The sequence below is a fragment of the Phacochoerus africanus genome, chromosome 4 (assembly GCF_016906955.1).
Source record: "Phacochoerus africanus isolate WHEZ1 chromosome 4, ROS_Pafr_v1, whole genome shotgun sequence".
Taxonomy (NCBI): Eukaryota; Metazoa; Chordata; class Mammalia; order Artiodactyla; family Suidae; genus Phacochoerus; species Phacochoerus africanus.
Window position 1 is genome coordinate 69,435,337 of NC_062547.1, and position 61,317 is coordinate 69,496,653.

Below are 61,317 nucleotides of genomic sequence, written 5' to 3' on the forward strand. Positions count from 1 at the left end.
TGTGGCTGTGGTGTAGGCTGGTGGCTACAGCTCTGATTAGACCCCTAGTCTGGGAACCTCCATAGCCGCAGGAGCGGCCCTAAAAAAGGCAAAAAGACAAACAAACAACAACAAAAAAAAATATTTTCTTTAATATATGTGCTGCCCCAGTGAGCTCCTGGCTGTTCCTTAAGGCAGCTTCTATCTCAGAGCCTTTGCACATTCAGTGCTCTCTGCCTGTTAACTGCCCTTCCTTGCTATTGTCAGGACTCTTCTCACCACCCTCTGGTCTTAGCTCAAATGTCACCATCTCAGTCTTTCACTGAATTGTCTATTTAAGGTTTATTAGTTCTCATGGCTCAGAGGGTTTAAGATCCAGCGTTGTCACTGCTGTGACTCTGTTTACAGCTGTGGTGCAGGTTCAATCCCTAGCCCAGGAAATTCTGCATGCTGCTGTCATGGCCAAAAAAGGAATGATAGAATAAAAGAAGGAAGACCCTCACACTGAGGTATATGGAATGACAGGCTGACGTGGACCTGCCATATAGCGCAGAGAACTCTACCCAGTAGTCTGTGATAATCTATGTGGGAAAAGAATCTGAAAGAGAATGGATAGTGTATATGTATGACTGAGTCATTTTGTCATACAGCAGAAATTATCACAACCTTGTAAATCAACTATACTTCAATAAAACTTAAAGAAAAAAGGTTTATTAGGAGTTCCCAGGTGGCCTAGAAGTTAAGGATCTGTCATTGGCACTGCTGTGGCTCTGGGCACTGCTGTGGCTCTGGGCACTGCTGTGGTGCAGGTTTGATTCTTGGCCTGGGAACTTCCACATGCCATGGATGAGCCAAAAAAATATACATAAATTGGAGTCCCACAGTGGCTCAGTGGGTTAAGAACCTGACACTGTTTCTGTGAGGATGCAAGTTTGATCCCTGGCCTTGCTCAGTGCTTTAAGTTTCTGGATTTGCTCCAAGTGGCTGCACAGGTTTCAGATGTGGCTCAAACCTGGTGTTGCTTTATTGTACAACTACGAAAGTCATAAATTCATTGAGTAATTAAAAAAATGGAAGGGGGAGTTCCCGTCGTGGCGCAGTGGTTAACGAATCCGACTAGGAACCATGAGGTTGCGGGTTCAGTCCCTGCCCTTGCTCAGGGGGTTAATGATCCGGCGTTGCCGTGAGCTGTGGTGTAGGTTGCAGACACGGCTAGGATCCCGCGTTGCTGTGGCTCTGGCGTAGGCCGGTGGCTACAGCTCCGATTCGACCCCTAGCCTGGGAACCTCCATATGCCGCGGGAGCAGCCCAAGAAATAGCAACAACAACAACAACAACAACAACAACAAAAGACAAAAAAAAAATGGAAGGGGTGGGAGAAAGGATAATTTAATATGTGGGATTGATTACAAATGTGTTGGCAGAGTTGGAGAAACAAAAGAAGAAAAGTCCATTAATAAAGATCAGTAACTGCAAGAAGAGACCACCATCCCCAGAGCTGCTGGGGAAAAGTGATGTTACTGAGTCGAGGAGCACATACTCTGCCACCTCCTTTCTACCTTCTCATATCCTGTTAATGCACCACAATGGCAAAAACCTATTGGACCACAGCTGGAAAGAGAGCCTGGGAAATTGTGTTTTCAGGCTTCCAGTTCTATTTTACAGGAGTGAGAATAAGAGGGCTGATATGGAATGTTTCAATAGATGATAGCTGGCATATACCTCTTCTACTAGCATTCTTAATCACCTTACCCTCCTTTTAAAAAATTCATACCGTCGGAGTTCCCGTTGTGGCTCAGTGGATAGCGAATCCGACTAGGAACCATGAGGTTTTGGGTTCGATCCCTGGCCTTGCTCAGTGGGTTAAGGATCTGGCGTTGCCGTGCGCTGTGGTGTAGGTCGCAGACACGGCTCGGATCTGTTGTTTCTGTGGCTCTGGTGAAGGCTGGCGGCTACAGCTCCAATTAGACCCCTAGCCTGGGAACCTCCATATGCCACGAGTACAACCCTAGAAAAGACAAAAAGACCAAAAAAAAAAAAAATCATACCATGTATACCACTATTTGCTTATTTACTGACTATCTCTCTGCCATTTCCAGCCATGTCAGAATAGAAATTCTGTAAGAGCAGGGGCTTTGTCTGTCTTGCTTGTTGCTACACCTCCAGTAGTCAGAATAGTGCCTGTCATCAGTATGGTAGCCTACGAAGAAGGGAGGGATTGTGAGAGTGAACTGCATCAGTAGAGAGGAGTATTTAATCACTGATACCGTTTAGAATTGCCAGTGCATGGTAATAATAAAGAAAATAATAACTTGATGACTTGTAGTTTTATGACATTTCTAGTTTTCTGCAGACAGTGCATTCTTTTATGTGAGGGTAAAGGATTAACAAAACCCTGTCTCCATCTCTAAGGACGTATTTGAACTTGGGTTAACTTTTCTAGTTCAGTTCCTCTGGAAACATGATAAAATAAAATGTCAGCTTGTTAGTAGGCAACATTTCTTATGGTAAAAATAAGTCTCTAGTGGAAAGCTTAGCTTTGGGCTTCCATGAATGTGGTAACATTTGAAACTGGATATTTCGTTTGTGGGGACTCTGGAAGCTGTCCAAGATTGTTTATAAGAAATACTGATTACTCTGTCAGACATGAGACTTCAAAGTTGGTGGTTCCTATACTCTCCTAGAAGAATTCTGGTTCCCTTGTACCTAAATGTCACTTGAAGAACAAAGATAACAGCCTATTGGATGGTTGTATGAATTGCTAAGATGACTGGTCCCACTGAAGAAAGCCTGATGTTCCCCCACCAGATACTGAGTTTCCTATTCAATCAATATATTTCTAAGTAAATTGGTACAAAGTATAGTATATTCTTTTCTTGTAAGATTGATGTTTAGTTATGAGAACCCCTGGTGGGCACTCCAGCATGTATTAGATGGTCAATAAATATTTTCTGAACAAATGCATGAGGTTGGAAATGTATGACATTATATAATTATGTGCAATTATATAATTACTGAATGGTATTACCTAAATTTTAATATGCTTAGTTTGTTGAAATTAATAAATGATTATACCAGCAAAAAAACAAAACAAACAAAAACCTGGTGTTGCTGTGGCTGTGGCTTACGCCAGCAACTGCAGCTCCCATTCAGCCTCTAACCTGGGAACTTCCTTTTTTTTTTTTTGTCTTTTTGCTATTTCTTGGGCCACTCCCACGGCATATGGAGGTTCCCAGGCTAGGGGTCTAATCGGAGCTGCAGCCACCGGCCTACGCCAGAGCCACAGCAATGCGGGATAGGAGCCGCGTCTGCAACCTACACCACAGCTCATGGCAACGCCGGATCGTCAACCCACTGAGCAAGGGCAGGGACCGAACGTGCAACCTCATGGTTCCTAGTCGGATTCGTTAACCACTGCGCCACGACGGGAACTCCTAACCTGGGAACTTCCATATGCCGTGGGTGTGGCCGTAAAAGGAAAAACAAATCAGAAAAGCCCTACCAAAATATAAATAAATTAGAAATTCTTTAAAAATTCAAAATAAGGTTTTACTGGGCGTTCCCATAGTGGCTTATCGGAAACGAATCTGACTAGCATCCGTGAGGACGCGGGTTCAATCCTTGGCCTTGCTGAGTGCGTTAGGGATCCGGCATTGCCCTGGGCTGTGGTGTAGATGGAAGAGGTGGCTGGGACCTGGTGTTGCTGTGGCATAGGCCAGCGGCTACAGCTCCGATTCGACCCCCAGCCTGGGAACCTTCATATGCTCTAAAAAGATGCGGCCCTAAAAAGCAAAAAAAAAAAAAAAAAAAGGTTTACTAAACTTCACATTACCTATTCCCTTCTCTGCTTCACTTTTCTCCTAGCACTAATAAAATCATCTCTGCATGACGCCAGAGACTTTCATCTGTTCTGTTCACTGCTGTGAACGGCACCGGGAAAAATGCCTGGCACAAGGTAGGCTCTCAGTCATTGCATAGCCTGTTGAGAGAACGAGCCACGCTTTTGCCGCTGCGAGGGGTACCTGGACCGCGCGGGGGAGCTCGCTGCTCGCGCACTTGGGACAGAGGCCAAAGGACGCGGTGATGTGAGCCAGAAAAAAATCCGCCGGAAAATGACCTCTAGCGGAGAATTTTCCCAAACCCTCCCAGGGACGTCCCCGGCCTTCACTCTTCCGCCTTTGTCCAGGCCGTTTGGGTCGGGAACCCAGCGCCCTCCACCCTCCAAAAAGAAAGATCCCCGTGGAAATTTCTTAGGAACAATCAGGGCGGAGCGAGGAACGCTTTTCTAGCTGGCGAGTGATTCGCAGCCCCTTCCCTCGGAGGAAGGGTTCTAGCGTCCCTGAGGGCCCCCCTCCCTTCCCTTTCCGCAGCTCGACCTCCTTGGCCCCAGTAGGTCTCCATGGCGACGCGACGCTCCCCCCAAAACAGGAAGACTTAGGAGGCGGAGCTCCGCGCTTGGAGACTTTAGGGTCCACAGCCTTGACGAGCTGCATGCTGAATCTTGGGGTCCCACGCGCAGGCGTGGCCCTGGGGGTAGTGTGGGGTGACCTTGGGGTTAGGGTGGGGCGGCATGGGGGCGACCTATAGACGCGGCGCGGGGCCTCATTTCCCTGCAATGCCCTAATGGAACAAGCCCGGACAAACACTCGCACAGTGCTGGGGGCCGGGGTTCGAGTTTCGGGAGCTGCGCGTAGAGGACTCCCTCTCCCCGCCCCTCTCTGGGACCTAGCGGCTGCCTCAGTTTCCCTGCAGAAGGCAATGGTTCGAGCGCCCCCTCTCCCCTCTCGCAGTCAATGTCTGCGGCATCAGTTTCTCCACGAAGCCTGGGAACTGCAGCGGAGGGGTTCCACGCGTCAAGACCACGAGGCTTCCTTCCTTTTTCTGAAAACTAAAGACGTTCACGCGGCGGAGGCCAAAAGGGGAAGCGAGGCCCGGCGGGGTGGGAGCGCCCATCCGTGGGGGATGCAGACGTGATGAGGCTTGCGTCCTCACCCCCAGGGTTCACTGGCGCCTGGAGGTGCCCGTACCTGCAGCGCTTCCCAGGAAATCTCGGTGTCAGCTGGGAGGGGAACATGCCTCTTGGGGGAGGGGCACCCTTGGACGAGAAACGCTTGGGGGAAGATTCCTGGGCCCCCACCGAAGCGAGGGTGCCTCTACTCGGTTAAAGAGGCCTGAACGCGCAGGGGAGTCAGACGAGTTCGAAGGCCCTCGCAGCTCGGATCCTCTGTTTACCCCTCTACGGAATGGACGCAGTAACAGTCCCTACTGTCCAGAGTGGTTGGTAGCATTCAGTAAAGCGCTAAACGCAGTGTAAACTTACAATCAAGGTTAGCCCGGCCAGGGCCCCGGGCCCCGAACGCCGGGAGCAACCCCCGAGTTGCAGCCGGGTCGCTTCCGCCAGGCAGCCCTCTTTACTTCAGTTGGGAAATTCCGGTGCTTGAGCGGCCAGCGAGGGGGGTGGACAATCTGGTACGGCCCCAGGCACCCCCTCAGCGGAAATGCCGGAGCCCTCGTTCGGGAGGGGAAAGCGCAAGGTTTCCGGGAAGGGAGCACCGCCCCTCAGCCCCCCGTGGCGGGCCACTATAAAAGGACCCTCGGCGCCACAGTGCGCGCCACACGCCTCTGAGACACTTAGTCCGCCCCGCCGCCTCCGCGATGGCTCCTGGCGCCACCCATCCTGGCCAGCTTGCGCTCCTGGCCCTGCTCCTGCCCCTGCTTGGGGCTCTGCTCCCAGGTGAGTCGGGCGTGGGGGCTGCCGTCTGTCGGGCGGGCTCTCCAGGATGCGAGCTAAGACCCTGGGAGCGGTGCGAGGACCTTGTCCCCAGGTAGGAGGCTTGGGGATAAGGCCACTCATACTTTGGGGAGCTGTCTATGGGAAATTGGGCTAGAGCCACCGATTGAAAATCAACAGCCCTGGGTGCGAATCTAGACCCTCCATTATGGCACGATCTGTGGCTTTGGGACTCTGGACTGCCCCTCCCAGAGAAGCCTCAGTTTTTCAGCCATAAAATGGAGAAGTTAATAGCGGCCACCTGGAAGGGGTGTGCCCTGGCCCCAGGAGGTGGTCAGAGCTTGGAGAGATGTAGCCCCTCGCCAAGCTTACCTGGACTGGGGACTCCCCCTACCCCCCCACCCCCCCACCCCCGCCGCAACACACCCTTGTACATTCTGTTCCTCACCCTCTGCCCCTGGGGGAAGTCCAGGACTCTCAGCTCAGGGGAATTCCAAGGCTGACTTGCCCGGGGAGCAGAGGCTGAGCGGGATGCCCCGGCGGCTGCGCCGGGGGTCGGGGGAGTCGGGGTGGAGAAGTGGGGGAGGGCTGCAGGAGAATGAAAGATGGACATCGTGATTGCCAGCTCAACAAAGTGTTCTGATCCCGATTTCAGTCTGGGTTCTCCCGCTTTCTTACCTGAGTAAGCACCCTTTTTCAGGCCTCACCATTGCCGTCTGTGAAATGGGAATGATCCCAGAATCATCCACACACCTCCGCACCAATGGAGGAGACCCAAAGCTGAAGGAAGAGATCTAGGGGAGGGGCTCAGACAGACATTATTTTCCGCTTTGGAGGCACCCCAGTCTGAGGAAGCTTATCCCAACAACCCCCCTCCCTCTTACCTGCAGCCACTTGTTACCTGCACTGCGCTGGGTGTGACTTGCATTAGCAGGAGGTGGGGTGACTATAGTCACCCAACTTACAGATGGAGAAATTGAGGCCCAGAGAGGGGAAACCACTTGTCCAAGGGAATGAGGAGCCAGCCTGATTGGATGTCCTTTATCCCTGGAGGACTGACTCCCTCCACCTGACCTCTTGGAAGGGAAAAGAATGCTGAATTCATGCCCTTCTTTTGCCAAAATCCTCCATGGCTCTTCATTGCTCACAGAATGAAGACTATCCTTGACACCTCTTACCCTACTTGCATGATCTGCCTAACTTCCTTTCACCCCTTAATTCCCCATACTCTTTGCTCCAGTCACCCTGCCTCAGGACCTTTGCATTTGCTGTTATTTGGCCTGCAACTCATTTCCCTTTCCTCTGGATGGCCAGCCCACTGCTCATCATTCAGGTCTCTGCTCACAAATTACCCTGTCACCAAGGCACTGTCTGTTCTATCTCCCTGTTTTATTTTCGCCAAAGCTCTTGTGAGCATCAGTTATTAATTATGTTGTTTGCTCCTGAGTTTCTCTGTCTCCCACACTGAAGGCAGACTTTTGTCTTGTTCAAAGGCTGGCTTGGTCCCCAGCACGGAGCATGGGCTGGGGGCAGTAATGTTGATGAGCCCCATTTGTAATGTGGGTCTCTTTCTTATCCTTTGGTTGCAGGGCTTGGAGGTGCTGAAATCTCAATGTGGCCCCTAAACACCATCATACCCAAAGGAGGCTCCATGAAGGTGAACTGCAGTGTTGCCTGTGATGGAAACATCACCAACTTTGGCCTAGAGACTCAGTGGCACAAGACTGAAGTGGACCACAGAGACAAGTGGAAGATTTTTGAACTGAGTAATGTGGAAAACGATGGCACTCTACTCTGCCACGCATCATGTCAGGAAAACCAGACAAAAGTTCAAGGGAAGCTCACCGTATACTGTGAGTGCCTGGGACCTGGGGGCTGGATGAGGCAGGCTGGTTGGGGGAGGTGGGACAGCCTTTTTTGCTTGATGGTGGGGCCAGAGTTTCACGGAAAAGGCAGATGGGCCCATTTTCGGGAAGCCTCATTATCATCTGGAACCTTTCCTCGAACTTCCTTGGGTGTGCCCTTACAGTAGGGACGGGCATGCAGAACATTTGAGAATGCTGGCTTTGTAGGCCTCTTGAAACATGTGACAAAGTCCTAGATCTGACTCTACAAAAAGATGCAAGTTGGAGTTCCTGTTGTGGTTCATCGGGTTAAGAACCTGACATAGTCTCCATGAGAATTCAGGTCCGATCCCTGGCCTCACTCAGTGGGTTAAGGATCCAGCATTGACGCAAGCTGCAGTGAGGTTTGCAAATGTGGCTTGGATTGGTGTTGCTGTGGCTATGACATATGCTGCCAGCCACAGCTCTGATTCCACCCCCAGCCCAGGGACTTCCCTATGCCTCAAGTGCACCCCTAAAAAGGAAAAAAAAAAAGATGCAAATTAAAACTAGCCCTGAGATGGCATTTTCTTTCTTTTTTCTTTTGTCTTTTTAGGGCCACACCTGTGGCATATAGAAGTTCCCAGGCTAAGGGTCGAATTAGAGCTGTAGCTGCTAGTCTACACCACAGTCAGCATCTCAGGATTCGAGCTGCGTCTGCCACCTACACCACAGGTCATGGCAATGCTGGGTCCTCAACCCCCTGAGTGAGGCCAGTGATTGAACCTTCATCCTCTTGGAGACTAGGCAGATTCAGTACTGCTGAGTCACAATGGGAACTCCAAGATGGCATTTTTCACGTAATGGCAACCATCCAAGAAATTGATAACAGCCATTTTGGCAAGAGTCTGAGGAAGCAGGCAGTCCAGGGATTTTACTGACAGTGCAGGGGTGCAAAGAAGCACAACCCACCAGTGGGGAAGCAGGCATCAGTCCTCAAAGTGTCACAGGCGTGTGTCCTTTGACACAGAAATCTCACTCCTGAAAGGTGAACTTTTAGGCATCCCTGCCCATGAGAGACATGAGGGGCTGTGAAGTTATTCACCATAGCTTTATCTGGAAGGGTAAAAGCTTGTAAACTACTCAAATATGGGGGCTGGGTAGATAAGTGGAGGTACAGTCCTCCTGTGGAATAGTATGCAACTATGTAAAAGAATGAGACAAAAGCTCCTTGTGTCCTGAAAGAGAATGAGCTACATGGTGTGCAGGCAAGTTCAAAAGAAGGAAGGTATGCTTGGAATGAGTGGCATGCCAACCACAGGGTTAGGGAGCCACGGGGACAAGGTGAGGGAGGCTGTGTTTCTGCATTAAAGAGCCCTGAAAGGAAAGGCAAGACATGACAATGTGAGCTGACTGTGAGGAGGGAACCTGGGGGGTTCTGGGAGAGGGCAGGAGGTTAGTTTTCTCTGTGTGCCTTTTTTTCACTTTGGACTCTTTTTTTTTTTTTTTTTGCTGCTCCCTGGTCTTGTGGAAGTTCCCAGGCCAGGGATTGAAACCATGCCACAGCAGTGACCGGAGATGCTGCAGTGATTATGTCGGATCCTCAACCCACTGCGGCACAAGAGAGCACCATCACTTTGGACATTTTGAGGTGTGAGAATTAGTTAGCATAACCATAGGCAATAAAGAGATAAATGAAATTCACATTAAAGCAAAACAAAATAAAAAAGGAAGAACGAAGGAGAACTGGCAGAGTTCCTTGGTGACTCAGTGGGTTAAGGATCTGGTGTTGTTACTGCTGTGGTGAGGGTTCGATCCCTGGCTCAGGACCTTTTGCATCCCAAAGGCATGGCAGAAAGAAAGAAAAAGGAAGGAAGGGAGAGAACTAGCCGACTGGTCTTGAGACAGTCTTAGATTCCAGTCCCAGCATGGCCCTCACGAATGGGTAACCCTGGTGTGTGTGTTGGGGTGGGGCAGAGAAACGCATGGCCTCCTGACTGATTTTTCACGAGACCACCTCAGAAAGGTCTAATGATGCAGTAGAGTCTGAAGGACATTCTGCCTTCACGGTGTCTGAGCAAAAGAAGCCTTTGGGCAAATATCAGCTTTGCTTCTGTCTTGGAGGATGTTTGAGCAGCTCTTAACCGGGTGAGAGAAGTCCCCAAACATTCCCAGTGGCCTCTGAAAAGCCCCAGGAAACTTCCTCACAGGACTTTTCCCCATCTCAGCCTGAGAGTTGAAAGCCCAACCCTCCAGGTTTGAGTCCTGGCTCTGCCACATGTTTCTCTCTCTGTGACTTTGGGTGCCAGGCTTTCTACCTCTGGGAAATGGAGCAGAGGGCCACACACAGTCACAAGGGATCACCTAGGAGACACTCTAGCTTGGTCCTGCTTCACCCCCACTGTAAAGATAAGGGAGCATCTCTGGGTGGCTGAGCTTTGTCTAGGAAGAGTCCTAACTCCTGCAGGAGGTGATCCCTCAGTAGGCCTTGAAGGATGTGTAGGAGTTGGTAAAGACAGGCATTCTAGACAGAAGGAACAGCCTGAGCAAAGGTTCGGAGTGGAGAAACGTGCCGATCTGGAGGTGGGAAGGCAAGAGGCCCTGAATATCAACAGATTGGTGTGGTGGGGGCCATATTTGTCAGGACCTGAATCTCAGGCTGAGGAGCTTAAGACCTTCTCTTTAGGGTCATAGGGAGCCATGGAGGGTGTGTGAGCAGACCAGGTATCAAGAGAGAAGATCCAGAAGGCTGGCCTGGAGTTCCCACTGTGGAGTAAGAGGATTGGTGGTGTCTCTGCAGTGCCAGGACACAGGTCCCATCCCTAGCCCAGCACAGTGGGTTAAAGATCTGGCATTGCCACAGCTGTGGCATAGGTCACAACTGTGGCTCAGATATGATCCCTGGGCCAGGAACTCCATATAGCCGATGCTTTGGGGTGGCCAAAAAAGAAAAGGAAAAAAAAAAAAAAAAAGGCTGGCCTTACAGGAACCCAGAGAGCAGCTGGCCATGGATCCACTCCAGGTCACACATGTTGTGGGCTGTGGCTGCTTCCAAGAAGGGGAGGGGTGGCAGACAAATATTTGAACAATGGAATGACCAGGACTTAGCAAGGGACTAAAGATGAGGAGTCAAGGCGAGGTACAGGCAATTCCTCCTCCCCCAGTCTGGCCTTCAGGGGGAGGAGCTGGGCTCAGAGACGTGAGTTCCATTTGGGGGCTGTGGTTTGAGGGGGCCTCTGGCTCTGCAAGTTGGGGTTTGTAGCAGGTGGTCAGAGGTAAGAGTTGGATGTTGAAGGGTTTTCTCAGCCTTTTTTTTTAACAGCTTGTAGTGTCAGTGCAATGAATTTAGGGGTATTTATAGAGTTGTGCAACCACAACCTCATTAAGAACTAATCTATCACCTTAAAAAGTAACCTCATGCCCATTTACAGTCATTCTTTTAACTTTTTAACTGGATTAGTAATACCCCTACCTTCATTCGCCGCAATTTACAGCTTAGAAAACTGAGGCTTTGTTTCTGTAGCCCTGAGGACTGGAGCTGTTCTAGTGGCAAAGTCACTCCCCCACAGGCCATAGCAAAGAAGCAGGGAGAAGTTCCCGCTGTAGCACAGTAGGTTAAGAACCTGACTGCAGCAGCTCCAGTCGCTGCAAGTTTGATCCCTGGCTCCACCTAGTGGGTCAAAGGATCTGGCATTGTGGCAGCTGCTGCGTAGGTCACAGCTGCAGCTTGGATTCAATGCCTGGCCCAGGAACTTCCATATGCTGTGGGTGTGGCCATAAAATAAAATTAAAAAAAAAAAAAAAAGAAAGAAGAAGAAAAGCTGTGAATCAACTGCAGGCTCCCGATACTTTAACAGCACTGCCAAGTGACATTTCAGGGACTCTTGAGAAGGAAACAGAAGTGGAAGGCCTCAAGACCCCTCCCTGGGGAATCTGAGGTGGGATACAGGGCTAAGCCGTAACTTACCGGGGCTCTGCTGGCAGTTTCCACTGGCAGTCCAGGCTTGGAATTCTGTTACCTCATGCAGAATGGAGACTTGGGTCTATAGGAACCAAGCCCACATGTTGTGTTTTCTGGGGATATTCAGGGTTTCGTTTTGAGCGTTTGTAGTTTGTTGTTAGCTTTTTGACATTTCAGGGGATCACACGGCTCATTCAGGAACTTCTTCCCCTTAAAAATAAGCTCCTGGACTTCCCTTTGTGGCTCAGTGGTAGTGAACCCAACCAGTATCCTTGAAGATTCGGGTTCAATCCCTGGCCTTGCTCATTGGGTTGAGGACCCGGTGTTGCCATGAGCTGTGGTGTAGGTCACAGAGGCAGCTGGGATCCAGCATTGCTGTGGCTGTGGTGTAACCTGGTAGCTGCAGCTCTGATTCGACCCCTAGCCTGGGAACTTACATATGCCCGAAGGTGTGGCCCTAAAAAGACAAAGAAAGAAAGAAAGAAAGGAAGGAAGGAAGGAAGGAAGGAAGGAAGGAAGGAAGGAAGGAAGGAAGAAAGAAAGAAAGAAAAAGAAAGAAAGAAAGAAAGAAAGAAAGAAAGAAAGAAAGAAAGAAAGAAAGAAAGAAAGGAAGAAAGAAGAAAGGAAGAAAGGAAGAAAGGAAGAAAGAAAGGAAGGAAGAAAGGAAGGAAAAGAGAGAATAGGCTCCTGAAAGGCCTTGAATCAGGGAGTTTCCTGATGGATTAAGTATCCAGCATTGTCACTGCTGTGGCTCTGATCACTGTTATGGTGTGTGTTCTATCCATGGCCTGGGAACTTCTGCATGCCATAGTTCCCCAAAATAAAGGGGGGGGGCCTTAAGTCAGTGTGAGTGGCTCAACCTTGTTCTTTCTACAAACATAGAGTGCCTATTGTGGGCCAAAGACACAACCGGCAACAAAACAAAGATCCTTGCCCTCCTGGGCTGACTTACCATGGCAGAAATAGAGAAGAAGTAAGTAAACTGAGTAGATGATCTTGTATGTCAGAGGTGAGGGATGCTATGGAAAAAAATAAGGCCAAAAAAAGAATAGAGACTGGGAGTCTTTTTACAACAATATCTAGAGACTCGAAAGCTTAAATGTACTGTGTTTGTGGCTCAGCAGGTTAAGAACCCAACAAAGGGTCCATGAGGATGCTGGTTTGATCCCTGGCCTTGCTCAGTGGCCTCGCTCAAGAATCTGGTGTTACCATGAGCTGTGGTATAGGTTACAGATGCAGCTTCGATCTGGGGTGGCTGTGGCTGTGGCGTAGGCTGGCAGCTGCAGCTCTAATTTGACCCCTAGCCCAGGAACTTCCATATGCTGCTTGTACAGCCCCCCCAAAAAAGAAAAAAAAAGTTTAAAAAGTAATGTACTGTATTTATTTGCTGGGACTCCTGGTAATAGACATGGAAGTTCTTTCCTGATTTTCACTCTTAGATTCTGCCGTGAATAAAGACTTGTTTGTCCCCCTTCACAGCCACTTGGGGATTTCTCACCAGTTTATCTTGAAGCCCTTAACATTCCTGTCTGGCTTAGGTGGTTTGGGGTGTGTTTGGGGGAGAGAGAGGTAAGACTTCCTAAGCAGGTGTAGCCAGGGCCCCCACACACCCCTGTGGGCAGGCAGCCAGGCTGTCCGGTTCATACCACATTCCCTCCACCACCCCCTCCAGGGTTCCCGGAGTATGTGAAACTGGCTAACTTGTCCTGGCAGCGCGAGGGCCAGCACTTCAACCTGAGCTGCCAAGTGTCAGGCGGCGCACCCCGGACCAACCTCTCTGCGGTGCTGTTCCGGGGGGAGGAGGAGCTGTTCAGGAAGTCAGTGGGGATGGAGGAGCCTGCCAGTGTCACGTTCCAGATGCTGGCCAGCAGAAAGGACCACGGTGCCAATTTCTCTTGTCGTACTGAGCTGAATCTACAGCCCCAGGGGCTGGAACTGTTCTGGAACAGCTCGGCCCCCTTGAAGCTCCAAACCTATGGTGAGACAATGGGGAGCCAGCAGAGAGGATGGGATGGGGGTGGTTCCTGCTTGGGGTGCAGGGTTCCTGGGAAGGAGAGTAACTGGCCATGGAGGTGCTGAGAAGGTGGCCACCCAGCCTGCAAAGGCTTCTGGGAAGAGCATGTTCTTGGCCTCTGGGGTGGCGTGTTCTGAGATGGGGTGCCTGGACTGCAGGATCTTCTGAGAAGGCTGTGACCTGGGGCAAGAGGTGCATGTGTCCTGGGACAAGAGGTGCATGTGTCCTGGGACAAGGGTGACCCTGGCCACAGTTGCCAGAGAAGATGGTATTCCAGGGGAGGGAGTGAAACTCCTCCAGGAAGGGGCTATAAGATGTCTGGTCCCTCTCAACTTCCATCCACCCTCTCTCTCTCTCTCCAGTCCTGCCAGCCACCCACCCACACCTTGCTACCCCTGAGCTTGTGGAAGTGGGCACACCCGTTTCTGTGAACTGTTCCTTGGATGGACTGTTCCCAGCCTCAGAGGCTATGGTCCACCTGGCGAGGGGGGACCACAGGCCGCCACTAACAATCACACATAATGGCGACTCCCTCCTGGCCAAGACCTGGATCAATGGAACCGAGAAGGAGCAGGGCACCCAGTACCTGGTATGTGAGATAATGTTGGCAGACAAGAAGGTGGTGACAAAGAAGAATGTGACCTTCTACAGTAAGTAGAAACCCTGGTAGGGCTTCTGAGGGGGCGGGGCTCACACCAGGATCGGGGCTCATGACTGTGTCTTGCCCCTTCTCCAGGCTTCCCACCTCCCAACCTGACCCTGAGCGAGCCTGAGGTCTCAGAAGGGACTACAGTGAGCATAGAGTGCCAGGCCCATGGTGAAGCTGTGGTGACACTGAACGAGGTAGCAGCAGAGCCCCCCAGCCAGAGGGCCCAATTGAAGCTGAATGTCAGCGCTGAGGACCATGGGCGAAGCTTCTCCTGCTCTGCTGCCCTGACGGTGGCTGGGCATGTGCTATACAAGAACCAGACCCAGGTGCTCAGTGTCCTGTGTAAGTGGAGTCTCTGGATAATGACCCCTAACCTCCAAGGCCCACCTCTCCCTCACCCCCTCCCCAGATTCCTACCCAAGCCCTCCGGTCCTAGATGGTGAGTGGTGTCCTATTACCTGGCCCCCATCCCTCATCTTGCTGTTTCTTCAGATGGACCCCGGCTAGACGAGAGGGATTGCCCAGGAAACTGGACGTGGCCAGAAGGCTCCCACCAGACCCTGACGTGCCAGGCCAGGGGGAACCCAACCCCCAAGCTGATCTGTCGCCGGGAAGGGGACGGGGCTTTGCTGCCCACCGGGGACCTGGGGCCTGTCAAGCGGGAGATTACAGGCACCTACCAGTGTCAGGCCACCAGCTCTCGTGGTATGGCCACCCGAGTCGTGGTCGTGAACGTGATCCGTGAGTGCCAGGGTTCAGGACTGGGCAGGGCCGGGCCAGTGAGGCCAGCATAACCCTCACTGCCCTCCTGTCTTCCCCACAGACAACCAGAATAACATGGCCATCATCATTCCGGTGGCAGCCGTGGCTATCTTGGGCAGTGTTGGTGTCGCCGCTTACATCTATAACTACCAGCGGAAGATCCAGAAGTATGAGCTACAGAAGGCCCAGGAAAATGCAGTCATGAAACTTAGCACACCAGCCTCGCCGCCTTGAACCTGTTCCAGGGCAGGACCTCCTCAGCACCCCCTCCCACACTGGGGCAAGCGGGACTGCATTAAACAATGGTGGTCATACACCATGGAAGCTGTACCCACCTTCCCAGGATGCCAGAGGACAGGATAGAGGCCTCAGTCAGGATACAGACAGCATCTGGTGTCATGACACCTGCGTACTTATGACCCCGCCCCCAGGCCTCACACCTGACCTGTAGCCTCAGCACTGAGCCAGGAGGAGGGGGTGAGATTCAACATGATTGTGAGGGGTGTCGAAGTCTGACCTGACCAGAAGGTGTGTGATGGAATCCTTGACCTCCAACATGGAAACACACAACTGGGAAACATTGAAACTCACCCACCGCTGCATGTGCTGAGGTCCTGCAGTCCTAAGAGACAAGTGGCCCTGCACAGACACGTGCAGTATTGAAACACAAGTCTCAACACTTTCTCCGACAGATGCCCGGTTCCGGCACTGCTGTCTACTGACTATCCCCAGCTCCTGATGATGACATATTTATTCATTTGTTCTTCTACCAGCTATTTATTGAGTTCCTTTTACGTGGGCTGGAGTGGTAAACAAGGATTTGCTTCTCAGTCTAATCTCATTCAGGGTTGCCAGGTACAGTTGTAGTGGCTGTGCACTGCACAAGAGTGCCTGAAGGAAGTTCTTGTGTGGTGCAGTGGGTGAAGGATCTGGCATTGCCACAGTTGTGTCACAGATTGCAGCTGTGGCTCAGGTTCGATCCCTGGCCTAGGAATTTCCATATGCTGTGAGTATGGCAAAAAAAAAAAAAAAAAAAAAAAGAGTGCCTGGCAAAAAGATCAAGTAGTGCTAGAATTTCCTACCCTATTGGCCAAGCTGCTTTCTCCCAGAAAGGGGCTAGCAATGGTGACATGATTTAGCTGGTGCCATGCCCGGAGATGATCCACTGAGCCCTTATGCCCCAGCACTGGCACTGACCTCTGTTAGCCACCTCTCCATCCATATCCATCTCTGCCAGTGCTCACAATAACACCTGGTGTCATGCCTAAATATGGGTGCTCACTCCTTGATAGCTAAACCATGGAGTCCCAGTAAACTATGCCCAACCCCCGCGTGCCCCTTTCTTGTCCTACTTGTTTCTGTCTCAGTAGGACATTGCAAAAACAGAACACTCTAAGGCTCCAGATTCCTGCGTGGATGAGGGTCCTGCAAGCAGTGGGGAGGAGAGACCTAGGAGAACCCCACTGGGCTCTGGAATCCTCTCCCTTGTACTAATAAAGCTATTTCATCCTCCCAGCCTTGTGTGAATTGATGGGAAGTGTTTCCTCCAGCTGGAGTCCTTTCTAGCCTGTCCTCCCACTTCCTGTCCCAAGAATAGGCTGCCGGTTCAAGGCCCAGCCCTCAAGCTATAATCCAAATCTGGGGTATATTAGGGCCTTTTGGGACTGAAAATTAAAGACCTCTCTCCAGGGGAAAAAAAAAAAAATACGACGTTTGGTTTTGGATGGGGTCTAGGATCCCATTCTTAAGCCATGGGAGCAGGCGATTTTACTGCCAAAGCCCCTGGGCCCCTCGGAAACTCCGTCTTTCTCCCACATGCCCGGGTGGGGCTGAAGAGGCGGTGCTTCGGGCCTCCTTATCTCCAGAGCCAGCCTTGGCTCCCTGGCGCGGGGCCCCTCAGTCCGGGCTTTTTGCCATGGGGTCTCTGTTCCTCCTCTTGGTTCTGCTTTTGCTGTCGCCCTCTTCCCCGCGAGGCGGGAGCGCGCGGAGGCGCCGCAGTGCGCGGTCGCACGGCCCCGGAGGCAGCTCTCCCGCGCCCTCGGAGACCTCAGCACTTTTCTGGGTGCTCATAAGTCCCGAGTTCAAGGCCGTGCCGCCGGGGGGCTCAGTGTGGCTCAACTGCAGCAGCAGCTGCCAGCAACCAGAGGGTTCCAGCCTCCACACCGAGCTGCGGCGGGGGGAGACGCTCAGTGGACCACGTTGGGTATCCTACCAGCTGCTGGATGTGAGGGCCTGGAGCTCCGATGTGCACTGCTTCGTCACCTGCGCCGGAGAAACTCGGGGGGCCACCGCCAGGATTACCGCCTACAGTGAGGGACAGGGGCTTAGGCCGGGTTGGGGTGCGGGGAGGAGGATGGAGCGGGGGTAGTTGACAGTCGCGCTAGGGGGAGCCCTCAGACCTTGCCTAGCGGCCCCCTCTTGCTTTAGAACAGCCACGCAGCGTGATCCTGGAGCCTCCGGTCTTAGCAGGCGGCGAGTACACTCTGCGCTGCCACGTGACGCACGTGTTCCCGGTGGGCTTCCTTGTGGTGACTCTGAGGCGCGGTGGCCAGGTCATCTACTCCGAGAGCCTGAAGCGCTTCACCAGCCTACATCTGGCCAACGTGACGCTGACATACGCGTTAAGCGTCAGGCCCGGTGACTTTGGGCAGCCTGTTACCTGCCACGCCCGCCTCAATCTCGACGGCCTGGTGGTCCTCAGTAGTTCGGCACCCATGACGCTGCCAGTTTTCGGTGAGGCACCCTTATAATCCTGGGAGGAGTAGAGAAGGGTTATGACCCCAAGAGGGGGTGCGGGCCAAGAGAAAGCATGTCCATGTGGGTCCTCACATCTGCAAGTGCTCTGTTCCTAATTCTCCCCTTCCGCCCCCAGCTTGGAGCCCTGCGTCCAAAGCCTTGGCCTTCACCTCCATCGCAGCCCTTGTGGGAATCCTTCTTGTCATGGGCATCCTTTGCATGCATAAGTACCTACTGATACAGTCTCAGAGGTAGAGGCAGTGGTCCATGCTGGCTGAGCTGGAGGAAAAAGGAATCTGGAACAATTTGTGGAACCTTGCCTGGATCAATAAAGTCTTCCTCAGCCAGCTTCTACCCTTGGGCATAAAGGTCCCCCATTAGCGCACCTCCTCTAACCAAGTGGTCTTGTTTTTTGGCCTTGCCTCTATCATTTTCTCCAAGTTCCTTTTTTCCTTGAGGGCATCTTAGGTTTCCTAACTCTGATCTCCCAAACCGAAGCTGCAATCCCTCTGCATTCCCAGCCGGTGTAGTAAAAACCTTCCACAGGCATTATCAGTGCAGAGCAGAAGGGCAAATCCTGGGCCTTGGGAGGCTTTAGGCTGTGGGAAGGCTTGTTCCTGGTATGGCTTCTCCTGATTGGCTCCAGAGCTACCAGCAGCAGCTCTCATTGGATGTTAAGTTTACTTCCCCCTTCCACTTTAGACTCTGCATTTTCCTCGAGGGTAGGAGTGGGATGAGAACTAATCCCCCTATTTCACCATTAGCTCTGGGGGTGAGAGCGCAGATGGGTGGGGTCATATGTACTTTTGGGGGGACATGGATACAGAGAACAAATACCATGTGGTGACTGTGGTAAGGAACAACCATATGGTGGGGTGTGTGTGTGGTGTGTGTGTGTGTGTGTGTCAGACTTGCTTCTTGGCAACGTCGGGATGGTCACTGGGCCTGGTGGGTACATGGGGGTGCCCAGATGCGGGGGTCAACTGTTAGTCTCTTGATCTCGCGTGGACACAGAATCTGGGCCTGTACTGGATGCCTGGCAAGGCCCTCATGGTTCCAGGGCCCCGGCCGCCGCGCAGAAAGCGGATTGAGGTGCTCTTTGGCAGCTCCTGCTCACACACGCAGCGTAGACACGTGCCCGCTGCACGCTGGGTAAATACAGACCCAGAGCAGAGCCGACCCTAATTTAGATGCCCGAGAACGCTGCGCGCACGCACACGTGTTCCCAACTCGCTGTCACTTTCATCCCCGCCCCTTCTGTCGCGTGCGGGGGCGGAGTCAGAGAGGGAATAGGGCGTGGCTGTAACCCTCAGCTCCCAGGGGTCAAAAGGGGAAGGATCTGTGAAAGAGGCATCCCCACCTCCTCCCCTATAACAGTCTCCTTCACAGCCTGAGCTTCTCAAATCTCTTCTAGCTCCCTAATCAATCCCCGCCCCAAGGAGCGCTAGTAGGAGGGGCTAAATACGGAGGCGGAGCTCAGAGTCTAGCTCATTATCATAGCATCTAAGCAAGGGGTGGGGTGGGGGTTTGAGAAGGGCAAACCTGCCTCCCACCCACCTCCGCGTCGCCGCGGAGAATGACGCGGGAGCGCGCAGCCGCCCCCAGAAGGCTCCGGGCGATGGGGCTGGCCTTCACGTAGACCCCGGGGGTCGCTCGCTCCTGCTAGCACGCCTTCACCAAGGCCGGGAGCCTGGCTCACGCTCGCCCTCCCGCCCCCCTGCCGCCTCTGCTGCCGCCCCCACCTTGGAAACCAAGTTACCAACGTTAAACCAATCCCCGAGCGCAACTCAGCCTCCTCCACACCCCACCCGCCGCGCCGCGCCGTCCTCTAGCCCAGCTCAGCGCTCCCGCTCCCCTCGCCTCCTGCGCTTCCCCCGCGGCGGCGATGCCAGGGCCCTCGCCAGGGCTGCACCGGGCGCTGCTCGGCCTCTGGGCTGTCCTGGGCCTGGGGCTCCTCGGCCTCTCAGGTAAGAGCCGGTCCGGCTCAGGGTGGACAGGGCGGGGGCGGAGTTCCTCGACCTGCGAAGCGGCCACAAGCCTCTTCTCGCTCCGCCCTCGCCTCGCTCCCACGCTTCTGCCCCCACCTTGAGCCTCGGGCCTTCTCTATCCCTCTTCCCCTCAACACACGCTAGAGATCCAGCTTCCTGGCTCCTCGCTCGTCCCTACCTTCGAGATCCTGGGCGATCTTCTGCACCCAACCTCGAGCTCTGGAGACCCCATATCTCCCTGGTCCCCTCTGGGGTACTTCCTCACGCTCTGCTATGCACCATGGTCCACGCACTGGCATCTTACCCACTCATAATCCGTGAAGACCCCATCTCACCAACTGCCATGAGTCAGAGGCGCTGTTTCAGCTCACTCAGAGCCCTGGCAACCGAGTCCTTTAGCTGTTCCCGCGGTTCCTTCCACGAGCCCAGCCCCATGTCCTCTTTCTTTACTCTTCACCCGGGTTTGGAATCCTTCTTTATCCTTGACTCACCCTCATCTCTCTTTTGGCCCTGCTTCAACCAGAGTTTCCCCCTCTCCTGGCCGAGAACCCTGAGAACCAGTTGGTTTCCTTTCCCCAACCCGGGGTCCCCTCCTTCCAACATTGCTGTGTGCATTGAAGACCCCGTTTTTCCTCTCATCTCTCCCCTCCCCCCATGCTTCCTCATCGCTCCTTCAGCACCTTTGAGAGTAGGGCTCTTTGCTGCCGTGTACCAGAGGCACCCTCGAGGTTTGGACGGTGGGAGCGTGCTTGTAAACCTCAGGCCCTGGGCAGGACTCGGGAATCCTGAGTTTTTTTTTCCTGATTGTGGCCTCTACTCATTCCCCGGGAATCCCTGACTTGGCATAGGGGCACTTAGATCTCAGGGAGGTGGCTCTCAGGCTGAGCTCGCGTTTCTCTGGGCAGCGGTAGCACAGGAGCCTTTCTGGGCGGACCTGCAGCCCCGCGTGGCGCTCGTGGAACGCGGGGGATCGCTGTGGCTGAATTGCAGCACCAACTGCCCACGACCCGAGCGCGGTGGCCTGGAGACCTCGCTTCGCAGGAATGGGACCCAGAGGGGTTTGCGCTGGCTGGCGCGGCAGCTGGTGGATATCCGCGAGCCGGAGACCCAGCCCGTCTGCTTCTTCCGCTGCGCGCGGCGCACTCTGCAGGCGCGTGGGCTCATTCGCACTTTTCGTGAGTTCTCAGCGGCCATGCTCTCTTACTCCACTACTTTCCCTCCCTTCCAGGCCCCGCCCCCTGGGTCACGGGGTTCCCTCCTTCGGCTCTCTTTCTGGGTCTGCACGCCCTCCCCCTCTTTGTCCCTGGGTTCCAAGCCACATTCCGAGGAGCCCTGGTGTTTCCAACAGCCACGGTTCCCCCCTTGCAGAACGGCCCGACCGTGTAGAGCTGGTGCCGCTGCCTGCCTGGCAGCCAGTGGGCGAGAACTTTACCCTGAGCTGTAGGGTCCCTGGTGCTGGGCCTCGTGGGAGTCTCACATTGACCCTGCTGCGGGGCGCCCAGGAGCTGATCCGCCGCAGCTTCGCCGGGGAGCCACCCCGAGCGCGGGGCGCGGTGCTCACAGCCACGGTACTAGCGCGGAGGGAGGACCATGGGGCCAATTTCTCGTGCCGCGCAGAGCTGGACCTTCGGCCACATGGTCTGGGGCTATTTGAAAACAGCTCAGCCACCAGAGAGCTCCGAACCTTCGGTGAGTGGATGTGAGGAGAAGGGGACCAAGAGGGGTCGGGCCGGTGTTTAAGAAGTTCGGAGGCAGAGAAATCTGAACTCTAATTCTTACTCCAACACCCACCAGCTGAAAGTTATTTTCCTCTCTGTGCCTTTAGGATAATACCATAAAATAGTGCATGTAAAGCACTTAGAACATACTGAACTTTCAACACATAAGTTCAAGCTCTGTTATTCTACTCCCAGCCCTGCCTCCGGACCCCCCGCTCCTCGCTGCCCCCCGACTCTTGGAAGTGGGCTCAGGAAGACTCGTGAGCTGCGCCATGGATGGGCTGTTTCCAGCCTCGGAGGCTGGGGTCTATCTGGCGCTGGGGGACCAGAGACTGAGTCCCGATATCACGCTCGAGGGGGACGCTTTCATGGCCACTGCCACAGCCACAGCTAGCGCAGAGCAGGAAGGCGCCAGGCAGCTGGTCTGCAACGTGACCCTGGGGGGCGAGAGCCGAGAGACTCGGGAGAACGTGACTGTCTACAGTAAGAGGGAGTGAAGTGGGACCTCCGCGGCTCGGGGGTGGAGCCAGAGGAACACGAAGGCGGGGCAAACAGTGGGTTGGGCCTTGGTATTGGAATGGGCGTGGCCCAGGAGCCCCGAAATCGCGGGGCAGATGGAAGACTGAGACTGAATGGTAGTCGGGGAAGCAGAGTCTGAGCTGCCCAAAGGGGAAGTTGGCATACCCAACGAGGATCCCTAGAAATGTGGCTTGACCACCTCAAGGGTGCGGGGCGAGAAGGGGGCGGAACCTAACAGCATGAGAGGCACAGTACTCACTGTTAGGCTGCAGTGGGGAAGGTACGGGTTGATAAGGGTCAGCCTTGAACCGCAGAAGGGGCGTGGTCAGTGGACTCCCGGCCAATGCCCCGCCCCCAGGCTTCCCGGAGCCCCTCCTGACCCTGAGCGAGCCCAACGCCCCCGAGGGGAAGACGGTGACAGTAACCTGTGCAGCCGGGGCCCGAGCCCTAGTCACACTAGACGGAATTCCAGCCGCAGTCCCAGGACAGCCCGCCCAGCTCCAGCTAAACGCCACTGAGAACGACGACAGGCGTAGCTTTTTGTGCGACGCCACCCTCGAAGTGAATGGGGAGACCCTGAGCAAGAACGAGAGCACAGAGCTGCGCGTCCTATGTGAGTTTAACCTCTCGGCTCCCCTACTCCTCTTGATCACGAGGGGCCTGCCCGATCTCTGGCCGTTTGGAGGCATTGGAGGCTCTCCTCACGGTCCACATCTAGCCTCTCTGTATTCCATGCCTCTGCCCGTAGACGCTCCCCGACTGGACGATTCCGACTGTCCCAGAAGCTGGACTTGGCCGGAGGGACCAGAGCAAACACTGCGCTGCGAAGCCCGCGGAAACCCAGCTCCCTCGGTGCACTGCGCGCGGCCCGACGGCGGAGCGGTGCTGGCTCTAGGCCTGCTGGGTCCCATCACTCGAGCACTCGCTGGCACTTACCGCTGCACTGCTACCAATGTCCAAGGCCAGGCAGTCAAGGACGTGACTCTGACCGTGGAGTGTGAGTAGGGGTGCACGGGGCACTCCTCTGTCTGATTCTCAGGTCTAGAGTTGGCCAGACTGCAGAGAGGGTGGGAACGGGGTCTGAGGCACGACTGGGAAGAATTTTGGCAGAGTAGAGACTGGTGATCGGGATTTTGGGAAAATCTTGAAGAAGGATGGAGGAGGAAGTGGAAGGCTTGTCCACAAGGGTCTGGGGCCTGGCATTTGGGCTGAGTCTTGGAAAAGTGGGTGCTCCAAACAGGTTAACAATTTTTCAGGACAAAGGCTGGGGGAATGTCCTGTAGGAATCATAAAAAAGCACACGAAGCCCCCAAACAGCATGCAACTTGAATGGTAGGAAACACCTTTGGTTTGGCATCCCTGTGCCAGGCATAGCCTGTTCAATGCTTCCTGGCCATCCTGGGACAGGAAAAAAGGGTCTAGGGACATTAGACCAGTCCCTAAACCCCAAACTCTGGAACACTCCTCTCTCTAGATGCCCCAGCGCTGGACAGTGTGGGCTGCCCTGAACGTATTACCTGGCTGGAAGGAACAGAGGCCTCTCTGAGCTGTGTGGCCCATGGGGTCCCGCCACCCAACGTGAGCTGCGTGCGTTCTGGGGAGGCCGGGGTCGTCGAGGGCCTGCTGCATGTAGTCCGGGAGCACGCAGGCACCTACCGCTGCGAAGCCACTAATGCTCGAGGGTCTGCAGCCAAAAATGTGGCTGTCACAGTGGAATGTGAGTGGGGACATCATGGGGCAAGATGGGATGTGTCAGAATAACCCTGTGCTGATTTCCAGTCTCTCTGCTCCGCAGATGGCCCCAGTTTTGAAGAGCTGAGCTGCCCTAGCAATTGGACATGGGTAGAAGGATCCGGGCGACTGTTTTCCTGTGAGGTGGATGGGAAGCCAGAGCCAAGTGTGGTGTGCGTTGGCTCCGGAGGCACCAGTGAGGGGGTGCTGCTGCCGCTGGCACCCCCAGACCCCGGTCCCAGAGCCGCGCTGATCCCTAGGGAACTGGCACCCGGTACCTACATCTGCAACGCCACCAATCAGCACGGCTCCACCGTCAAGATGGTTTCCGTGAGCGCGGAGTGTGAGCGATGCCTCGGCGGGCGGGGGAGTAGGGGGCGGTCTGGGTTTCGGCCCCTCCCTGAACACCCTTCCCCCCCACCCCGGCTTTTTTGCAGCGCCACCGCAAATGGATGAATCTACTTGCCCAAGTCACCAGACTTGGCTGGAAGGCGCCGAGGCTGCTGCGCTGGCCTGCTCCGCCCGGGGTCGCCCCTCCCCACAGGTGCGCTGCTCCCGGGAGGGCACTCCCCGGACCCAGCGGTTGCATGTGTCCCGAGAGGATGCGGGCGTCTACCGCTGCTTGGCCACCAACACACATGGCACAGATGCCCGGATCGTCACCGTGGGCGTGGAATGTGAGTGAAGGCAACACCAGATAGAGGGCATTTGGTCTCCAGAACAGTGACTGGAAGAGGTGGGACTGCCCCAAAGAGTTCAAGGGCACCTCCTCCAGACCTATTTCGGGTGACAAGGAATCCTGGCCTTAACCTGAGGGTAAAGAGAACCCTAGGGAACAAGAGCCCTGCCTGCCTCCCTCAAATTCTGGGTCTCAAGGGTACTGGCCTGGGTCCCTACCTTCTTCCATTCGGTGAAGCAGGGCTCAGGATTTTAGTGGACAAGAGTCCAGTTGTAGGGGGAGGGGCTTCTAATGGGAGGCTGAATCCTTGCCCACTCATCTCACTAGGGGCAGTCTCAGATTGTGGGGGACGGAAGGGGGCATTTGGTCAGCGGCTGGCCTCCTTCAACATTCTGTTCCCTGCAGACCGCCCGGTTGTGGCCGAGCTGGCTGCCTCGCCTCCCGGAGGCGTGCGGCCAGGCGGGAACTTCACGTTGATCTGCAGAGCGGAGGCTTGGCCCCCCGCCCAGATCAGCTGGCGCGCGCCCCCTGGGGCGCTCAACATCGGCCTGTCGAGCAACAACAGCACGCTGAGCGTGGCAGGCGCGGTGGGCAGCCACGGCGGCGAGTATGAGTGCGCAGCCACCAACGCGCATGGGCGTCACACGCGGCGCATCACCGTGCGCGTGGCGGGTAAGTGGCAGCTGAGGGGCGGGGAGCGGGGCAAGGGGTCTTAAGGGGATAGTGATCTGCGTCTTGGGGCTCTTGACCCCGACCCTGCCTCCTTTTCAGTCGCCACAGGTGAGATGGAAGTGAGCCAGAGTAGAAGTTAAGCGTGCCCGGACGGGTGGGGCTTGATGGTTGGTTGGAGGTGGGAAGTGGAGGGAGAGTAAGCTGGCTGGAGCCCAAGGGAAGAGAACCTCCGGGGCTGTGACTGCTAAGAGGAGGGACTTCATTCTGCATGGTGGAGACCTAATCCAATTCACTCTCTACTGTGCCACTGTGGAGAAGGACTGGAGAGGGACTAAGCGCAGAGGATGGGGGCGGGGGGACCCCAACAAGATCCCCAGTCCCACTTCGTGTATCTCTGTGGCTGGGGTCTTTGGGGAGTGGAGGAATGACCTGGTCACCCCTCCCATCCTTTTGAAGGTGCAGAGAGTTGACTGACTTGTGGGTATCCCTGGAGCTAGAGGGTTATAGCTCCCTGTGATAGGGTGGCACGTAAAATGGGTCTGGGGTCTTTCCTTTCCTTCAAGGCTGAGTTCCCTGGGGCTCCCTGACCGAGTGAGGACTGACCTCATGCTTGCGGGGAAGGGAAAGAAGTGGCCCGGGCTTGGCGTGTAGACGGGTGGGAGGAAGAGCCCCCGAGCTCGTCCATCCTCTTTGAGCATCTCCACCCTGCAGGTCCGTGGCTGTGGGTCGCTGTGGGCGGTGCCGCTGGGGGCGCGGCGCTGCTGGCCGCGGGGGCCGGCCTGGCTTTCTATGTGCAGTCCACTGCCTGCAAGAAGGGCGAGTATAATGTGCAGGAGGCCGAGAGCTCGGGCGAGGCGGTGTGTCTCAACGGCGCGGGCGCCGGCGCCGGCGCGGATACGGGCGCAGAAGGTGGAACAGAGGCTGCCGACACCGCGGAGGCGCCGGCAGGGGGCGAGGTCTTCGCCATCCAGCTGACGTCAGCGTGAGCCCGTTCCCCTCTCCCCGCCGGCCGGGAGGGGGCGCCCCCCAGACGCACACGGGGTCTGATTTATTCTATTTATTTATCCATTTATTTATTTATTCATTCACTCAATTCCAGGGAGGCCACCCTCATTTTCTACCCCCTCCCCCAATAAAGTTTTTATAAAGGACTCCATTTGCTTCAGTCTGCAATGTGGAAGCAACCCAGAGTTCGAACCCCAAACTTGCAAGTTATTTATTCAAAAAAGCTTTTTGCTTTTTGAGGGCTCACTATGTCTCAGGCACAGTTCAAGCCACCCTTTTCTTTTCCCGATGTGACCCTTGAGCTGTGTTTCCTGCTCTCACCAGACCCTTGAGTTGGGGTGGGGACCTCGCTCCTTCCTCCCTCTTGGCAGCAGCTTATCTCTTCCGCCCAGCTATGCCTTTGAATCTGGCTAATATTTAGGGGTGGGAGCTAGGTGCTTCCCCCAAGGCTGGTTCCAGGCAGAGCTGAGGCTGCCTTCCCTGATTGGGAGGAGGCTCTTTCCCAGGAGTCTGGGCATTGCCCTGGCCCTGAGGCCTTGCAAAGATGTGTAAGCCAAGCTGTAGCAGCTATGAGTGTCAGCCCCTGGGATGTCCCTCCCATTACAGGATCTGCCCCTGCCCCACCCTCAATGCCCCTTCCTTCTGTGCCCATCCACCGTGCCTCCCTTCACCCCTGTACCCCCCCTTTCGACTTGGCCCATCATGATTCAGAAGAGACACCCCCCCACACACACACTGCACACCACTTCATCCTTCGCAGCCCTTACGGCAGAAGGAGAGGACAGCTGGGCCTCCCCCACTCCCAGGCTCCTCCTCCCTCAAAAGCAGGAACACAGAACTGCCAGAAGGAAGCAGGCCTGGACCACCTAGCTTTTTTTTTTTTCTTTTTTTTTCTTTTTTGGTCCGCACTTGTGGCATACGGAAGTCCCCAGGCTAGGGGTCAAATCGGAGCTGCAGCTGCCGGCCAACACCACGGCCACAGCAACACCAGATCCCAGGTGTGTCTGCCACCTACACCACAGCTCACGGCAACACTGGATCTTTAACTTACCGAGCGAGGCCAGGGATCAAACCCATGTCCTCATGGATACTACTTGGGTTTGTAACTGCTGAGCCACAGCAGGAACTCCTGGAGAGCTCCAGCTTTATGGGCTGCCCCAGGCAAACACTTTGAGAGCAAAGGAGAGAGCGAAAAACAGGCACTAGAGGCCAAGCCAGAGCTGGGTGTCAGGTACAGAAGGCATGAGCATGGAGTGCACCACCCCCACCCCCCCCCGTCACCTCTTTCCAGGCCCATCCACATCCTCTAGGTTCCTTGATCCCCCCCCAGGGCCAGGGATCGAACCTGTGTCCTCATGGATGCTAGTCAGTTTCGCTAAGCCACAATGGACCTCCTATTAGAGACTTATTGAATATTTACTTACTGTCACTCTAAAATATTGGCTTTGCTAGAGCAGGAATCTTTGTTCTGGTCACAGTTCAGTGTCCCCATTGGGGCCTGATACACAATAGTTGCTCAACAAATGTTGAATAAGTGGATAAAAACAGCCGGGGGTTTGCAGACACCCAGTCTGAGTGTCTATCCCCAAAGTTTCTCCATTCTAAACCCTGGAGGGGGGTTATCATGGTCAAGGACACAGAGGTGGTGACTTTGGACATCTGAAGTCATGATCCAGTAGAGGAGATGAATGTGAATTTTAACAACCTTGCACCAGTGGAAAGCTGGAAATTCTTTTCTTTTTTTTTTTCTTTTTTGTCTTTTTGGGCCACACTGGTGGCATATGGAGGTTCCCAGGCTAGGGGCCGAATCAGAGCTGTAGCCACCAGCCTACGCCAGAGCCACAGCAATGCAGGATCTGAGCCACATCTTCGACCTACACCACAGCTTCATGGTAACACCAGGTCCTTAACCCTGAGTGAAGCCAGGGATCGAACCTGCGTCCTCATGATAGGTTCTTTTTTCTTTTGCTTTTTAGAGCTGAACCCACAGCACATGGAAGTTCCCAGGCTAGGGGTCGAAATCTGAACTACAGTTGCCAGCCTATACCACAGCCACAGCAACAGGAACAGCAACACGGGATCTGAGCCACATTTGTGACCTACACCACAGCTCACAGCAATGTCGGTCCCAGAACCACTGAGCAAGGCCAGGGATTGAACCCGCATCCTCATGGATACTAGTCAGGTTCGTTTCCTCTGAGCCACAATAGGAACTGCCTGGTAGGTTCTATGAGGGAGACAAACAAGGCGCTGAACTAGTGCCTGAGGGGTAGGAGTCAGGTGGGAGTGGGGTGTTCCTTTTAGCCTGGGTGGGCAAGGAAGGCGTCTCTGAAGACATGGTGTTGGCTTGTCAATCCCAACAAGTGATGACAATGCAGCAGCTGTGAGAAACATGGGGAGGGTGTTCTGAGGCGAGGAAGGGCAGGAGGGACCCCATGCATCAGGGATCTAAGGGCTGAGGAACCTGGGCTCAGGCCTTCCCAACAGGCTCACTCAGGAGACACAAAGGGGGTCTCACAGGGGCTTGCCTTCCCAGGGCATGTGGCCAAGCAGGCCTCACCCCTCCCCCAGCAAGGACCACCCCTCCCCTCCCCTCCATCCCCCAGGGAGTACTGGGGGCCTGTGTGTCCCAGCAACAGAGGCAAAGCTCAGGGTCTCCCATGTGGTTTTTTGGCTTCAGGGTGGGGACTCAGGTGGTGTTGGAAAGTCCTTGAAAGAGGGGACAGGGACACAGCAGGGCTGGTGTGTGAAAGGACACAGGGAGGTGACATACTGCGGGCAGGGCTGTAGCTCCCAGAGGACAGAGCCACTTGTGTGTATGTCGCTGTGTGCCAATGTGGGCCATCTACGTGTGTTTCACGTGTGTCTGTACTGTGCCTGTGTATGGGTTCCGTGTCTATCAACTCAGGTCTATTGGGGGATGTGTGTCTGTGAACGTGTGTGCGTCTGTCTTGTGAGTGGTCTGTGTCTGTGTGTCTCACGAGTGTCAGCACGTATGTGTCTGCTGATGTCTCATGTGTGTGTACTGATACATCTGTCAGTGTGTGTATCCGGGCACATGTGTCTGTCTCATGTGTGTCTATCTTTCTGAATGTGTGGTCTAACTGCCTGTGGTGGCAGTTGTCCTGTATGGGGTGTTGTAACAAATGTGGCTAATTCCCTGTGGGGGGTGGCAGTACCTGTATCTATGACTGTGTGTGTCCCTCAGAGCCCTAATGAGGAGACACCTCGCCCACATCCCTGGGCAGGGGAGAGGCAGGTGAGAGCACGCAAGGTGGGATCCGAAGTCACAGCGCCCCTTCTCTGAATAGTTCTACTCTTTATTGTCACTGCTATTAACAATATCAGTGTCACAGCAGAGGGCATTTCTTGAGGGTGGGGGATGCTCAGCCAAGCCTGATGGAAGCAGGGGCCGGGAAGGGGGCCAGTGACCCCCTGAGCCAGGACTTTGCACTTGGGGGTCTCTGAATGGGGAAGGGGCAGAGAGGAGGCAGGCTGGACCCCTCAGGACTCAGGCTCTTTCCCCTAGGAAGGCGTCTGCCCGTTCTCCCCCTGGAGAAACTGAGGCAGGAGAGGCTTGGCTGGGTGAGGAAGGGCTTACCCTTCCTGAGTTGGGACTGGGTGGGGGCCCAGGGACACCCCGCATCTGCCACATAGCCTCTTGGGCTGGACATTTTTCCTGGGCACCAGCCAGCAGCTAGAGCACCGAGTGCCATATTTCTTGTACCTGGGGTGGGGGGGGGGCAAGAAAGCAACACTCAGCATGCAGCAGGGGCTCGGAGATGCCACCAGGGAGGCAAGGGTTTTCTCTTTCTTCCCAATAGACCACTCTGGCTAAGCACAGACCCAGGTGAGAACCCCCACCCCCAAACCCTCCCCCATTTTGAGGACCTGATGCCACAGGCATTGCAGAGCGGGGTCCCATCTTCGGCATCTCTCCAGAGCGGGGTCCTCTGGGTCCTACAGGAAGCACAGCGTCGGGGCCCTGAAAGGGCAGAGGCCAAAGAGCAGGGGTCAGAGAGCAAGAGTCCAAGCTGGAGGCCTGCACTGGGTGGGCCATTTGGGGGGGGGGCGTCTCTGTGAAGGCCCCACCCAGCTCTGGGCCAGCCCCAGGGTGTTGCCAGCTCTGAGACAGTGGGAAAGCCAGGAAGGGAGACAGATGGCAGAGCTCAGCAGAGGAGGAAGCTGGGGGTGGGGGTGACTCAGCTTGAGTGGAGTGGGGGTTGCTGTGAGTCCTCCTGGATGACTCTAAATAGGGAAGCAGTATGTGGAGAAGGATGAGGAAAGGAAATTCATTCCCACCCCCCCAGTATTTATAGCTTTCATGTTTCTAGGACTCACCCAGGGCTTCACTGCCTCCCAGGTTGGCCTCTGGGCCTCGGGCAGGGCCTGTCATGGGACCCTGAGAGCGGCTGCTGCAGGCTAGGCTGGGGAATAGACAGGGTGTTAGCACTGGAGGGTCTGTATCCTGTCCCAGACAGCCCCCCAGTGAGGGTTTACCATCAAGGTATCAGGTGCCCCATCCCCACACCCAGGGAGGCATCTGATGTCTGAAAGGCCTGGCCTTGCCTCTCATCAGTCACAAATACATAATCAGGGAGTTCCCATCATGGCGCAGAGGAAACACATCTGACTAGGAACCATGAGGTTGTGGGTACAATCCCTGGCCTCACTCAATGGGTTGAGGATCCAGCGTTGCCGTGAGCTGTGAGGTAGATGGCAGAAGCTGTGGCTGTGGTATAGGCTGGCAGCTAGAACTCTGGTTAGACCCCTAGCCTGGGAACCTCCATATGCTGTGGGTGTGGCCCTAAAAAGACAAACAAACAAAAAAACCAAAAACATAATCTGAACTATACAAGAGGTAGTAAGCCAGGGGCCAGCCTGCCAGGTTGAAAGCTCAGTTCTTTCAGGTCCTTGCTGTGTGCCCATGGACAAGTGATCTCATTCTCTGTGCCTCAGTTTCTGCATCTGAAAAATGAGCTTCACAAGGCTCCAGGGAGCCCAGATACATTTGGAGCTACCCGTTACCTCTATTGTTTGTTTTTGGGGCCGCAGGCCACACTACACACCCTCCCCCCCGCCCCCATGCTAGGGATTAGATGGAGCTGTAGTTGCGACCTAAATTGTAGCTGCAGCAACACCTGATCCTTAACCCACTGTGCCAGGCAGGGGATCGAACCTGCATCCCAGTGCTCCTTTGTGCCACAGCGGGAATCCCCCCCCCCCCTCCCCCCGGTTATCTCCTTTGTAGTTATCAGGTCTGACAAACGGTAGCTACTATCGTTACTGGAAAAACTAACAGAAGCAGGAGCCCTGGGGATGGTCAGGCCATCTCATTAGGAAGAGACTTGGGCTCAGACCTGGATGTGACTGGCACATAGCAGCAGGGACAGGGATAGGCACTGGCCCGAGGTCTGGCTCAGAGATGGGGCCACCTGTAATACAGGGCTGGCTGGGAGTCTGGGAGCTGAGCCTGGGAGCGCCTGCCCCCAGGCCTCTGCACTGTTATCATTATTATTTGCATAAAGGGTGCTTTTGCCCAAGTCAGCCCCTACCTGTAGCTGGGTATGATCTGTAGGCTGCAATCCGGCTTTATTTGAAACTTCAGGGTCACCCCCTCAAACAGGGGGTCCACTTTCTCGGCGCCCCGCTGGGGATTCGGCTGCTTTCTGGGCTTTCTCTGTGGCTGGGCGGAAGAGGCTGGGGGAGCCTCTGGGGGCCCTGGGCTGTGGCTCAGCATGTTCTTGGCATCCTTGGCCAGAGGTAAGGGTCCCGGAGTCCTCAGGGCCTTTGGCTTCCAGCAGGGCCCCTGGGCCTGGGTGTCCCAGGCGGGGGGCTGCGCCAGCCCCTCTGCTGTCTCTTGGAGGAAGCGCAGGGCAGTGACGGAGTCCTGGTGTGCAGACCAGAAGTACCTGGGGGCAAGGGGCAGTGTGGTCACCCCTTTCCCTGGGCCACAGAGAAGAGCCTACATGGGTCTCAGAGAAGTGAGGCGAGGAAAACGGCATAACCTCTGACCCCCATATGACCCCAACTATCCCTGAAGATCAGGCCCCCTTCCTTGTTAATACCAGTAACTAACGTTTTGACCCCTGGATAACCCCGGGAATCAGAGATCATGACCCTCTGACCACTGGGCCAGGCTCAGGGGAGGGCTACTCCTTAACGCACCTGCCACTGGGTCTGAAGCATCCTGGGGTCCTTGGTGCGTTCTGGGCAGGGGTTCCTGGGGGAGGCTCGGGGTGCAAACAGGGCGGCGCCCGCAGCTCTCGGAGCATAAAATCCGGGGTTGGCTCGGCCTCCATGTCGCTCAGCCCAGCTCAGCCCAGCCCCCGTTCCCAAGTCTCTCGCCGCGTCCCGCCCACGCCAGGCCCACCCTATGAGCCCCACCTGGGGTGGGGGGGCGCTTCTGGCAGAGAGGGCAACCAGCTCCACCTGAGATGGGCGGGGCCGGTGGGATCGTGCGCCTCTGGCGGGCGATGCTGGGCACAGACCTCCAAGGCCCCAGCTTCAGGCCAGCCTCTGCCCCTCTCTCCCTTCCGCCTCTCTGTAGGTGGCCTGCACACCCCTTGTGGCCAAGGGCTGCCGGGACCCTTCCAAATCCCTCCGCGGCTGCGGGGCGGGGCCTTGCCACGATGATCCTCAGGCTGGAACGCCCTTTCAGGCCTCTGCCTCAGTTTCCCACTGGCCCATCACTGTTGGAGGGGAAGGTGGGGGTGGGCTGGGGTCCCCCCTACCCCACAAGGAGACTCAAGATGCTGGAGATCTGTGAGACAGTTTTATTGTCTCTCCAATTGGATTCCACCCCTATCCACACCTCCATCCTCAAGGGGTCTAGGGGAGGTTGCCCCAGCAGGGGCCCCGTCCCCACCAGAGCCTGGACACCGGATCTCTCTGAAGTAGGGGTTTTGGCTTTCTGGGTGCTTCCGCCACCTCTCTCGGGCCTGTCCGTGCTCTGGGCTGGGCGGGCAACTCGACTATTCCTCCAGTCCTGGCCCTGGGGCCATGAGTGTCTGGGAACGGTCCAGCTGCCCGTGTGTCAGTGGGGCTTGGGGATGTGGCCGTCCACGTAGAAGTTCCTGGTGATCTTGGGCAGAGTGAATTCGGCCCCTTCCAGCTCTGGTGTCAGCACGATCTGGCAGCCCAGCCGGGAGTTCTCTTGGAGGAGGGGGGCCATGTCCAGCATGTCGTCTTCCCTGGGGCAAGGGAGGCAGCTGGTTATTAGTGGGTCCAGGGGGTATGCTCTCCCGACGGCAGCCGAAATGGGGAGAAAAGCTGGGGCTTCCCTCCACTGCTGCCCAGGTGGACCTCTGGGCACCTGGGAGGCAGAGGCTCAGGGGCTAAGCCCTGCAGCCCTGGGCTGGGAGGGGCCACCCTGCTCACCTCTCCTCAGGAGGAGGCAGAAGGTCCAGGTGGTCCTCACTCACGTACACATGGCAGGTAGAGCACGCCAAGGAGGCTTCACAGGCCCCTGGGGGCAGGAAGTGAGGGGGTGTGGGTGAGGGGCTCCCTCAGACAGAAGCCATTCAGCGAAAGACATAAAGGAGGATCCCTTTGTTTTGGCACGCGCCCCTCACCTCTCCCTCCCGGGCCTGCACACCCACTCTGTGCACCCTCCACCCTGTCATTTACTTAGCTGGCTGTTCCCGACCTGCTTGTGGGTTTTGCAAAGGCATGTCCTGGGTGTCCCGTCTCCCCAGACTCCGCAGCAGGCTGAGGGCCAGGCTGGGTACCTGGGACCATTAATGAGCATGGATTTGACTGCAGTGTAGCAGAGAGGGGACAGGCCAGGCAGGTTCCCTGCAGCCCGTGAGCCCTCGCTGCGACCCTGCCACTTTGCTGGGGGCTTCCCTACTGTTCCTGAAGGGAGGACTAGCTCACTCAGCATCTAGTGCTGCAGCAGGAGAAGGGGTCAGGGAGTAAGGGTTGAAAGATGCAGAATGGGGTTTTCTGCTTGCCCCTGGACACAGTCCCAACTTTCTGACCGATCACTGGGAACTGTGCTTAGATCATGCCCCTCCCGACCTAAAGCCTTCCAAAGGGTTTTTATAGCTGGAATAAAATCCGAAGCCCTCCACTCAGTCCTTGGGATCCTCCCACCTCCACAGTCAGGCCCTTCAGCTGCACCGGCACTCTCATCGACTCCAACACACGAAGCTCATCTTTACCACAGAACCTTTGCACTTGCTGTACTTTTGACCTGGAATGCTCTTCTCATCACTCTTTCCATGGCTAAGTCCCTTTTGTCTTTGGGGACTCAACTGTCCTCCAAGTCTCGCATCTATTTCTTGTCTTTCCTCCGACCCTTGTTTAATTTCTGGATAGCATTTATCACAGTCTCAAGTTACTGTCATAATTTCAGGGTATACCTGTGCTCTGTCAACCTGCCCTCTTCTCTGTACTTAGCACTGAGCCTGGCGTGTTGTAGATGCTCAAGAAATACTTGTTACAAGTGAATGGGACAGAATTCTCCTTTCTTGGTGTTCCCGGTGTGGCTCAGTAGTAACAAACCCAACTAGCATCCATGAGGATGCGGGTTCCATCCCTGGCCCTGCTCAGTGGGTTAAGGATCCAGTGTCGCTGTGCGCTGCGGTGTAGGTCGCAGGCGTGGCTCAGATCTGGCGTTGCTGAGGCTGTGGCGTAGGCCAGCAGCTACAGCTCCTAATCTACCCCCAGCATGGGAACATCCATATGCCTGAGTGTGATCCCCCCCCCGCTCCCGGCAACAAAAAAGGATTCTCCTTTCTCTTCCAGATAGGTTGGACAATGAGGATGGAGCTGCAAGGCAGCCTCCTGACCCAGTGGTGACTAGTTTGCCCACCTTCCCTGTCTCTGGGGAAGAAAACTGTCTGGGCCTTGAAACTCTAAGTAGTCCCCAGGCATCTCTTCCTCAGTCCTCTTTCCCAGTTAGCATCTTTACCACATGAGACAGAGATTATCAAATATAATTGTCCCAACTGGAGTGCCCGTCATGGCTCAGTGGAAATGAATCTGACTAGGAACTATGAGGTTGTGGGTTCGAATCCCTGGCCTTGCTCAGTGGGTTAAGGATCTGGCGTTGCCGTGAGCTACGGTATAGGTCGAAGACTCGGCTCCAACCCCACATTGCTGTGGCTCTGGTGTAGGCCAGCGCCTACAGCTCCGATTAGATCCCTAGCCTGGGAACCTCCATATGCCTCGGGTGCGGCCCTAGAAAAGACAAAAAGAGAAAAAAAATTTTTTCCAATTATTTACTGCATACCAACCGCATGCCACATACTACACACAAGCTCTTTTAATCTTCACAGTAACCCAGTGAGACAGGAATTAAATTATTACATTTTACAGATGAGGAGGCCAAGAGATGCTAAGTACCTTGGTCAGGGTCATATGGTTGGCAACAGCAAAATCTGAACACAGGCCACTTGCCTCAAAAATCCATGTTCTAATCTCTATCATGAACTGCCAGCCACTGGATTCCAGAACAGAACTTAAGGTATGTCTGCATGACCAGCCACCACCCCCACATCCCTCCAACTCTTCCCCACTGATGATCAAATTAGCTTCCTATTCAAACACGCAACAAATAATTCTTTTTTTTTTTGGCCACATCCCTGGCATGTGTAAGTTCGAGGGCCAGGGATTGTACTGGTGCCACAGCTGTGACCTGTGCCACAGCTGCACCAACGTCAGAGCCTTAACCCACTGTGCCACAAGGGAACTTACCCTGTATACTTTTTTAAAAGACCACTCGTCCCACTTGCTCATGCTATAATTACATGTTTACGCATGAGATTATTTTCTTATTAGGCTGAAATATGAAATGACAGGGGCTCTATCTGTTGTTTACATTGCTACCTGCCACTCAGTAGGTGTTCATTATTCATAGAAGAGCAGCACAGATTAGTGGTTAAGTAGGCTGGGTTTAAACCTAGTTTTGCTACTTATTTGACACTGGAGCAGGTCTGCTAAACCTGGGGCTCAGCCTCCTCACCTAAAAAACAAGATAACATTCTCCCTTATTGCATAAAGTTGTCATCAAATAGATTCAATCAGTTAGTATTAACTTGATTAATGTCTGCTATCAATATCTTTCTTTTAACAAATGCTGCTCTAATACCTGCTGCATCTAAAGACCATGATAGGCAACAGCTAAGTATAAACAAGGTAAAGAGCATTTCAGATCTCATTCTGGGAGAGAGGACAAAGGAGAAAACAAAACAATGACAAGTGCTATGGAGACAGTAAAACACACGGACCTGACAGAGTTACTGGGGACGTGGGGACAGACTGTCAGGAAGATGATGTTTACATTCGACCTGAAGGATGAGAAGGAGCCAGAAGATCTGGTGGGAAAGCACTTCTGATGGAGTAGCAAATGCAAAGGCCCTGAAGCAGGCATGAATTTGACTGAGGAACAGCAAGAAAGTCCGTGTGTGGAGTTCCCCTCGTGGCACAGAGGAAACCAATCCGATTAGGAAGCAAGAGGTTGCGGGTTTGATCCCTGGCCTTGCTCAGTGGGTTAAGGATCCAGCGTTGCGGTGACCTGTGGTGTAGGTCGAAGATGCAGCTTGGATCCTGCATTGCTGTGGCGTAGACTGGCAGCTGTAGCTCCGATTGCACCCTTAGCCTGGGAACCTCCATATGCCTAGGGTGCGGCACTAAAAAGCAAAACAAAAACAAAAACCAGTGTGGCTAGAATAGAGAGAGGAAAAAGGAAGAGAATACAAGCTCCTGTGGGGCATCAGCTTTAGTAACCTCTAGTAAATGCTCAATAAATGAGGGTTAAGATGGCAGGAGATGAAACCGTGGTAAGTCTTAAGTTTAAAACTACGTTTGGTGGGAAGCCATGCAGGGTTAAGTAGTGGAGAATCATATCTGTCTTGTGGAGGTTTTTAATGAACGCGTAAGGGCCTCCTCAGTTCCCTGTGCCCGGCTCCCACCTTCTAGGTCCACCCCATGGCGCTGGGCCAAGTGGAGAACATTATCCCCGACTCTGCCGCTCACCGGAATCCGCTGGCCTGATCGGTCTACGAACACCACGTTCACCCTGGGAACAGATGAGGGTGAAGATGCCTTACTGGATGATGGACCCAGGGGCCGGGTGGAATTTTGGGTTAGGAAGTCGGGTTTGGGGCTTGATGGACAGGGGAATAGGCGATGCAGAACCGGGATGAGGCCACAGCCTCAAGGCAAGATGGGGACCGGAGAGGGCTCGTGAAATCAGTAATGGGGGGATTGGCTCCCGCACTCACACGTCCCCAGGCCGCTCCGGGCCGCCGGCTTCTTCCTCCCCCGCCGGGCGTGAGCCTGTAAAACACAGTTGCGTGAGTGGCCATGCCGCACCCGGCTGGCGTTGGATGGGTTAACGCTGGCCGCCCGAGGTACCCCAGGTACCTGTCGCCCGGAACTTCCTAGCTATCGCTGGTGCTGCCGCCTCCCCAGACCCCAAGATGCCCCCGGGCCGACTCCACCAGGCACCCCTGGCCGCCCGCAGCAGGAACCCAGCATTCACGCCTCCCCAGGCCACGGAGGCGGCCATGACAGGCATCAGGTGACCCAGGTACTAGGCATGCGCTGTGGCAGACGCCGGCGCCAAGGGCCCGTAATCACCCTAATATAAACGTCAGCCTAGTTATGTGTGTGCGTATGTGCGGCGGCGCGCGCGAGGGAAGGAAGTTGAAGCAGACTGCCAGGGTGGAAGGGCGCTGGGTAGGCTCGGGTGCACGCAGACCTGCACGGCTAAGCAGCCCTCCCACCCAGGCCCACTGTTTGTCCCAAGAACAAGACAGCTCTGCTTTCTTTAAAACCATTTACTTACAAACTTTAATTCAGCAAAGGTCTGTGTGAGAAGACTGGGGAGAGAATACCCGCCCCGTGGAGTGGATGCGGACCCCCTAAGTCAGGGGAGGGAAGCTGGTGGCCCATCTGGCCAGGGTCACCTCAGGCCAAGAGGCCCTGCTGGTGAGCAGGGGCAGAGCTTATCAGCATGTTGTTGAATTTTCCAGCACTGGGCCAAAGGGAGGCCAGCTCCGGGTGATCTGGCTTGGGGATGAAGAGGCAGAGCTCATCTTCAAAATGGGGGAGACAGCGGAGGCTCAGTGAGATGCACAATGCCCTAAAGAGGACAGGTTGAAGCCAGCAGAGAAAGCCCATCTCTGCACCTAGGCCTGGGCAAGAGGGCTGGTGGGACTGGTTTGCCAAGACCACAGTTTTGGCCTTCTACTGTCCCCACGATAAGGAACCCAGGGTAGAGAGGGCCAATCCCCAAGTCAGAGCCATTTGGTCCTGAGTCAAGCTTCCAGAGCTCAGCATCTGAGAGGCTCTGGCCAGCAGGGCCGGGGGCCTGGGCCTGGCATTTAAGGCATCAGAAGGTGAGGGGACTGTGGAAAGGAATGGGGGACCTGGAACTGGAATACAGGTCAGAGAGGGCAGGAGACAGCCATGCCTGCAGCAGATGTGGGAGAAAGAAAAAAGGGCTGAGCCATCTCAAACTGAAAAGTGTGGAATGGAGACCCAGACATGCTGGGCCTTGAAGGAATCAGAGCTGGGGATCATCCTGGATTGCTTAAAAAATGATAAAAATTAGAAAAGGAAACCAAAGTCAATTGTCAAAGTTAAAAAAGGGGGACAGTCTCTGATCCTCACGGGAGGTCAGGGAAACCTCCAAGGCACTCGAAAGGCCAAGATACAGGAGTGACGAGGCAGGAGTGGGCTCCCAGAGAGACGGACACAAGTGGACACAGGCGGACAAAGGGGTGGGGAGAGAGAGCAGGCCAGGCCTTTTCCCTCTTAAGGCTGCAGGGTTTCCACACTGGGAGCAGGCCAGAGGTGCACAGTGGCCCCCAGGCTCCCCTACACTCCTTAGGCTCCTGCTGGTTGGTCAGCAAAGTCTTTCAGAGATTTTTCTATGACCGAAAGGAAAAACAAAAAACAAACAAAAAAACCCCCACAAAACAAAACACCAGAAAACCCAAAAGCGATTTGGTGCAGGCCCTTGAGCATCTCCGGCACTGGCCCCTCAGAAAATCCTCTTGCGCTTCAGGTAGGAGTCTGCGTAGTGGCCACCGAGGCCCTGGGAGTGCTGGCCCACGTAGCTACCTTCTGGGCTCGGCTCAGGCGAGGGCAGCAGGTGGGCGAAGCTGCGTTTCTGGCCACCCAGTGGGGTCTGAAGACAGAGGGGAAGGGGTGGTGGGTCAGGGACCACCCAGGGGCCACTGCTCCCCAGCCCTGCACATCCCCACCCCCTGCCCGTACCTTCAGCAGGTGGCTGTGGCCGTTGGGCCCAGGGCTGAGGCCCAGAAGCCCTTCTCCAGAGCCCAGTGGGGAGGAGCCGACCACCTGGGAGAAACAGGAGTAATGTAGGATGGGAAAGGAGGCAGCCCGAAGAGCAGATGCAAGAGTTTCAGGTTCAAATCTTTTTTTTTTTTTTTGCTTTTTAGGGCCGCACCCAAGGCATATCACAGGGAGGTTGCCAGGCTAGGGGTCGAATCGGAGCTACAGCTTCTGGACTACACCCCTGCCACAGCAACGCCAGATCCGAGCCACATCTGTGACGTACATCACAGCTCACGGCAATGCTGGATCCTTAACCCACTGAGCGAGGCCAGAGATCAAACCTACAACCTCATGGTTCCTAGTTGGATCTGTTTCTGCTGAGCTATGAAAGGAACTCCTCAGGTTCAAATCTTGCTGCTGCCATGTACTAGCTGTGAGACTAAGGGAAGATTACTTCATGTCTCTGGGCCTCAGTTTCCCCATCTGTGTATTGGGGCTAATACCACCCAAGTCCCAGGCTGCTGAGGGAGGATGTGAGAGGAGGCCATGTTGGGCAGTAGGAGATGCGAGATAGACTGGGGTGGGGGGCCTGTTTCAGCTCAGCCCTGTGGGCCCTGGCATCCTGGCTGTCCCAGGAGACCTGCGTTTAGCTGGGGAGGCTCCTTACCTTGTTAAGGTGGCTCTGCTTGAGGCCAGCCTGCAGGCCACTGGTGAAGTAGGAAGTGGGTGAGCCCGAATAGAAGTGGGAGAGGGGCCCACTGCCACCTCCACCACCCCGTTCGCCAAAGCCACTGGGTGGAGGGGACATCTGCAGAGAGGGGACTGGCTGAGTGAGACAGATCACTGCACTATCACCCACTTTCAGAGATTTCCCCAAATGACTCTGGGCTTTGGCCAACAGGATAGTGGGGAGACAGTGCCAGTAGAGGGGTCTGCCCTCCCTTCCTCCTCTGGGGAACCTTGGAACTCCAGAGCACAGGCTGGCCTGCTGGGGGGGGTGAGCTTCACATAGAGCAGATGTCATTGCAGGAAGCCACCATGGACTGCTGAGCTGCAGCCGAGCTACCAGGTGACTGACGAGTACCACCTACCCACCACCCCGCAGAACAGTGAGAAATTAAAAAAAACTGTTTGCAGTACTCAGCCACATTGTGGCAGAACTGCTTGTTAGGCAGCAAGCTAACTGATACACCCGGGACGTGGGATGAAGAGAGTGGCTCTTACTTTGTGTCGGCTGGGTCCGTGAGGCCCTAGGGTTGGCTCCCGTGGGTGGGAGAAGAGCCGCCGGGGTCCCACATCCTGCATGAAAGTGGGAGAAGCAGGTTGGGTTGGGGTCTGTAACAAACCTCACCCTTGATTCAATTCCATGGCACAGCTGTCAGCAGCAAAGTCAGCCCCCTCCAGAAGCGGGTCAAACTCTAGTGTGTGAGGGCAGACTCAGACTGCAGGGTCAGGGAGTGAGACAGAAGGGATGCCCTGTCCCACGGGGTGGTTGCACCTGGGCCCCAAGGGGACTGCTGTGAAGGCATGTGGCCCCCATGGGGCCAGGGGTTGAGTTTTCAAGGCAAGCTTGGCATCCAGGCTGTGCAAACTCTTGTGCTTTTTTTATGCCAGCACTGGCCATTTCTTTTGGTTATGTTTTTGGCTTGTTTTTTTGCTTTTTAGGGCTGCACCTGTGGCACATGGACGTTCCCAAGCTAGGGGCTGCAGCTGCTGGACTACACCACAGCCACGGCAGCACCAGATCCAAACCACGTCTGCGACCTATCCTGCAGCTCACAGCCAACACCAGATCCTCAACCCACTGAGCAAGGCCAGGAATCCAAACTGCATCCTCATGGACACTATTCGGGTTTGTAACCTGCTGAGCCACAACGGCAACACCCTCAGTTATGTTTGTTGTGGGCCAAACGTAACACAGGCAGCCAGTCTGCAACGTCTGAGCCAGTGGAAGCTGGAATTAAAGATGGAACAGGGACAGAGGCAGGAATCATGGTGGGGGGATAGGAGGGTAACGGAAAGAACAGAGAGGCAGTTGAGCCCTGCCTCTAGGGAGAAGCAGATGTGTGGTCTAAGGCCTCTTGGGAGAGAAAGACTGACAGGAAGCAGGGTCTGACGATGCACAGACAGACAGACAAGAAGCTTAAGGGCAGGGACCGTGTCCTGCATGTTTCCCACCGTCTCCTTAGCGCTCGGCCTGGCACAGTCAGTGTCGGTTTGGAGAATGACCTGCTCCCAGGGGAAGAAGGGCCACGGCAGGTGGCCTCTGGTACTCACCGAGGGGTAGTCGAAGCCATAGCTGTCAGGCAGCCCTGGCTCGGGGGGCAGGCGGGCGCTGGTGAGGGGGCTGAGCAGGCGGGACTTGAGCTGAAAGGCTTTGCTGCTGCCACCGCCACCACCTCCGGGGGCTGGGGGGTTAGGCAGGGGGCCCTCAGCTGGGCGGCGGCTTCTCCCAGCGCCTCCCCAGCCCCGGGCCTCCTTACCCGCCAGGTTGCTGGCCGGGAGCAGGCTGTGGAGGTTCAGGTAGGGATTCAGGGGGATCCGGAAGTCCTTAGGGGGCTCCCCCAGCAGCGAGACCTGTGGTGGGAGGGCCAGGTTCATGAGGGGCCCTGGCAGGGGGGACCCTGCAGGGCAGGGGGCTGGAGTGATGCTGGGTGCAGGGTGGGGCCTTACCCCAGGGGGTGTTGGCAAAGGCCCGCTGTCTTTCTGGAGGCCTCTGAGGCCAGTGCCTCGAAGCCCCACAGAGGCAGGGGGTGGAGTGAGCTGGGGTGCTGGGGGACCCAGGCCCATGGTGTCCCGGTCACCCCCAGAGGGGCCAAGCAGTGGCGGCAGCAGGGGTGGTGGCTTCCCACGCCGGGGCGGCAGCTCTGGGGGCAGGCCCCCTCCTACAGAGAGAAGGAGGGTGTCAGCAGCCTGGCCACAAGGGACCCCACCCCCAAGGTCCCGAGAGCCTCTGCCTGGACCAGGGCTGGCCTCGGAGAGGGAACTATGCGCCAGACACTGAGCACAGCCTTGTAAACGCATCAACTCCCATGAGGTGGGCACCCAGGCACTCAACTGCCAGGTGATGACACCAAGACCCAGAGGGTTTGGGTCTCCTGCCCAAAACTGCACAGCTGGGACTTGAGCATACCCAGCAAGGAAGGGGGGTCAGGAAGGGGAAGCGGGACGGGGCCCAGAGAGAGAGAGTAGGGTCTCTGTTACCTGCAGAGAGCTCCCCAAGGAGGGGGTTGGTCGGCTGGGCACCAGGCTGGAGGGTGCCCAGGGGAGAGTCTCCCAGGATCCCGGGTTTCTAGGGACAGAGCACAGTCAGCTGCAGAGGAGGGTGGTGGGTCATAAGACCCAGCACACCCAAACTCCAGCCCACAGACAGTCACAGGCAGACATGCAGGGTGCCTCCCAATGTTGTCTGCAACATTCCGGCCATCACCCACCTGGCCAGTGGTGACCCAGGGCCTCCTGCCTGCCTGAGGCACTGCTGAGACCCAGGGAACAAGGGCCACGCACAGCGCATCAGAGCCTGTCACCCCACGCTGTCAGTCACCATCAGATACACAGTGACGATCCTTCCTAGGTACCCTCTGTCCCACTGATTATCACGGATGCACAATATCGAACACAGAAAGCATGGTGGCTGTAGACACACATGTGTGACAGCCACAAGTGGAGTCAGTCCCTCTTCGCCACACAGGGCCCAAGCCAACAGCCTCACCTTCTGTCAGTTACCATCAGACATGCCCCCACCATTGACCTGGCTCCAGTGAATCAAAACCAGACAAGGCAGTGTATACGTCCATCCGTGTGTGTGGCCATGTGGTGGTGTCTGTGTCTGTGTCTACGTGTGGGGCATCTATTCGTATGATCATCTCCATGGGTGTGTATTGAGGGAGTGAAGGCACGAGGCCACCCTACTCCCCTGTACAGCCTGGACTTTGAGTCCTGAGCACCTGCAATAGGCCAGGCCCCACAAAGGGCCCTAGGGACACAATTCCCCAACCTACACCCCCACTGATGGTGAGCCACCTACTGGCAGGTACAAGTGGTATTGGGAAGAGAATTACGAGGGGCTGTGGGACATGTGCACATGAGGGGGGACCCTGCGGCCCACGGGCCTGCCATTACCTTCTGACTCTGGGTCTGCAGGGCGAGCTGCAGCAGCGCTGTGGACAGGGCGGGCCCGTTGAGCAGCGGCATGGTTGGGGGGGCACCCAGGAGGCCTAGGGAGACCCAGAAAATGGGAGGTGGTCCCTGGATGGAAACCCCCACCCCCTACCCATTAAACACAACCCTGGGTCTGTTGAGAGCAGAACACTGAAGCTCCCAGAGAGCCTGGGAGAGGAGTATCACCAGGGAGGGATGGCCCCTCCCTTGGCTGCCTTGCCTCGATGCAGGGTGCTTCTCACCCCTGCCAGGAGCTCAGGAAACCAGATCCTTCTGGGGAGCACCACTCTCACCCCAGCCTCCGCACACAGGCGCCTGTCACTCAGAGCTCAGATGGGAATAGTCATGGGAGGTGCCCAGTTCTGCACCTGGCCCGTCTGCCTTACCCTGCTTGCCGCCTGCGCTGCCATGGAGCAGGGGGTTGAGCAGAAGCTGGAGGGAAGCCGAGGGCCCCAGGTTGTTGAGCAGCTGCAGAATGTTGGGCTCAGGCAGGAGCCCTTTGCCCCGATTGAGTGCCTGAGGACAGGAAGAGAGGGGCAGCTCAGAGGCTTGCCCGGTTCCCTGGCTTGCTCACCCCCACCCCCTGGGGCACCCTCCCCTGGGCACACACTCACCGTGGCCTGGGCAGCAATGAGCGCAGCCAGCATGCTGCGGCCAGGGGGCCCTGGGGCACAGAAGGAGACACGCAAGTGGCTGCCCCCCAGGGCCAGGCCGTCAGCACGCTGCTGGGCCTCTTCTGCCATCTCTGCGGTCTCATACTCCAGCACGGCGAAGCCCTTCAGCTGCCCGTCCTGGCCATATGCCAGCTGGGGGGGGGGGGGGCAGAAAGGCAGTTGTGAGCATCTGGGTGGCAGGGACCACCATCACAGGAAGTGACAACTGTGACCAAATAAGAATCCCCATCATGACAGCGACCCGCCCCCCAGGGAGGTTGGCTTCTGGGCCGTGCAGTGTCCTGAAACTGGCTCCTGCATTAGCTCATCAAATCTTCTGAATGGCCTTGGGAAGCTGCCTCCTGCCCATTTTTCAGTGGGGGACAAATAAGGCTCAGAGAGGTCAATGGGCTCCAAGTTACACAGTTGGTGGGAGGGCAGAGTTGGGACCAGCATCACATAGGTCAGCTCCTCCCAGGCTCACACACAACCTCACTTAAGTATTCTGCCCAGGATCCCCAAGCACACGCTGCAGGGCTTAGAGACGGGGGCTGTGGGGAGAAGGAGCAGGTGGCTTTGGAATTCAGCCCAGCCGTAAACCTCAGCCCGAGGACACTGCAGCTGGGGCCGGGAAGGACATGCAGCATCTGGTGGTGTTGGGCTAGAGGGTGGGGTCACACAGCCCGTGAGTGGCAGGAATGTCCTCCAGGACTGAGACTGTTCCGGAAATGAGAAAGGGAGTGTGCTGCATACACAGTGTACTATGTATCGGTCACCCCCAGTGGGTTCTGGGGCGCCCTGGCAATCAAGCTCACACCCAGCTCGACAAAGACAAAGGCCACAGACAACCCCACATTAGTTCAACTCAGGCTTTGCTGCCAAGTGAGCCTGCCACCAATGTAGGAAAACAAAACTCTTGGTTTTCAGGGTGTTGTGGGTGTTGGAATTGTGGGCAGGGGCTGCCCCAGGGCAAGCAGAGAGTACCCAGCTGGGCCCTGTATGCCCATGGGCCAGGTACCATAGGCGCTGTTTCACCGAGGAAGGCCCAGTGCCTGCTCTGAGCGCCCAGGCAGGGCAGGCTCTGGCCTTCAGTCCACCTCTAGCCAGCGCTTCACCTTCCCCACTGGCCAGGCCCCACGCCAAGGCCTGGATGTACTTCTCACAGTCACACTCATTAGATGAATAGAGAGGGGTCAAAGGGCAACCAAGGCCACATAGCTCCTAAGTAGGGGGACCGAGGCTCACACCTCAACCTGCCAAACTCCCAACCCCAGCGTCCATCCAACCAGGATGCCCAATATGACTGGGCACTTCAGAGGCAGCCACCTCAATGTCAGGGATTCAGCAGGTGCTCAACAGAGGTCTGGTGAATGAATAAGTGGAGGAAGGAGCGAGCAGCTGTTCACAATAACCCAGTCACAAAACACTGCCAGACCCATTTTTGAGATGGGGAAACTGCGGTTCGGAGAGAGAAGTCGTAGGAGTTCTCTTGTGGAGCAGTCGGTTAAGGATCTGGCGTTGTCACTGCAGTGGCTTGGGTTGCTGCTGTGGCATGGGTTTGATGTCCAGCCTGGGAACTTCCATGTGCTGTAGGCTTTGCCAAAACAAAATGAAACTCAACAAAAAGAGAGAGAGAATGTATAAGTGGTCATGGCCCCACCATCCTCAATCTCCATGAGAGGATGTGTCCACTGAGATAGATTGATTGTCTGTGTCGTGAGCCCTGCCCAGGGCCTGGCACAGAGCAGGCGCATAGTGGACGGAGCAGTGAGCAAGGGGAGGGCTTCCTACAGATGCCCGATTCCCCAGCACCCACACCCAAGCCTGCCCAAGTACTGGTCTCCTCCAGAGTGGACTGGCTCTCTGGAGTCAGGCTGTGGCATCTAAGGCTCTCCCACACCCTGCGCCACATGCCCTGGTGCATGTCAACTGACCTTTCCGTGCCTCAATGTCTCCCCACCTGAAAATGGGGATGATACCTGCCTCACTGGTCACTCACACGATGGAGGGACTGCAGGTGAGCCAGGTGACTGCTAAAGGAATGGCTGCCTTGGGGGCCTGAAGGTGAGACCATCTATCTGAGAACTCTCCAAGAGCCAGGCCTGCCCTATTCTCACCCCAACACGCCTGTACCAGGGCCTGGTGCACTCATAGAAGGGTCTGACAAGTGTGGCTGGAATGAACCAGGGATTGCTAGGCCAAATCAATGCACAAGTATTGGATCTCTTCTTATGGAGGAGGGAAACTGAGACTCTGTGAGTGGCTTGCCTGAGGCCACAGAGCAGGACTGGGATCTGGCCAAGTCCGACTTTCTGACCTCAAGACTTAAATGGACCGTTAGCTCCTCCAGAGTAACCTCCCCCCACCTTTTTGGGGGGAGCTTTTTAAGGCCGCAGCTGTAGCATATGGAAGTTGCCAGGCTAAGGGTGGAATCGGAGCTGCAGCTGCCGGCCTACACTATAGCCAGAGCAATGAGGGATCCAAGTTGCATCTCTGACTTACATCACAGCTCACGGCAATGCTGGTCCTTATCCCACTAAGCAAGGTCAGGAATTGAACCTGCATCCTCATGGATACTAGTTAGGCTCATTACCACTGAGCCACAATGGGAACTCCCCAGAGTAGCCTCCTAGATGCTGGGTCAGGGGCCTGAGATCGAGGAGGTACTCAACGAACCCTGATGTGTGCAGCAATGGATATAAACTTGGGGTGAGTGGGCCTCGTGCAGGGGTGGATGCGAACTTGGGGTAAGCAGACTTTGCCACCATCTTTTACAAAGGCAGCCTTACTTGCATCTTTAAAGGGGCAGGGGGAGACAGTGGCTGGTGAAGTTAAGCAAGTCGCTAGAGGGTGTGTGGGGGATTTGAACCCCAGCCATCTGGCTCCTAGCTGGGCTGTCATCCACTGCACCACGTGCCTTTCTAACAAGAACCCCATTCAAAGCGGCACTGCTGCTGCCTTACTGAAAGGGGACCCAAGAAATCAGGGAGAGCAGGTGACTCTAAAGGGCCCCTCTGAGGGGCTCTGGGCTTCACATCTGCTCCCCCAGGTCCCTGAACCAGGCACAGGACTCACCTGGCAGAAGGTGGGTGTGTGGACGGTGGACAGTGCCCGGCGCAAGGCATCCACATCGCTGAAGCCAGGGGGCAAGCGGTCGACACAGAGGCAGCGGGAATGGAGCAGGGCAGGCGTCAGCTGCCCAGCGTCTGTCCAATGCACATAGAGGGTACGTGGGCCCAACGGCTTGCCCAGAAGGTCCGACTTGGCACGGGCAGCAGAGTCCTTCTTCATGTACTCAGCAAAGCCGTAGCCCTTGGAGTGACCGGTGCGCTCACTGTAGACCAGGAAGCAGCGCTCCAGGCTGCCAAAGGGCCGCACCAGCTCCTCGAACTGCTGCTGTGTGAGGCTGGGGGGCAGGTTGGCCACGCACAGTAGGGCGTCCGTAGGCTGCAGCTGCACTGACAGCTCCCGCTCCCGCAGGCGGCTCTGGTGGAAGGCGCTGATGGCAGCCTCAGCCTGCTCCCCATTCAGCAGGGTCACAAAGGCTATGGTGGAAGAATGTGTGGCGTCAGGGCTCCCGAGGGCCTGCCCCCTCCACCCTATGGCCACCCTGGCCCACCTCCCTCTAAACCACATGTGACCTTGTAATATGGAACCAGGACATCTCAGGCACCAGGCAACTGGAATAATTACCAGCCTTGAGCAACCATAGCTGGAGCCTCCTGGCTCCTCCAGGAGTGCTCCTTGCAACACACAGTGATGCTCACCTACTACGCACCTGGTGCCATCCTAAGAATTACATGTATAACTCAGATGACACAGAGGGTATTGGCTATGCATCTGGTTATTGGAGCCTGGGTTTCAACTCCAGCCTCAGTGGCTTTGATGTCTTGTTTCCTCATCTGTCAGATGGGAATAACTTACTCTTCACAGCCACTATTTTTCCAGTAAGGCAGTGGGCCAAGGGCAGTGCCCTGCCCAAATGGAGGAGCATGGACTTGAATCCAGGCAGGCGGGCTCCAGAACCCCACTCTACACTCCTTCCTGTCTTTCCAGGCCACTGAGACCTCTCATATCCAAACCCCAGCCTCGCTCCCGTAGCCACTCCTGGTTTGCTCTGCACTCAGCAGCCACAGGGAGCTTTTCAAAACAAGAATCAGATTGCACCATGCCCCTGTCCAGTGTGGAGCCTCTGTGGCCTGGCCTTGCTCACCTGCCATTTCAGCAGAGATGTCCCTTAGGCCCAGCACAGGACAGACCCTTGCCTTAACTTGTCTCTCATCTGGCGTGCCCATCGGGAGGCATCTGTGATGTTCCTCATCCAGGCCACCTAGCAGGAATCTGGGCAATGGGTGCCCCTTCCTAAGCCACCCCCCACAGCTGGCCAGTCACCCCCCACAGCTGGCCAGTCACCCAAGCCTGTCTGGTCTTCAAGATTTCCAAAACAACTGCGGCCCCTCCATTCCCTGGGCTTCCATCTGGTCCATGCCCCCTCCATCTCTGCTGAACATGGGGCCTGAAGTTCAGGAGACACTGGGCCAGGGGACTGTCATCCCCTGCTGCTAGCCCACCACAAGGTCCCACAAACCTGTCCCTTTGTATTTGTCCACAAAGCAGTACTTGAGTTCATAGTCGCTGAGCAGGTCGTGCACTTCCTGTGGAGACAGAAACCAAAGGACAAGGAATGACCAAGGGCTGAAGGGAGCAACCCAGTGCCACCTTCACGTGGTCCAGCTAAGAAGGCAAGTCGATTACCATCCCCATCTTACAAATGAGGAGACTGAGTCTCAGAGCAGTTACTTGGCCATGGAGGCCATACCTGGCAGGGCTGGGGTTCAGAGCTTAGCTGCAGATGCCATGCTTTTTTTTTTTTTTTTTGTCTTTTTAGGGGCACACCCAGGGCATATGGAAGTTCCCAGACTAGAGACTGAATAGGAGCTGTAGCCACTGGCCTATGCCACAGCCACAGCAATGCCAGATCCAAGCTGTGTCTGCGACCTACACCACAGCTCACGGCAACACCAGATCCTTAACCCACTGAGTGAGACTTGGGATCGAACCAACATCCCCATGGATACTAGTCAGGCTCATTACCGCTAAGCCACAATGGGAACTCCCAGATCCCATGCTTTTAACCAACACAACACACTCTTTATTAGAGTCTATGGTAAGCCTGAGTTCAAGTCCCAGTTCTGCCATATGCCCACAGGGAAGTTGTTTAACCCATCTGAATCTTGGTTTGCAAGACAGACTCTTTCCAATGACCCTGCAAGTTATGAATTAACAAACCCATTTTGCAGATGAGGAAACTGAGGCTCAAAGAAGTGAAGGTCATGTCACTGTCAAAAGTCATGCAATTGTTCAAGGCAGCAGTAGGAATGCCCCCCATGGGTACATGACTGGGGACCTCGTGCACTTAATGAGCCCACTTTGTGTGGCTGCACACACTCCCAATTCCCTCCTACAGAAAGGGTTGCCTTCTTGTGAGCCAGCTGCAGGGGCGAGGTTCTGCGGCCTGCTTGTGTCAGACACACTGCACCCTGCAGGACAGACACAGTGTGTTCCCAGCTGAGAGATGGTGGGCACTAGGATGGTGGCTGGCTCTAGAAACAAAGCAGACATGCTTAGTGGCACCTGTCCCAGGCTGTCCCCAAGTCACACCCCTCTCAACACTCCTAGGGCCCTACCAGACATATGCCCACCCATGGGCAGGGAGAGCCAGTGGCAGGTGTGCTGAAGGGACCAGAGGACAAGGATTCTCAACAGCAGGGATAAAGAACCCATTCCACGTTTGAAGGGCAGGGCAGACTAGATGCAATCTTCTTGGGTCCAAAGAACACTGGGAAGCCCTGCCCCATCTGGCCCCAAGAGAAGGGCACCCCTGGCCAGAAAATCAGCCAAGGTGGGGGGTGGGGCTCCATGGAACAATACCTCCCTTTTTCTGCAGGTCTATGACATGGGGACAGGAGGAGATGCCGTTTTTCCAAATTAGTCCTGAGGCCTCTGGGGACCCCAGGAGCTGCTACAACTTCCGGATCTACCTCTAAAAGGAGTTAATAAAGGCTTGCTATGGAAAGGCATATTCTAGTCAACCCTGAAACTTATGGATATGAGGTCCCACCACTCCGTGGTAGAGCAGGGAGCAACAGGCATCCCCGTTTCCACAGTCCCAGTCTAGTTGCCCATTCACAATCCCCCAACACGGCCAAACCTGCCCGCCCCGTGCCATTCCCCGCCCCCTTCAATCACTTGGTTTCTTCCAAGCCCATGGTCGCCCCTAGCAACGTCCTCCCTCAGTCCAAAGTTGGTTTCTCCCTCTATCTCGAACCCCAAACATCCCGCTCTTGGTCTCTCCCGGCCACGCGTGGATCCCGCGCATGGACTCATCCACCGACGCCCCCCCCAGGGCACGCCAGCGTTGGTGTCGCCCGGTTCCCCCCGCGCACGCGCACGGTGGTATTTCCCGCCACGCTCCTACACGGCACCCCCCCAATACCTGGTTGGTCACGTCCCCCGGGAGGCCCCGGATCAGTATCTTGCGGCGGTTACGGAACTGGCGCTCGGTGTGTTCCAGGCGTTTCCGGATCTCCTCTGGATCTAGTGGGGGCAGTTCTTCTTCAGGTGCCCGGCGCTCCGCGGAATCATCAGCTTCAAGCTCGGCCCCAGCCTCCGGGCTCAGCGGGGGCCGGTGAGTAACGGACACGTCGGCCGCCATCTTGGGAAACCCGGCGCCTTCTGGGACCAGCGAGCCGGGGCGGAGCGGCATAGAGCGGCAACGAGGGTGCGTCCCCTGATTGGCCAAAAGAAGCCCCGCCCCCTTCTCGACCCCATCAGCCCATTGGGTAAATCCAGCCCGCCTCTCAAGAGGTCAAGCCGAGTCTGGGCCCTATGGGCTCCGCCCTTTTCCGCCTTCCGACGTCACTCTTTGTACGCGCGGAGCAGTGGGAAAGCACTTCAGTGCAGATGGAGACAAGTCAACAGTGTACTGATTTTAAAGCCTTTATTAGTGCGGAATTCGGGGATACCGCCAAGCCCCTGTCGTCTTTGCCTTGCAGTATCCCGAGAGTCCGAGGCTCAGGATCACTCTGCTGCCGCAGCCTCTGTGGGTTGCCTAGGACTCGTTTGGTTCACTTGATAACTGTCACTATGCTTCTGCACCCGGAAGACACACATTAAGGCCGCAGTGATAATCACCAAACCCAGGATCGCTAACACCCCCAGGCTAATGGTGATGGCGAGGGGGTTCTGACCTGTGCAGGAAAGCAAGAAATAAATACGTGCCTCTCGGCCCCTCCTGAGCTTGTTTCGTCTAGAATAAATAAGCCCAGGAGTTCCCGTCGTGGCGCAGTGGAAACGAGTCCGACTAGGAACCATAAGGTTGCAGGTTCGATCCCTGCTCTCACTAAGTGGGTTAAGGGTCCTGCGTAACCCTGAGCTGTGGTGTAGGTCGCAGACGCGGCTCGGATCTGGCGTTGCTGTGGCTGTGGTGTAGGCCGGCAGCAACAGCTCCGATTAGACCCCTAGCCTGGGAACCTCCATATGCCGTGAGTGTGGCCCTAAAAAGGACAAAAGACAAAAAAAAAAAGCCCCACCTAGGCTTATCTTGAAATTCATCCTTATTGTAAGAATGTCCATGCCCCGTAAGCTGGCCACCTGGCCACCTGGCAGTGATAGTTACCACTGTAGTTTAATCTGAGGAGGAATGGGATCCCGACGGGCACCTTGAACGTGGAGCCCTCCTGCAAACACTATAGTTGGGGTTTCCGTTTGCCCCGGGCCTGACAATGCAGGATATGTATAGTTCTTTCCACATCAAGCGCTGAGGACATTTAGTTCGGTCAATCTTGGGGCCGTCTGTGGGAGTGCCAAATGATCAGTCACACTCAGCACACTCAAGGCAGAGTGGGGAAAGGGACAGTGAAATCTTCTCAAACTAAGGAAGCAGGCTATAAAGGTCAGAGTGACCTACTCACACAGGACATGCAACTGGACACTCTTGTTCCTGTGCAAGATCACCCCATGCACCTTGAGGGCAGCATTGAAGAGGAAGATACGCCTGTCGTCCCTCTCTGTGGCATTTAGCTGTCACTGGGTGGGCTGTCCAGGTGCTGTGGCTGGAATTCCATCCAGCGTGAAGAGTACTTGGGGTCCAGCAGTGCAAGTTACAATCACTGTAGTCCCCTTGTTGACGTTATGCTCGCTCAGGGTCAGGTTGGGCCCCTGGAAGCCTAATGGCAGGGCATTGGCCAGGAGTTTGCTGACCACATACCTCCCTTGAGTGAAGCCCCGCTGCCACCCTCTTCCTTCCCCTCGAGGTATCCAGGATACGGCTTTATGCCACTCTGCAGCCCCCGCCCAGTTTGGGGCGCTCAGCCCCTAACTTCTCAGAATACCTGGGCCCCGCCTCTCTGGGGGTTAATAGGAGCTCTTAGGCTCCGCCCCCTCGGGCTGTAGAAGCCCCGCCCCTCGCCTCTGGAGCTGTTTGGCTCCGTCCACGCTTACTTTGGATCGTCACGTTCTCCCGGGTCTCCAGGGTCTTGCCACCTAAGGTCACGTTGCAGACAATCTCGTGGGCGCCTTTCTGCTCTGCCTTCGCGGTGGCTGTGGCCGTGAGCCTGTCCCCGTGGCTCATGACTGTGGGATTCAGACTCTGGTTCCCCAGCGCCAGTTGGACTTGGGCTTCCGAGGCTGGGAAGATCCCATCCAGGGTGCACTCCACGGGCCACGACGTTTCCACTTCCGAAAACTGTGGGACAACTAGCCGAGGAGGGGTCACGGGCATGGCTTAAAAAAAAGGTGCGGAGTGAGTGGAAGGAGGTCTTACAGCCATGGACGCCACTTTCCCCGTGACACTCATCCCCTCAAACCAGGGTTCTTCTTTCCCAGGATGCCTTGCTGCCTGGGTCACCCCCTTCCCAGGACACACACACACACACACACACACACACACACACACAGCCTTCTCAAAAGTTCCCGCGAACACGAGCCTTCCATCTGCGGCTACCCCGCCCAGTGGCCAAGGGCATATTTTCCCAGAAACCCTTGAAATCCAGGCCACCCCTTTCTCAGGAATCCCACGGCCGGGGCACCCCTACTCTGGCTCCGCTCATCACCCACCGTCTAGACCCTCCCCTCACCGAAGGTTTGGAGCTTTCTGGGGGCAGAACTGTTCTGGAACAGTCCCAGCCCTTGAGACCGCAGGTCCAATTCCGTGCGGCAAGAGAAATTGGCGCCGTGGTCGTCTCTGCTCGCGGACACTGTGACCGTGACTTCGGTGGGCTCCCCCTTTGCTGCTGGCTGCCGGCCCAGCTCTTCCTCCCCCTTGAAGAGCGCCACCGTGAGGTGGGCCCTGGGAGCTCCGCCAGACACGAGGCAACTCAGGAGGAGGGGCTTGTCCAAGGGGTGCCAGGGGGGCAGAGGGGCCAGTTCCACGCGCTCTGGGAACCCTGGGTTTGAGGGTGTGAAGGGGAGAGCAGAGTTTATCAGCCAGCCCAGCAGCACCCACCCTAGGGAGTGGAGAAGAGCCCAGCGTGGCCCAATTCAGAGCAGTGAACTTTATGCTAATAAACGTACAGGGCCTCAAGTGTGCTAGTATGAGTGTTTGCTCTTGTCACTAGCATCATGACTATTATTTCCTGTTTTGTCCGACACCTTGAAAGGCATTGAAATAATAGTTAGATTTTCTGTGCCCAAGAACTTCACTGCTGGGGGGGGAAGGAAGGAAGGGAACTAAAGTTTATGGCCACTTACGATGTTAATAGTAATCATAACATTTCCTGTTTATTTTGAGTTTTCCTTAAGACTTTTGAGATATCATCCACCTTCATTCTCACAGAAACCACTCTTATTCTTTTCTTTTATGGATAGAGGAACTGAGGCCTAAAGAGGTGAGGGTAAGTTAATCCACCCAAGGACGAATGGCCAGGAGGAAGGGGCAGAGCCAGAGTTAGTGAGTTTCCAAAATTCCAGACCTGTGTGTCTACCCATCTCCTTGATATCGGGTCTAGGAACTCCCCTCACCTCTCCTCCCAGTTTCTGGCCTGGACTGTGGTCTTGGCCTCTCCTAGAACTTAGTCCAGCCCTCCCCAACCACTTAAAGCTCTCACAAGTGCACCTGTTGGGGCACCCTCTCAGGGTGCTCTGCACAGTCTCAGGGGACTTTACAGCCCCAAGCTGGGCCCTCTCCCAGCTGCAGTGGCCCTCAAAGCACACATATCAAAATGTAGGCCTCCTTTGGGGAGCATCTCTCAAGCCTGGGTCTCAATAAGCCACACAGAGGCCTATGGACTGGGTACTATGGAAAATATTTAACATTGGACTATTTACAATTTTGGAATATTTAACAATGGAGTTCCCTTGTGGCTCAGTGGGTTAAGGATCCAGCCTTATCACTGCTGTGGTGCAGGTTTGATCCCTGGCCTAGGAATTTCTGCATGCTGAGGATGCAGCCAAAAATAAAAAATAAAAACAAAACCAAAAATCACAAACAACAGGAGTTCCCGCTGTGGTGCAAAAGGATGGATAGTGTCCCTGCAGTGGCAGAGATGAGGGTTTGATCCCTGGCCCGGCTCAGGGGTTGAGGATCTGGTGTTGCTGTGGCTGTGGCTTAGGTTGAAACTCCAGCTTGGATTCAATCCAAGAACTCCATGTGCCATAGGGCGGCAAAAAAAATAAAGATTACAAATAAAAATAAAACATAATATTTGGAGTTCCTGTTGTGGCTCAGCAGTAACGAGCCCAACTAGTATCCATGAGGACACGGGTTCGATCCCTGGCCTAGCTCAGTGGGTTGAGGATCTAGTGTTACCCTGAGCTGTGGTGTAGGTCACAGATGCAGCTCGGATCCCAAGTCACTTTGGCACAGGGCAGCAACTGCTGCTCCGATTTAACTCCTAGCCTGGGAACTTCCATATGCTGCATGTGTGGCCCTAAAAACTAAAGTAAATAAATAAATAAAAATAATATTTAACAAGGAGGTGCCCACATTAACCTCTGGTTAAGGGGTAATGGTATGCTGGCACATGCTAATAATGCTTGGGCTTTCAGGAGGTGAGGTGGGCAATCCCTGACACGAAGCATTTGCCAATTTCTGTGGTATAATAAATAACCCACTTTGGCCATAAAAATCAAAATAATAAGAAACATGAGATCTCATTTTTAAAATGCATGTAGTTCCCGCTGTGGCACAATGGGTTAAAAATCCAACTGCAGGAATTCCTCTCCTGGTGCAGCCAAAATGAATCTGACTAGGAACCATGAGGTTGTGGTTTCAATCCCTGGCCTCGCTCAGGGGGTTAGGGATCTGGCGTTGCTGTGAGTGGTGTAGGTCGTAGATGCAGCTCAGATCTGGCGTTGCTGTGGCTGTGGTATAGGGCAGCTGCTGTAGCTCCGATTACACCCCTAGCCTGGGAACCTCATATGCCTCAGGTGTGGCCCTAAAAAGACAAAAAAATAATAAAAAAAAAAAAGAATCCGACTGCAGTGGCACCTGTCATTGTGAAGGCACAGGTTCAATCTCTGCCTGGCACAGTGGGTTAAAGGATCCTGCATTGCTGCAGCTGTGGTATAGGTCACATCTGTGGCTCAGATTCAGTCCCTGGCCCAGGAACTTCCATGTGCCATGGGTGTGGCCATTAAAAAAAAAGTTGGAGTTTCCTATAGCCTACTGGATTAAAGATCCAGCATTGTCACTGGTTACTCCTGTGGCTTGGGTTTGATCCCTGGCCCAGGGAATTCTGCATGCTGTGGGTATGGCAAAAAAAAAAAATGCTTGTTGGGACCCAAATAAATTGATTTCACAGCTGCTGCCTTGGCAGGTGGTTGGGATGCACCTCTCTCTCTCTCTCTCTCTCTCTCTCTCTCTCTCTCTCTCACACACACACACACACACACACAACACACACACACACCCTCCAGACCTGAGCTCTGGGTCAGAGCCCTGGTCCATTCCTGCAAACTCAGTGCCCCCCCACTGCCCTCCATACCCTGCACTACTGGTCATCTACCCCCACTACTGCCCGAGGCCAGCCCCACCTCCAGGCACAGCCACTCACGGTAGATGGTGATGTTAGAGGATCTTACTATCTGGAAGTCATTGCAGAGGCCAAAGCAGAAGAACTGGGTGTCACCAGTCACATTGTTGAGTTGGAAGGCTGCCCAGCCCGGGCCACTGCCCACCGGCTCCCAGAGTAGGTACGTCTCTACGGAGATGCGTTTAGCATGGAGGCAATCTGTACTGCAGTTTACCAAGACAGACTCTCCAGGGAGCACTGCTGGGGGCTGCAGCTCCACTCTCATTTGGAACTCCTGCCCCTGAGCACCTGCAAGAATTAAGGGAAGCTCTGCTGGGGGCTCCAATGCCCTGCAACCCACGCATCCCATCTGCAGCAGGCCCCACCATTCGGCACCTCCTCTTGTTGAGCAGGTCCCTGCCCTCCAGGTGTTTCGGTTTAGTGGAGAAATACATTCAATGGACCAGGAACACAAGAGAACTGGGACAGAGGCCAGGGGAGACCCTGATCCAGTCTCCAGGAGAAAGTGAGTCAGGGAAGGCCTCCTGGAGGAGGGGACCACTGTGGCCAGTTTTAAAGGTTTAAGGAGTTATCCAAGTGAAAGGGTGATCCTGGCAGCTGGAAGAGCACAGGCAGAGGTGGAGGCTCCAGATGGAGCAGGGAGAGGTGCACGTGTGCATGTGTGTTTTCGTGTTCGCATGCATGTATGTGCATTTGTGTGTGTGTGTGTTTTGTGGAGGTGGCGGGGAACAAGTCAAATGCAGGGATGGGCCTTAGGGAGCCCTGAGGGCTGAGTGCAGGAGCCATCACTCTCTCCCAAGGACATTGGTGAGCCCCCCAGCAGATCAGAGCTAAAGAAGCATAAGTTGGGAGTTCTCTGATGGCCTAGCGGGTTGAGGCTCCTGCGTTCTCACCGCTGTGGCTCTGGTTGCTGCTGTGCGGCGTAGGTTCAATCCCTGGCCCAGGAATTCCCACATACTGCCTGTGTGGCAAAAAAGAAAAAAAAAAAGAAAAAAAAATACAAAAAAAACCCCAAGGGAGAACCTGAAATAAACGTTGCAACTCTCATTTAAAAAAAAAAAAAAAGAAGAAGAAGCGTAAGTTACCGCAGCCCCAGGCAGCAGGGTGTGAGGTGCTCTGTTGGCCTTCCCCTCCCCTCCCAATTCCCCAATTCCAGCCCTCCCCTGTACCTCACCTGGGGGTAGTAGACAGGCGACTAGAAGCAGAGAGATGAGGAAAATCCAGTAGGCCCCGGACGGCAGCCACGATGGCACCATGGTGGCCATCCTGCAGGAGGAAGTTGCCTTAATGAGGTGCTAGCTACCACGGAGCAAGCGAGTCACCCAGGGGAAGGAAGCACAGTCACTGCAGTTACGAAGGCTGCAGTCCAGGGGCCACACCTTGTCCAGTCCTGCGGAGGGGCAGGGGATACGCTGTCCCCCCCGGGGTTCCGAGTTGGGGGGCCCAATGGGATGGAAGGCTCTGGCAAGCCTCTGAGAGGGCAGACCTCAGTTAAACCCTGATCCCACATGAACCCACAGGAAGTGCTAACACTATCATCTTCCTTTGTTAACAGCACTGGAAAGCCTTAGGGGGAGGGGTGTGAAACATCTTCCTGTTGAACTTTGGTGAAGTGGGGCAGATGCTCTGTCCCAAGCAGGAAGTTACTGGGGGATATTCAGACACTTGCCTCGAAGTGATAGATAGGATGGGACTTCAAGGCAACATTTCAAGGAGGCAACCATGAGCAGACTTCAGGAGTTAGCATGAGATCTCAACCTTCCTGGGGGGCAAAGAAGAGATTTGGAGGTGATAATGAGAGACCGCCTAAGATGAGTGAGGCCATGACAATGAACACAGCTCACACTGATCGGGCACTTGTGCCAGGCTCTGTGTTGGCTGCCCCAATGATTCCTATGGGGGCCACTTACCTTTGTTTATTTATTTATTGCCTTTTTGTCTTTTTAGGGCTGTACCCGCGGCATATGGAGGTTCCCAGGCTAGGGGTTGAATCAGAGCTGTAGCTGCTGGCCTATGCCACAGACACAGCAAAGCAGGATCCCTGCCGCATCTGCGACCTACACCACAGCTCATGGCAATGCTGGTCCCAGAACCACTGAGCAAGGCCAGGGATCGAACCCACAACCTCATGGTTCCTAGTCGGATTCGTTTCTGCTGCGCCACAACCGGAACTCCCAGGGCCCCTTACCTTTGAGGGTCTTGGGGGAAGGTCCCCACATTCCCTGGGTGCAGTGCCGAGGTGGGGTGTTTGGAGATGGCTAAATCCGGAACCACCGTTTGCCAAGGGGCTATTTGTAACCCCTTCCCCCTATCTCCATCCCCCCTTGCCCTTCCCTCCAGAGAGGTGGTCTTTACCCAAGAGAAGGGACTGCGGAGTGGGGGTCGGTGGGCATATCCCCCTCCATCAGCTCCATTTCTCAGACCACTGACCTGTCTCCTGTGCCTCTGCTCTGAGCTCCAGAGAGGGACTTTGTTGAGGGCTATGATGGTGTTTTCCCCAGTGGCTGTGACACTGCATTCTCCCACCAGCTGAGTATGAGTGTTTCAGTTTCGCTACATCCTTGTCAACACTTGCTGTTTCCTATGTGCTTTTCCTCAGCATTCATCCACTCTCCGCATCCCTGAGGCCACACCTCCTCTCCTCTCACCTGGAACAAACTCCTGCAATCAGATCTCTCCTTGCCTGCCCTGCCTCCGCCAAGTCCATTTCCCCCATGGTACTCAGAGAATAACTAAATCAAAAGTTTTTGTAAATAATATATTTGATAAAGCACTAATATCTAGTTTATAAAGAATGCCTACAACTCGACAACAACAAAACCAACACAGAAATGGGCAAAGAAAAAAAAAGCAAAACTGGGCAAAAGACACAACACTTCTCCAAAAAAGCTATACAAATGGCAAATAAACACATGAACAATGCTCAACATCACAAGTCATTAGGGAAATGTAAATCAACACCACAGCAGCATAGCCCTTCACACCTCTGAGGAACATAGGAAAACACACATAGGAAACAGCAAGTGTTGACAAGGATGTAGCGAAACTGAAGCACTCATACTCAGCTGGTGGGAGAATGCAGTGTCGCAACCACTAGGGAAAACAGTTTGGTGGTTCCTCAAGAGGTTAAACAGAAGAAGTCCCCAGTGCGCCTCAGCGTTAACAAAGCTGGCTAGTATCCAGGAGGACCCGGGTTCGATCCCTGGCCTTGCTCAGTGGGTTAAAAGATCTGGCATTGCTGTGAGTTGTGGTGTAGGTCACAGAAGTGGCTTAGGTTCTGCATTGCTGTGGCTGTGGCTGTGGCTGGCAGTTGCAGCTCCAATTTGACCCCTAGCCAGAGAACTTCCATATGCCACAGGTGTGGCCCTAAAAACCAAAAAAAAAAAAAAAAAGCAACGGAGAGAGAGAAGTTAAGCAGAATTATATGACCCAACAATTCCACTCCTAGATATATACCCAAAAGAACTGAAAGCAAGGATTCAAATAGATAATTGCACACCTATGTTCATAGTAGCATTAGCTGAAAGGTGGAAACAACCCAAATTCTGTCCCACAACATAAAACTGAATAAACAAATGTGGTGGGTCCATATAATGGAATATTATGCAGCCTTAAAAGGAGTGCAATCCTGACACCTGCTACCACAAAGATGAAACTTAAAAACATGATGTTAAGCAAAATAAACCAGACACCAAAGGAAAAATTTCTACTTATATGAGGTCCCTAAAATAGGCAAATTAATAGAGAAAATAGAGGATGGATACCAGGGGCAAGGGGGAGGAGGGAATGGGAAGTTAGTATTTAATGGGAACAGTTTCTTTTTTGGGGAGATGAAAATGTTCTGTAAATAGATAGTGATTTTTTTTTTTCTGGGCACGTCTGCTGCATGTGGAAGTTCCTGGGTCAGGGATCAAATCTGAGCCAGAGCAGTGACCTGAGCCACAGCAGTGACAAGGCCAAGTCCTTAATCGGGCTGGGCCACCAGGGAGCTCCAATAGTGATGTTGATGATAGACCATTGTGAATGTATTTAATGCCATTGAATGATACATTTAAAACATTTTAAAATGGTGAAAATTGCCTTATGTAAATTTCACCATTATTATTATTATTATTTTGTCTTTTTGCCATTTCTTGGGCCGCTCCCTCGGCATATGGAGGTTCCCAGGCTAGGGGTTGAATCGGAGCTGCAGCCACCGGCCTACACCAGAGCCACAGCAACGTGGGATCCGAGCCGCATCTGCAACCTACACCACAGCTCACGGCAACGCCGGACCGTTAACCTACTGAGCAAGGCCGGGGATCAAACCCGCAACCTCATGGTTCCTAGTCGGATTCGTCAACCACTGCGCCACGACGGGAACTCCCAAGTTTCACCATTATAAAAAAAAAGTGAAAGCTACCTATTTGGATTTGTACCCAAAACATGAGAGGGCTTGGTGGATGGGCAGAGGGGTGGAGAGATAGCTGGATAGATACAGTATGATAAATTTAGCAACATGGTAATTGCAGAACCTCTGGGTATTCACCCTACTCTTCTTTCAGATTTTCTGTATGTTTGCAATTTTTTCAGAACATAATGTTGGAAAGTGAAAACCACATCCTTGATAGATCTGGGTGGCAGCTCGTGTCACAAAGGAGGGAAAAGCAGAGAGGACACAATGCCCTCTGTGAGAGAGACTTGCCAAAAACTGGACAGGGAATCTGACCCTCGGTTGGTCAAGTTGAGGACATAGGAACACGTTAAACTACACCACAAGGATGACCTCAAACTGGTAGAGTCTACAGGACAAACAGCACTAGTTTCATCACCAAATATTAGCAAGGGCGAAAGAAGAGGAACTCAGAACTTGCAGGAAACTGCACCCAACCAAAGGCAGCGCAGGGACCTTGTTTGGATTTTATTTTTATTTGAACAAACCATAAACAAACACCTGATATTGAAGAGATAATTGGGGAACTCTGAGCACAAGTGATACAATGATACTGAGGAATTACCATTAAACTTTTCAGTTTTTTTTTTTTTTTTGCTTTTTAGGGCCGCACTCGCATCACATGGAAGTTCCCAAGCTAAGGGTCAAATTGCAGATGTAGCTACCGGCCTACGCCACAGCCACAGCAACAAAGGATCCAAGCTGCGTCTGTGACCTACACCACAGCTCACGGCAATGCCAGATCCTGAACCCACTGAGTGAGGTTAGGGATGGAACCGGCAACCTCATGGTTCCTAGTCGGATTTGTTTCTACTGCA

At 54.7% G+C, this 61,317-nt stretch overlaps 7 protein-coding genes across 17 annotated transcripts; 3 read left to right on the forward strand and 4 right to left on the reverse strand.

The window, feature by feature from the left end:
• Positions 1-5,333: 5,333 nt before the first annotated feature.
• On the forward strand, positions 5,334-16,434 carry ICAM1 (intercellular adhesion molecule 1). Its single transcript, XM_047777003.1, has 7 exons — positions 5,334-5,713; positions 7,300-7,563; positions 13,167-13,472; positions 13,871-14,158; positions 14,245-14,499; positions 14,650-14,898; positions 14,981-16,434. The coding sequence occupies exons 1-7, from the start codon at positions 5,635-5,637 to the stop codon at positions 15,151-15,153; spliced, it is 1,614 nt and encodes a 537-aa protein (XP_047632959.1). The 5' UTR covers positions 5,334-5,634; the 3' UTR covers positions 15,154-16,434.
• Positions 16,435-16,569: 135 nt separating this feature from the next.
• Positions 16,570-18,518, forward strand: ICAM4 (intercellular adhesion molecule 4 (Landsteiner-Wiener blood group)). Its single transcript, XM_047777004.1, has 3 exons — positions 16,570-17,228; positions 17,347-17,652; positions 17,792-18,518. The coding sequence occupies exons 1-3, from the start codon at positions 16,643-16,645 to the stop codon at positions 17,908-17,910; spliced, it is 1,011 nt and encodes a 336-aa protein (XP_047632960.1). The 5' UTR covers positions 16,570-16,642; the 3' UTR covers positions 17,911-18,518.
• A 755-nt stretch (positions 18,519-19,273) lies between these two features.
• On the forward strand, positions 19,274-26,114 carry ICAM5 (intercellular adhesion molecule 5). The gene is made up of 11 exons (XM_047777002.1): positions 19,274-19,622; positions 20,549-20,818; positions 21,012-21,332; positions 21,557-21,844; positions 22,239-22,493; positions 22,629-22,877; positions 23,355-23,597; positions 23,676-23,954; positions 24,049-24,288; positions 24,696-24,962; positions 25,674-26,114. The coding sequence occupies exons 1-11, from the start codon at positions 19,541-19,543 to the stop codon at positions 25,946-25,948; spliced, it is 2,769 nt and encodes a 922-aa protein (XP_047632958.1). The 5' UTR covers positions 19,274-19,540; the 3' UTR covers positions 25,949-26,114.
• A 3,148-nt stretch (positions 26,115-29,262) lies between these two features.
• ZGLP1 (zinc finger GATA like protein 1) lies at positions 29,263-32,592 on the reverse strand. Its single transcript, XM_047777014.1, has 5 exons — positions 32,136-32,592; positions 31,523-31,879; positions 30,309-30,394; positions 29,859-29,952; positions 29,263-29,694 (listed from the first exon to the last, which is right to left on the reverse strand). The coding sequence occupies exons 1-5, from the start codon at positions 32,267-32,269 to the stop codon at positions 29,565-29,567; spliced, it is 801 nt and encodes a 266-aa protein (XP_047632970.1). The 5' UTR covers positions 32,270-32,592; the 3' UTR covers positions 29,263-29,564.
• Positions 32,593-32,729: 137 nt separating this feature from the next.
• Positions 32,730-37,605, reverse strand: FDX2 (ferredoxin 2). Of its 2 annotated transcripts, XM_047777015.1 has the most exons (6): positions 37,341-37,605; positions 37,199-37,253; positions 36,951-36,993; positions 33,616-33,697; positions 33,348-33,435; positions 32,730-33,160 (listed from the first exon to the last, which is right to left on the reverse strand). In XM_047777015.1, exons 1-6 carry the CDS (start codon positions 37,492-37,494, stop codon positions 33,004-33,006), a joined length of 579 nt encoding a protein of 192 aa, XP_047632971.1. In that variant the 5' UTR covers positions 37,495-37,605; the 3' UTR covers positions 32,730-33,003. The 2 variants fall into 2 exon arrangements, with proteins under 2 accessions (XP_047632971.1, XP_047632972.1); XM_047777016.1 differs by lacking the exon at positions 33,616-33,697 and having other exon boundaries at positions 36,887-36,993.
• Positions 37,606-37,741: 136 nt separating this feature from the next.
• On the reverse strand, positions 37,742-50,795 carry RAVER1 (ribonucleoprotein, PTB binding 1). Of its 7 annotated transcripts, XM_047777006.1 has the most exons (15): positions 50,532-50,792; positions 48,624-48,690; positions 48,249-48,365; positions 47,111-47,580; positions 43,997-44,188; positions 43,769-43,898; positions 43,344-43,438; positions 42,426-42,513; positions 41,895-42,106; positions 41,705-41,798; positions 41,499-41,629; positions 40,446-40,520; positions 39,889-40,029; positions 39,201-39,284; positions 37,742-39,111 (listed from the first exon to the last, which is right to left on the reverse strand). In XM_047777006.1, the coding sequence occupies exons 1-15, from the start codon at positions 50,748-50,750 to the stop codon at positions 38,965-38,967; spliced, it is 2,262 nt and encodes a 753-aa protein (XP_047632962.1). In that variant the 5' UTR covers positions 50,751-50,792; the 3' UTR covers positions 37,742-38,964. The 7 variants fall into 7 exon arrangements, 6 of the variants coding, with proteins under 6 accessions (XP_047632962.1, XP_047632961.1, XP_047632965.1 ...); XM_047777005.1 differs by having other exon boundaries at positions 41,499-41,798; XM_047777009.1 differs by lacking the exon at positions 48,249-48,365 and having other exon boundaries at positions 50,532-50,790.
• Positions 50,796-51,021: 226 nt separating this feature from the next.
• On the reverse strand, positions 51,022-57,608 carry ICAM3 (intercellular adhesion molecule 3). 4 transcript variants are annotated; one of them, XR_007134459.1, is made up of 7 exons: positions 57,447-57,608; positions 57,242-57,333; positions 56,089-56,355; positions 53,173-53,481; positions 52,538-52,819; positions 52,009-52,263; positions 51,147-51,285 (listed from the first exon to the last, which is right to left on the reverse strand). XR_007134459.1 is itself a non-coding variant. In XM_047777011.1 (6 exons), exons 1-6 carry the CDS (start codon positions 57,575-57,577, stop codon positions 51,116-51,118), a joined length of 1,251 nt encoding a protein of 416 aa, XP_047632967.1. In that variant the 5' UTR covers positions 57,578-57,608; the 3' UTR covers positions 51,022-51,115. The 4 variants fall into 4 exon arrangements, 2 of the variants coding, with proteins under 2 accessions (XP_047632967.1, XP_047632968.1); XR_007134461.1 differs by having other exon boundaries at positions 51,179-51,285; positions 52,061-52,263; XM_047777011.1 differs by lacking the exon at positions 52,009-52,263 and having other exon boundaries at positions 51,022-51,285.
• Between the last annotated feature and the right edge of the window lie 3,709 nt (positions 57,609-61,317).

What these genes read in the sequence shown, in the direction of transcription:
- ICAM1 (XM_047777003.1), top strand. Translation starts at nt 5,635, where the DNA reads ATGGCTCCTGGCGCCACCCATCCTGGCCAGCTTGCGCTCCTGGCCCTG. An exon ending in GAAGAATGTGACCTTCTACA is followed by an intron (nt 14,159 to 14,244) that starts GTAAGTAGAAAC and finishes CCCCTTCTCCAG; the next exon opens with GCTTCCCACCTCCCAACCTG. An exon ending in CCAGGTGCTCAGTGTCCTGT is followed by an intron (nt 14,500 to 14,649) that starts GTAAGTGGAGTC and finishes CTGTTTCTTCAG; the next exon opens with ATGGACCCCGGCTAGACGAG.
- FDX2 (XM_047777015.1), bottom strand. Translation starts at nt 37,494, where the DNA reads ATGCCTGTCATGGCCGCCTCCGTGGCCTGGGGAGGCGTGAATGCTGGG. An exon ending in CCGGAGCGGCCTGGGGACGT is followed by an intron (nt 36,994 to 37,198) that starts GTGAGTGCGGGA and finishes ATCTGTTCCCAG; the next exon opens with GGTGAACGTGGTGTTCGTAG. An exon ending in TTTGCAAAACCCACAAGCAG is followed by an intron (nt 33,436 to 33,615) that starts GTCGGGAACAGC and finishes TCCTGCCCCCAG; the next exon opens with GGGCCTGTGAAGCCTCCTTG.
- RAVER1 (XM_047777005.1), bottom strand. Translation starts at nt 50,750, where the DNA reads ATGGCGGCCGACGTGTCCGTTACTCACCGGCCCCCGCTGAGCCCGGAG. An exon ending in TCATTGCTGCCCAGGCCACG is followed by an intron (nt 43,899 to 43,996) that starts GTGAGTGTGTGC and finishes TCCTGTCCTCAG; the next exon opens with GCACTCAATCGGGGCAAAGG. An exon ending in TGCAGACCCAGAGTCAGAAG is followed by an intron (nt 42,514 to 43,343) that starts GTAATGGCAGGC and finishes CTCTGTCCCTAG; the next exon opens with AAACCCGGGATCCTGGGAGA.
- ICAM3 (XM_047777011.1), bottom strand. Translation starts at nt 57,577, where the DNA reads ATGTGGGATCAGGGTTTAACTGAGGTCTGCCCTCTCAGAGGCTTGCCA. An exon ending in CGCCTGTCTACTACCCCCAG is followed by an intron (nt 56,356 to 57,241) that starts GTGAGGTACAGG and finishes TAATTCTTGCAG; the next exon opens with GTGCTCAGGGGCAGGAGTTC. An exon ending in CAGAAAGCTCCAAACCTTCG is followed by an intron (nt 52,820 to 53,172) that starts GTGAGGGGAGGG and finishes CTTTTTTTTAAG; the next exon opens with CCATGCCCGTGACCCCTCCT.
- ZGLP1 (XM_047777014.1), bottom strand. Translation starts at nt 32,269, where the DNA reads ATGGAGGCCGAGCCAACCCCGGATTTTATGCTCCGAGAGCTGCGGGCG. An exon ending in TGCTTCAGACCCAGTGGCAG is followed by an intron (nt 31,880 to 32,135) that starts GTGCGTTAAGGA and finishes CCTTGCCCCCAG; the next exon opens with GTACTTCTGGTCTGCACACC. An exon ending in GGGAGGCAGTGAAGCCCTGG is followed by an intron (nt 29,953 to 30,308) that starts GTGAGTCCTAGA and finishes CTGCCCTTTCAG; the next exon opens with GGCCCCGACGCTGTGCTTCC.
- ICAM5 (XM_047777002.1), top strand. Translation starts at nt 19,541, where the DNA reads ATGCCAGGGCCCTCGCCAGGGCTGCACCGGGCGCTGCTCGGCCTCTGG. An exon ending in CGTGACTCTGACCGTGGAGT is followed by an intron (nt 22,878 to 23,354) that starts GTGAGTAGGGGT and finishes TCCTCTCTCTAG; the next exon opens with ATGCCCCAGCGCTGGACAGT. An exon ending in CATCACCGTGCGCGTGGCGG is followed by an intron (nt 24,963 to 25,673) that starts GTAAGTGGCAGC and finishes TCCACCCTGCAG; the next exon opens with GTCCGTGGCTGTGGGTCGCT.
- ICAM4 (XM_047777004.1), top strand. Translation starts at nt 16,643, where the DNA reads ATGGGGTCTAGGATCCCATTCTTAAGCCATGGGAGCAGGCGATTTTAC. An exon ending in CGCCAGGATTACCGCCTACA is followed by an intron (nt 17,229 to 17,346) that starts GTGAGGGACAGG and finishes CTCTTGCTTTAG; the next exon opens with AACAGCCACGCAGCGTGATC. An exon ending in CATGACGCTGCCAGTTTTCG is followed by an intron (nt 17,653 to 17,791) that starts GTGAGGCACCCT and finishes TTCCGCCCCCAG; the next exon opens with CTTGGAGCCCTGCGTCCAAA.